This window comes from Arvicanthis niloticus, chromosome 18 (genome assembly GCF_011762505.2).
Source record: "Arvicanthis niloticus isolate mArvNil1 chromosome 18, mArvNil1.pat.X, whole genome shotgun sequence".
NCBI classification, from domain to species: domain Eukaryota; kingdom Metazoa; phylum Chordata; class Mammalia; order Rodentia; family Muridae; genus Arvicanthis; species Arvicanthis niloticus.
Genome location: NC_047675.1, coordinates 38,022,170 through 38,094,258, shown reverse-complemented (window position 1 = coordinate 38,094,258; position 72,089 = coordinate 38,022,170). Strand labels below are relative to the sequence as shown.

General features: G+C 43.2%; 3 non-coding genes across 3 annotated transcripts; 2 read left to right on the top strand and 1 right to left on the bottom strand.

Annotated features, from left to right (window-relative positions):
- Positions 1–22,315: 22,315 nt before the first annotated feature.
- LOC117723635 (U6 spliceosomal RNA) lies at positions 22,316–22,422 on the bottom strand. Its single transcript, XR_004608731.1, has one exon. It is a non-coding gene; the product is annotated as a U6 spliceosomal RNA (small nuclear RNA).
- Positions 22,423–41,877: 19,455 nt separating this feature from the next.
- LOC117723626 (U1 spliceosomal RNA) lies at positions 41,878–42,041 on the top strand. The gene has a single exon (XR_004608725.1). It is a non-coding gene; the product is annotated as a U1 spliceosomal RNA (small nuclear RNA).
- A 19,757-nt stretch (positions 42,042–61,798) lies between these two features.
- LOC117723625 (U1 spliceosomal RNA) lies at positions 61,799–61,962 on the top strand. Its single transcript, XR_004608724.1, has one exon. It is a non-coding gene; the product is annotated as a U1 spliceosomal RNA (small nuclear RNA).
- The last annotated feature ends 10,127 nt before the right edge of the window (positions 61,963–72,089 follow it).

Here is a 72,089-nt window from a genome sequence, read left to right as displayed (position 1 = left end):
AATTCACTGTGGCAAATGCGCTATGAGGGGAAATAAATGAACGTTACTCAGAACATAGTTAACGCGCCCGAGTTCCTAGGCCACCTGCTTGACGGGAGGAGGGAGCGACACGGGTCTAGATGAGAGTAGCAAATTGTTTGCTAATAGGTTTGCATGCGATGATAGAGAAACTGTAATACAGATTTTCTTTTGAATTTTCCAATTTGTACTATTTTCCTCTAATAACTTCTGCTTCAATGACTGTATATTGATCTCCGCTACGCGTTATTTTTTTTTTTCCTAAATGCTCTATTTTTATATCGGTGGGGCTGGGAGGAGGACACTCTGTGAAGACTAATCCAAATTCACATCAAACTACCTCATCTTCTGTCGGCATGCCCTTCAGTGGTCAAAAATAACTCTGGGAATTTTTTTTCTATGAATATTCAGGAATTGGCTTGCTTCTCCTTCATATTTGATCTTTATTTCTGCCTTGAGTCATTTCACAGTTAATTAATTTCTCTACCTTCTAAATAAGAAGACAAAATAATGAGGGCCATTCTAGTGGTGTGGAAGGAAAAACAATGAGGCTAGAGTTCTGAATCTCAATGCTATTCAGACCTTCACGGTTCCCCCCCACATTACCTTCTGCTCTCCGGATGGTGTGAGAGACCTATGACCTACTCAGAGCCAACTGCACCATGCCTGACCAAATACGTCTCAATAAAACCATCAACTGCCATGTGGTGACAAGAGTCTTGCTTCCCGGATCCAAGAATCTTCAATCTGTTTGTTGACCATTCCCTTCCTGTCTGTTGACCATTTCCTTCCTCTCCTCCTCATTGAGCTCTTCTTTTAAAATGTCCTCGTGAGGATGCTGGAGAGATGGCTCAGAGGCTGAGAACTCTTAAAGCTCTTAAAGACGACCCAAGAGTTTAGGTTCCTAGAACTCACCTTGTAACCACCCATAAGTCAAAATCCAGGGAATCTGATGCTTGCTGTGTTCTACTAATCAAACATTGTCATCCATTATGGGAATAGCCAAGAAACTGTGTTAGGTTACTCAATAGTAAGTTTCTTCTCAGCCAGATTCATAGAGTGTACAACGAGGGCCAGCAAGATAGTTCAACAGATAAAGGTGCTTGCGGCAAAGGCTGATGGCCTGAGTTCAATCCCACACTGTGGACAGGGAGAGCCAGCTCCTGTAAGATGGCCTCTGACTTCCACATGTGCACTGGTGAGTAAACACACACACACAAGAAATAAGTGTAGATTTAAAAGATAAACAATAAAACCAAGTGAAAAATGTAAAGCCAATGTCCCAATAGCCAAAAGAATTAGCCAACCACTGCTATTTTAACTGACAATTCGAAAACAAACAAACGATGAGGTCACTTTGCCTTAATGATTGCTACATCCCCAGTGCCTATAAAAGTAATGTTTCATAGTGGGTTCCTATTTTTTAAGATTGATTTTATTACTTTATTTCTGTCTGTGCACACGTACACATGCATGCAGACACCAGAAGACGATCAAGATGATGTTGGATTCCCCCGGATGTAGACTTACAGTAGGTAGTGCTGAGCCATCCATTATGGGTTCTGGGAACCAAATTAAGGCCTTCTGGAAGAACATTAAGTGCTCTTGATTTGTGAGGTGTCTCTTCAATCCCATAGTGGATTTCTACTTACGTAAGCTGTATAAATGAGTGGATAAGCGTAGGATCTTGCTCCTGGATTCAAAGCATCAAAAGTAAATAAACACCAATTGTGGGAGAAGAATGTCCCAAACAGTGAGGTGCTACCTCTGTAAATCCTACAGAAGCTAAAGAAAGAAGACTCATATGAAGACACTGACGAAGCTCGGAACGGGCCCCAGGCATGTGATTCCAACCCTTGGGAAGTAGAGGTAGGAAGAGCAGGAGTCCGAGATCATCCTGGAATACATGGTGAGTTCAAGGCCAGCCTAGGCTGCCGCAGATCCTATGTCAAGCAAATAAAAAATAAGTGGCAGCAGGGCATAATGGCACATGCCTTTAATCTCAGCAGTCAGGAGGCAGAAGCAAGTGGATCGCCATGAATCTGAGACCAGCCTGGTCTACAGAGTGAGTTCCAGACAGCCAGGGCTATATAGAGGAACCCTGTCTCAAAGAAAAGAAGAAGGAGGAGGAGGAGGAGGAGGAAGAGGATGAAGAAGAAGAGGAGGAGGAAGAAGAGGAAGAGAAGGAGGAGGAGGAAAAGGAAGGAAGGAAGGAAGGAAGGAAGGAAGGAAGGAAGGAAGGAAGGAAGGAAGGAAGGAAGGAAGTTGAAAAAGACCATTAGATCATTTAGGACTAAGCTGGACCTGGTGTGCTTGAGGCTTCAGGCCTTGGGAAATAGATATCACCCTTAACTACACAGTGAGTGACAAGATCAGCCTGGAATACATGAGACTCTGTGTTGAAAAAAGGAAAGGAAAAAAAAGGGAAGGAAAGAGAGAGTGTCCCTGTGTGTGCCTGTTGAGGCAGGAAGAGAGACAGAAGAAAGAAAATGAAAAAAAGGAGGGAAAATCAGAATTGATTTGACCTCGGCTTTCAGGTCAAACTTATCAACAAGCAAAGAGCAATGCCACTCCTGGCACATGGATCAGAGTTCATGAACACTTGCAGGTTCCAAGGATCCTGGACCAATGAGGAAAATGTCACTGTTGGACTGGAGCTGGTATGAATTGGCAATTCAGGGCCAAAATACAAACAGCACTAAAATCCAAGTTGAAAGAAGCTCAGAAAAGCACCAAGTATGCTGAGTGTGGCCAAATAGGGGTTGTGGTTTTTTTCTTGCATGTTAACTTCTTCTGCATTTCACTAAGCCCATTTTTCCAAAACATAAGTGAATATTTCTTTTTCAGGGTCCGCACTAGGCAGAAGAGCCCAGGAAGGGCCAGAGGATGAGGAAATAATCTTACCGTCAGGCTGGGAGGATGCTAAGCAGCTGAACCACCTGCTGTTCAACCATGAGGACCCAAGTTCAGATCCCCAGAAACACATAAATGCGAGATGAGCCTGAAGGCCTGCCTGCAATTTCAGCCTCAAAGGTGGAGGCAGGAGACCCCATAGCAAACTGGCTAGTGGGCCTAACTGTATTGGTGAGCTCTAAGTTTGGCAAAGGTCTTGCCTCAGTAAGTAAAGTAAAGTCTATCAAGGATGGTCCTAGACATGAAATCCCAGGGCTCCACATGCATACATGCAACACACACACACAGGAGAAATGGAAATAGAAAAACTCTTATTCCCAAGATTCAGTGGTAAACCAGGGAGAAGCACAAGAAGGTAACAGACAGCATAGCATGGGCTGTGATGATGTCAAATGTTGGTTCCCTCAAAAAAGCCACCAAAACATGTGCTGATTAAACAAAGTTGAGTTTATTGCTTATCACTCTAAGGGAAAATTCCAGGTCACTAGCATCTAGAGGAGGCTTCCAGCAAGGGAAAGCCAGGGTTTTAATATACACTGAGATTTTAAAATCAGGTTTAAGGCAAGTCATCCATTGTATACGCTTGACTGGAGTTTAGTAAAGAGCCAGGTGTAACTGCACAGGCCTATAATCCCAGCTACTCAAGAGGCTAAGGCAGAAGGATCGAAAGTTCAAGGCCAGCCTGGACAAAGGAGAGAAGTAAATAGAGACCAGGACATAATAGTTTAGGACTGATGGCGACTGTAAGAAGGAATTTTGAGGTGAAGGATTGAAAGAGTCTTATATAAACTTCCTACTGATGTTTGTAAGGTCTAAGACTCTATCAGCCCTTGAAATATAAAACAAAGTCAGTTAGACCTTATATCTTCCTAGGAACGAATCTCAGGCAGTGCTCACATTCTGTTGAAGACAGTGAAGTAATAAAGTCTTGGTGAAATAATAAAGTCTTGTTAATGTTGGCAGAGTCTCTTCACTGGGCATGCAAGCCAAGAGTGAAAAATGCAAACCCAAAAAGAAGGAAGGGCCTAGACAGCTACATGGAATCAGAGAAGCCTGCAAAGAAGAGGTTAGGTTTCTGGAAAGACCTTTGAAATAAGCAAAAGTTTGCCTTGTTTACAAGAGAGAGATAGACAGCTTCCAAGAGACAGACAGGGAGACAGAAAGGACTCAAACCAAAATCAGAGCATTTACTTTAATACTTTTAGCAAGTCAGATGATATTGTTGAGCCTTAAGTCTTCACTTATGTTAAGGTCTCATGTTAAGAAGGAGATAGGTACAGGGAGGTTGGATTGTGGGAACCAAAATACAGTATAACAGGAAGAATAAGTTCTGGTATCCAACTGCACAGCAGGCTGACTCTGATCTACTCGTATCATATATTTTGCAAAGAACTAGGTGAGGGACATTTGTCGGCTCTAAACACAAAAGAAATCATAAGTGTATAAATAGCTGGAAATGCTAATGACCCTAATTTGGTCATGACACTGTGTATATATGTATTGAATTATCACACTGTTCCTATAACACGTATGATCATTATGTACCAATTAGAAAGGAATTTTTCTAGACATGGTGGCATACACCTGTAATCCTAGCTCTTGGGAGGTCGAAGGAGGAGAAGGAGTTCAAAGCCAGCCTCAATAAGACAGCAAGTTCAAGGCCACCCCAGGCTACATGAAACCTTGTCTCAAAACTAAACACAGAGCTAGAGAGAAGGCTCCGTGGTCGAGAGCATTTCCTGCTCTTCTGGAGAACCCAAAATTGGTTGTCAGATCCTTGTTAGGCAACTTACAACTGCATGTAACTCCAACTTCAGAGGACCCAATGCCCTTTTCTGACCTTGGTAGGTAAACACACACACACATACACACACACTTTTAGAAATAATTATTATACTTATTAATTTCTTAACTGCTCCTGAAAATACTTTTGTGTTTTAAGATTAGCTACAAAAAAAATGTATAATTGGGGATGCAACCATAAGACTGTGCTTTTTTTAAAAAAAATATACAATATATATAATATATACATGCATATATATTATATATATATATATATATATATATATATATATATATATACACACACACACACACAAAAACTCACTCCCACCTAGGAAGAGTAAGGAGAAAAGAAGCAGGGAGTTTGCAGTGGAGTTTAGTGTCTCTGAAGTAGTATAATGGCATTCAAATCCTCTAAGAAAAGAGAGGAAATAGTCTGGAAGCCAATGCTGGGGCGGCTCAGCTCTCCCTCCTGCATGTCAGAGGAGCTTCAGCAGTCTAACTTGGAAATGAATCTCAATGGATTAGGATTGCAGTGCAGTGTAATAGAGGTGGCCTTGAGGAGACTTAATCAGAGAACACATTTCAAAATCAAAAGCACAATTTGGTTCAAGAGAACCAGGAAACCAATCAGCACCTGATGCTCCTAATAGCTAGCACCAAAACCAACATCCTCATCCCTTCGGTGCCCTTGTCTGATAAGGGTCAGAGGACCCCCATCTGCCTCATCTCTGAGTTGGTCAGACCCAGGTCTGCCAGGCAGTGATGAACATGGCTCAGATTCGACAAGCTGTAAGCCTGATAACCCCACACCTGAGAGCCTAGACAGATTCAAAACAAGCAGCTAATTAAACCTGGAACAGTAAGCTATCATCATCCGAGATTCATGGGCGTCCAACAAGCAGAAGAACTAGGAACACGGCATTCGGCAACAGCTGTCACCTGCTATAATGTTCTTTAATTATCTTAAAATCTGTAAGAACTGACAAATGGGTGACAAAATGCAATTTTCTGTGTCAGGAAGCGAGAGACAAGCCTGCGTTACTTTGATGAGAGGAAACACTGTAAAATCGTCTCTCCCGGCTCTCCTTATTGGTCGGGGGCTGGGGGTGGGGGGAGATTGTTGTCATTCAACTATGGTCTATAAACACACTCATTACAGGACTCCTGGAGGGACACATTTCCTTCTTTATAAGATTGAGTAGGAGAGAGTAAATCGGATTGGGGAGAGGACACGATGAGATGGCTTGTCAGATAAAGGTATTTGCCACCAAGCCTGGAGACCTGAGTTCAATTCTGGGGACCCATATAGTAGAAAGAAAACTAACTTCAAGTTGTCCTTTAACCTCCACACATGTACAGACACACACACACACACACCAAAAAAATAATCAACAACCTTTTAGGTTCCCCCCACAATTTCAATGCTTATTTTAAGTTCAGCCCTCAACCTGGCCATATTCCAGAACTGCATTCGGGGTGGTCATTAGCAAAGACACACCCAAGTTCACCAGAATCATGCCATGCCTCTTGCTGTAGATCCCTCCAGGCGCCTGCGCAAACTGGAGCCTAGTCCCTCTGGGCTGCTGAGATATTTATGACCTCTCTAAGGATCTCCATTACTCTCTCGTTTCATTGGGTCATTATAGTCTACCGAACTTGCATGATAGCATCCTTTGTTCCTTTAGGGTAAGTTTACTTCTATCATTTACACAGTTTTGCCGGCCTTTATGGGTCAAAAATGTTCACCAGAACACAAAATAAATTGCAGAAAGAAAGGTCACTGGGTAGCAAATAGCTCTTAAGAGCATTAGCTAGAAAACCACATCCCCTGTATGAAGTCGTAAAGAACTCATAAGCCAAGAGCATTGCACCACTCAGGGTCCCAGGACATAAAACAGAGAAAAATATGAACTAGCTCACATTGGCCAAGAACATAGGGTGGCCCTCAGAGACTAAGGAAAGCTTATATAACAGTACCACACAGATCCTTCTATATATAATGAAACTGTGTACATTGCTTTATCTTTTGTTGGTTCTTTTTTTCTTTTCTCTTTGAGTCAAATAGCACAGTCAGTCAGCATGCTCAGCATAGGGCATTAATAGTCTAATAGGATCACTCATAATTCTTAAGACATACAGTCTTTGTAACATGTTCTTACAAAGCACCTAACGATACGGACATGTGCCGGTAGAGTTCTGAACCATCAGAACAGGAGTCTTAGACACAAATGTAAACTTGTGTGGCCATATTTCTACCCGCCAATTAGAATAAAACTGTTGAAATCTTCTACTTAAAAATCCTTTTGTAAATTGTATAAAAGCAAAAAGGGAAAGGGGGGCATGGGATAGGGGTTTCCCAGGGAGGGGAATTGGGGAAAGGGGATGGCATCTGAAATGTAAATAAAATGTAAATAAAAAAATAAATAATAAATAATAAATAAAATAAATAAAAATCCTTTTGTGCAATTTACATGAATTATTATGAATTATTATGAATTCCTTTTCATGTAGATTAAGAGTGAAGTTGGCCGTGTGTGTGTGTGTGTGTGTGTGTGTGTGTGTGATCTCTAAAATGTAGTCTCTCTAGGGCCAGGCTTATTAGTATCAACACCCCAGCATGGCTCCATCTCTTCAGAGCTGGCCTTTCTAAAATATGATATTTTTAAAGATTTATTTATTTTTCTTTATATGAGTACACTGCAGCTGTCTTCAGACACACACCAGAAGAGTACATCGGATCCCATTACAGATAATTGTGAGCCACCATGTATGTGGTTGCTGAGAATTGAACTCAGGACCTCTGGAAGAGCAGTCAGTGCCCTTAACTGATGATCCATCTCTCTAGCCCCATAAAATATGATTTTGAAGTTGTCTACCAATAGCTAAGATCTACTGGAGGTCTAAGTCCTTACTCCTGACTTCCCAGCCCCGTACACTGGTTTCCTTTTCTACATAAATGCACTTTCTTGTTTTCGTGCCTACCATTCCTTAGGCACCACATGAGTCTCCACATGTCTACTTTCCTGGACTTCCTAAGTTTGGTGAAGCACTTTTCTCATATTCCTTAATTTCCCAGACCATTAGACCTGTATTCACATAGGTGAAGCCTCTTCTGCTGCACCCACTCTGTAACATCAAGGCTCTGTCTCTCTGCATTTGCTTCTACTCTAAAACATCTCCCCCTGGCTTCCCAAAGCGTACAGAATTCTACAAGGTAGAATGCTTAGTACCATGCCCTTGTGCATCATTGTTTAATTATTTCAAGTTTTTTAATTTTCTGCTATGAGACAATAAATGTGCTGGAGGTGTGAGAAGCTGCATCTGTGAAGTGAAAGACATGCTGAAAATTCAGATTATTTCTTCTTCTTCTTCTTCTTCTTCTTCTTCTTCTTCTTCTTCTTCTTCTTCTTCTTCTTCTTCTTGTTTATGACGAGATCTCACTCACTAGTCCTAGATGGTCTAGAACTCACTATAGGAACCAGGTGGGCCTAGAACTCAGAGACCTGACTGTATCTGCCTCCCAAGTGGCTAGATTAACAATGTGTACTTACCGTACCAACTCTAGGTTTCTTCTTGCTCTGAAATTTGGAGGCTAACTCTTGGCCATACATCCAAAGGATGCTTTGTCTTACCACACAAAGACTCTTATTCAACCATGCCCACTGCTTCACTATTCATGATAGCCTGGAATTAGAAACAGCCTAGATGTCCTCAACAGATGAATGGGTGAAGAAAACGGGCTACATTTACACAGTGAAGCACAATGGAATATTAATTAGCCACTAAAAATGAAATCATGAAATTCACACTTAAATGTATGGAACTACAAAAAAAATTCTTTCTGATGGAGGGAACCCAAGCCCACAAAGGCAAATATGATATGTATTCACTTATATGTGGATATTAGCTGTTAGCTCAATGGTAAACAAGCCACAATCCCTAGAACCACAGAGGTGAGGTATAGAATAAGAAACTTTAAGGAGCAGATAGATCTCCCTCGGAGAGGAAAATAGAATAGACAGTCATGGATGGATTGGAGAGGGCAGACTAGAATGAAAGGGTTAAGTGGGGCCGGGCAGTGGTGGCACACGCCTTTAATCCCAGCACTTGGGAGGCAGAGGCAGGTGGATTTCTGAGTTCGAGCCCAGCCTGGTCTACAGAGTGAGTTCCAGGACAGCCAAGGCTACACAGAGAAACCCTGTCTCAAAAAAAAAAAAAAAGAAAAGAAAAAAAGAAAGAAAGAAAGAAAGAAAGAAAGAAAGAAAGAAAGAAAGAAAGAAAAGAAAAGAAAGGGTTAAGTGGGGATGAGGAAGAGAAGAAGTAAATAAGGGAAGAAATACAAGAACAGACAACTAAAAGCAAAGGCCATTTGAGGGGTAGTAGGGAAACCTAATACAACAGAAGCCTCCTTATATATTTATTCCTAAATGAAACTGCCAAATAATGGGGAGACAAAGCTCCACTCAACATCTCTTGTCACCAAATGAAGCTTCCAGTACTGGGAATAGGGTACATCTAATGGAATTGTTGGCTAAAGAGGTCCCAAGGGAACCCCCCCCCCCCAAACAACCTAGGCTGTTGCCAAGACTATAAGTTGCTCTCCCCTGACAGCAAGTCTCCATTACTGAAGACAACACCTACACAACTCACTGAACATGGAGAAGTCAATCTAATACCTACATAGACCCTTCACCCCTACATGCTAGTGTCCTTGGTATATAAGGGTACTCTGAATCCTACCAAAGGGAGAATGAAAACACCTGCCACAAACCCTTTGTCTACAATGCTGTCCTGCATGTAAGATAATATAATGTAATAATATAATTAATATAATAATATAATATATGGTGGCACAAAACTTGTGGGAGTGACAAATCAGTATCTAATTTGACTTCAGGTCTACTTCACAAGATGGAACCCGTACCTCACATTGCTTGGGTGATCAAAAACCTGAGACTAGGTAGCCCAGGGACCTAGGATAAAATCAAATACAATTATTCTATTTAAAAAAAGGTAAGAATAAAATGACTCTTAATGACATTCTGCTATGCTCATAGATCTGTGCCTTGCTCAGTTGTCATCAGAGAAGCTTCCTCCTGCAGCAGATGGGAACAAATACAGGGGCCCACAGCCAGACATTTTGCAGAGACTGAGAGACTTGGCAAACTCAGCCCTAAAAGGGATGGCTCTATCAAGTGCCGCCCCTCAGGGCCCAGGAAAGCCTGTGGAAGAGGAGGCAGAAAGAGTGTAAGAGCCAGAGTGGATGGAGAATGTCAAAGAAAGGAGACTTTCTAAATCACCATACTTGAACTCATGGACTCACAGAGACTGAGGCAGCAGGCACAGGGCCTGCACAGGTCTGAACAAGCTGAAGTCCTAGAGCTAAAAGAAGTGGACTCATGCCCCCGTCCCTAATCCAGAAGCTGTTTCTAACTGATAAGCACCTGAAAATGAAAATTTAGTTTTCTCCAAGGGAATTGCACTGGGGAGACAAACTACTCTTAAATGTTGGCTGCATGCCCAGCAGAAAATGAACTCCATGGCGTCTTCGGAGTATCCCTCTCTCATAATGCCATGTCAGGGATAGATATAGATTAGATATAGATATAAGTGGAGACGTAGATATATAGGTTAGATTAGAAGTAAATGTAGATATAGATTAGATATATAGATAGATAGAGATACAGATATATAAGATATAGATATAGATTAAATATAGGTCAGATATAGATTATATATAATATAGATTAGATATAGATCAGATATAGATTAGATATGGATATAGATTAGATACAGATATATAGATTAGGTATAGATATAAATAGATATATAGATATAGATGAGATAGAGGTAAAGGAAGAAGAAGAGAAGGAGATAGAGGAAGAGATGGAGATAGATAGCTATCCTACAGATCCTTTGTATATATAGTATGGTTTTCAGTTTACTGTTTTATGGGATTCCCAAGTGTGTGAATAAGTGGGTCTCTATGTCTTGGTCTATTTCCTGTGCCTTTTCCTGGACTCTTTTCCTTTTATTTGTTTGTCCCATTCTATGCCAGTGTGTTTGGATTTTTTAATTTTATTTTTTTAATCTTATTATATTTTATTTTATCATCATCCTTTAGAAGCTTGTCTGTTCTCTAATGAGAGACAGAAAAGAGATGGAAAGGGAGAGGGAGTGGAGAGGGCCTGAGAGAAGTAGAGGTGGGGACTGTACTCAGATTATATTGTTGTGGGGAGGGGAGTTTATTTTCAATAAAAGGGCAAAAAAGAAAAAGAAATAAAATAAAATTTGAAGACATTCTCTGGTCCCCTTGTCTGTGAGTGCCAACATGATCAACATGGAAATAGTGGCATCTTATCTCAGCGAGAAGAAGTAACCACTCTTCCCAGGATTCTGTCAAGATCAAATCTAGGATGGAGTAGTAAACTCCTTGCCTAGCATGTGTGAGGCCCTGAGTTTGACCCCCAGTACCACCACATACATATATGCATGCATATATTAAAATATAAATAAATGATTTTAAATCAATTATTGTGATGTAATTAGAACAGAGCAGGAAAGGGACCCAAAGGATGGGAGATACAGCCTTATCCACACCACAAAAAAGAACATCTCCAAAGTGAACTTTCCCTGTGTCTATCTACATACAGAATAATGGATTTTTCCAGCCCAGGGCAATGGCTCAGTCCTAAAGTGCTTGCACGTGCTTGTCCATAGGCACAAGGACCTGACTTTAGTCCCAGCATCCATATAAAAAGCCATTCATGGTGTCAATTCTTCACAGAGAAGGAGGGACAAGTTGACCCGTGGAGCTGGTTGGCTAGCTACCCTACTTGACAAGCCCCAACTCCCAGTGGAAGGCCCTGTCTCAAAAAACAATGTGTAAAGATTCTGAAGAACAGGACCCAAAGTTGACCTTTGACCTATAAGTTCACATACACAATTAATTGATTAAAATATTTTAAGCAAAAAAAAGGGGGGGCTAAAATTGAATGTGATGGTGCAGCCCTGTGATAATAGCACTTGAGAGGTGTAGAGAGGAAAATAAGAAGTCTGAGGTAATTTAACTACATAGTGAGTTCAAATCTGAATACACACATACACACAGATACGCTCACATACACACATACACACTGGTTACACCAGTGAGTTCAAAGCTGAATTATGTAAAACCTCTCTGTGTGTGTGTATCTCTCTGTCTCTCTCTTTCTCTCTCTTTCACACACACACACACACACACACACACACACTAATTACACAATAAGTTCAAAGTTGAATTATGTAAAACCTTCTCTCTCTTTCTTTCTCTCTCTCTTGCTCTCTCTCTCTCTCACACACACACACACACAGGCGCACGCACACACACACACACACACACCTGCACATCCCAGTGAAGAGGGCTGGAGGTGTAGCTCAGTGGCAATGTGTGCCTCGTGTATTAATCATAAGGTTTACTATTAAGATCATGAAAGAAAAGAAAATTAAAAGGTGGAAGGTGGCCACGGATGGCCTGTATTTCAACCTACTCAAAGTCAGGCTGATATCCAGTAAATGGCGATGCCACAATTTGAGCCCAGGTTTGCCTGATTCTAACTGCCCATCATCTTTGTGAATCACGAACAGATCTGTGACTCTTTCATTTACGACAAGATACTCTGTGCTCAGCCACTTGGCAACACCGGGCACTTCCGCACAGACTTCACACATTTTTTTCCCCAGACTTAGCACCGACTGCGTTCCTCTCTGTAACCACATTTCTATCCAAATTGGATTTCTTGCTTTTGCCAAGTTGTTTGTTCCCACGCTTTCTTCAGTCTAAAGTGATCCGAACCAACTTCCTTTATTACTGTCGTATTAATCTATCGCTGAATGGAGATAAATCACTACCGCCAATGACAATGTGCATGCTTGTCCTGCGTGCCCTGCGTAAGGACACTCAAAAAACTGGGTTAGGGTTGTTGTCAAAACAGAGATGGCTCAGCACTTTCTGCTCTTCCAAAACAGTGTCAACCACTTGTAACTCTTGCTCCGGGGTTTCTCACTCTCTCTTCTGGCCTCCAAGGACATTCGCACACATATGGCATACATTTACACAGACATACCCGTAAATGAAAACACATATATTTTTAAGACAGCTTAAGAATTATCTTCTGGGCCAGCAAGTTGCCTCAGCAGATAATGGTGCTTGCCAACAAGCCTGACCACCTGAGTTCAGTCCTTGGGACCCACGTGATGGAAGACGAGTTGTCCTCTGACCTCCACATATGTACCATGTGTGCACACACATGCTCACACAGGGGATGGGGGGAGGGTGTGTGCATGCACACACAATGAACAGTGTGATTTTTTTATTTTAAAAAATACAGTCTCAAAAAAAAAAAAATACATATATTAAGCAGAAGTGGTAGCACGTGATTGTAACACCAGAACTTAGGAGGCTGATGCAGGAGGATTTGCATGAGTTCAAGGCCAGCAAGCAAGCACAAACTATATAGCAAGATCCCCTACCAAAAGAAAGATTTAAAGGGGGTGGTGGTGGGGAGGGACTAGCAAGAAGGTTCAGTGGGCATGCTTTCTGCAATATCATGATGATCTGAGTTCAGATCCCCTGCACCTACAGTAAAATCAAGGCATATAACCATCCACGACCCCAGCAGCATGGGAGAGCAGAAGTAGGAGGATCCAGGGATCTCACTGGCTAAGCAAGCTCAAATGGTTGGCTCCAGGTTCATAGAGGAATCCTAGCTCAAAAAGTCCAAGTAAAGAACACGGGCAGACAGTAGAGGAGCACACCCAGCCTGGACCTCCGTCTTCATACCTGCCTACATGGACAAGCACGTGCAGACACCACACACAAATAAACTGAAAGGAAGGAAGAAGGGAAACTGAGGGAGCCACCCAGGAAAAGCAAGCCTGGAGACAAAGACACAGACGACAGTGATTTTTGTTTTGCTCTTTGAGATGGGGTCTCGGGAAGCTCAGGGGCTGACCTCAAACTTGCATTTATTTGCTGTTTACCAAAGGATGGTCTTGAGCTTATGATCCCCCAGCCTCCCCTCCCATGTGTTAGGATCACAAGCCCTGACTCACAATGCCTAACATATACTGCAATGTTTTCATTTAAAAAAGTAAAACACCTTGGGAAAAAATGACTAATTGTAAGATCTAGGGTGTGGGATACACAAAAACTAGATGATACGATACCACACCTGAATCAGACAGGTCTCTTTTTTTTAAATGGTTTGTTTGTTTGTTTGTTTGTTTGTTTGTTTTGTAGCCAACCACGGTTTCCCCTCCTTCTCTTAATGCTACCAGGATACTATCAAAAGGGACAACTTGAAGAGGCTCCAACTGACCAAAGCATTGATAAAAATATTAACTTCAAAGAATGCACACACATCAAACGTATTTCTAAAATATGCATTTTAAATGTTACTGAAATGAAAAATAAAAACCTTCACTAGCAACCAGTAAAGTGGCAAGGGAATCCACACTTTTTTATGAAAAGTGGGAGATAAGCAAAGAAATCACATATTTGACCTGCTTTACAGCTATACTACAAGGTGACCAAATATTTGATGAGGAAAAGTTTATTTTCATGGGAGGGGGGAACATTTGCCAAGTACCAAAGAAGGTGGGCAATGGTTATAAATGGCTCCCAGCATTCCAGAAGAGACAGAATTCTTGTAGTCATGACAAAAATGCCCAACACTACTTATGAAACACTTTTGCCAAGAAAGAGGCTCAGTCAAGTCACGCTTCTGAATATAATTACCCATATCCTAGGAATAGAGTCGACAGAGGAGCAAATTGCATGACATCAAGAGAGACAACCAGAAAAAAAAAAAAAAAGCGTGGAAACTTGTGTGGAACAATTAGCCTGTTTTTCCTGGGAGTGACTGCACCACACCTCAGGTGTGTCATCCACCTCGTAATCATTATGGAGGTGTGTGCTTTGTAAGGCTTCTCAGAGATTCCTTCTAGGATATTGTCCTAGTAGTCTGTGGTAGCAGCTGGCCTGGAGAGGTCCTTTGACTTTACAGCCTTGTCTCCTTTCTTGTCTAAATGGTTCCCCTATTTTCCCTTCCCTGCCCCCATGGCTTGCCAAGTTCCTGTCTCGGGGTCTGTTTTAGGAAGAATTCAAACTAAATATATATCATATGGATGATAAGTGAGCTTTCACTAAAATAAATTTACTTTAAAATGCTACTATGAAGCCGGGCGGTGGTGGCGCACTCCTTTAATCCCAGCACTTGGGAAGCAGAGGCAGGCGGATTTCTGAGTTCGAGGTCAGCCTGGTCTACAGAGTGAGTTCCAGGACAGCCAGGGCTACACAAAGAAACCCTGTCTCGAAAAACCAAAAAATAAATAAAAATAAAAGCCGTCAAAATGGCTTAGCAGACAAAAGTGTCTGCTGCCAAGCCTGAGGATGAGTTTGACTCCTGGAAACCCCAAGGTTGAAGAATCAACTCTTAAAAGTTGTCATCTGAGCCAGGCAGTCACGGTGGTGCATGCCTTTCATCCCAGCACTCAGGAGGCAGAGGCAGGTGGATCTCTGTGTCTAGAGAGAGAGTTTCAGGACAGCCAATGCTACACAAGAGAAACTTGATTAAAAAAAAAAAAAAAGTTATCATCTGACCCACTGCACAATGGACCACGACAAACATGTAGTCTTTGTAATCAATGTATTATTATGAGGAGACATCATGACCAAGTCAGCTTATAAGAGAAAATATTTAATTGGGGGGGGGCTTGCTGACAGTTCCAGAGGACTGGTTCGTTATCTTCACGGTTGGAAGCATGGAGGGAGGCAGGCACAGTGCTGGAGCAGTAGCTAAGAACTTACATCTCTGAAAGGCAGAAGTAGAGACAGAGACTGGGCCTGCTGTGGACTTCTGAAGCCTCAAAGCCCACCCCCTCCCCTGAAACCAACTTTCTCCAACAAGGTCACACTTCCTAATCCTTCCCAAAATAGTTATACCAAAATAAAGGACCATGCTTTCAAATATATGAGTCTATGAAAGCCATTCGGATACAAATAAGAACCAGGCGCAGTGGCACATGACTTTAATTCCACATCTTGGGAGGCAGAGGCAAGGGGATCTCTGATTACAGGGCCAGCCTGGTCTACAGCAGGAATTCCAAAACAGCACAGAGAAACCCTGCCACAAAACATCAACAAAGATCTGGGGGAGATGGGATGGGGGAGGACTAGGAAGAGTGGAGGGACTTGAAACTGTGGTGGAGATGTAATGTACAACGGACAAATAAGAGAAAAAAAGAATATACTAGCATCTAATAACCATTTACCATGTAATGTATGTATATTTGTCTCACTTGACAGTCACCCTTCCTCTATTCTAGTTTGTTTTTTGTTGAAAAACAAAAACAAACATTTTGTTTTTCGAGACAGGGTTTCTCTGTGTAGCCCTGGCTGTCCTGGAACTCACTCTGTAGACCAGGCTGGGCTTGAACTCAGAAATCCACCTGCCTCTGCCTCCCAAGTGCTGGGATTAAAGGCGTGTGCCACCACCGCCCGGCTTCTAGTTTGTATTTAAACAGAGAAATTAATTATTGTGGGTCTGCGGGCGTACCTGAGTTGGTAGAGTACTCACCTAGCCTGCACAAGGCCCTAAGTAACGATCCCCACCACCAATAAAGCCGAGCATGGTGATGCATGCCTGTAATTCCCACGCTTGGGAAGTGGAAGCAGGCAGATCAGAAGTTCAAGGTCATCCTCAGCTACACCTCAAGTCCAGGCTAGCCTGGGCTCCATGCTATCGTGTCTCAAACAAAAAAAGAAGTTAAACAGCCTGACCAAGATCCCATAGCCAGTAGGTGATGAAAATTACATTGTGTTTTTGTTGGTATTTTTTTATGTTGATGCTGTTGTATCTGGGAAGAGTTTGTGGGAGAATATGTGCCTGATATAATATCTTCACTTGGAAAAATAATACATACTCATGAGTCCTCATTTAAGAAATATAGAGCCGGGCGGTGATGGCGCACGCCTTTAATCCCAGCACTTGGGAGGCAGAGGCAGGTGGATTTCTGAGTTCGAGGCCAGCATGGTCTACAGAGTGAGTTTCAGGACAGCTAGGACTACACAGAGAAACCCTGTCTCAAAAAAAACAAACAAACAAACATATATATATATATATATATATATATATATATATATATGCCTAGAGACCCCTGCTTTGCTACACTTTCTGAGAAGAAATTGGAAGAGATGAACAGGCTCAACCTTTTATCCAGTTCTTTCTCCAATAACAGGGGTAACGGGGGTGCTTCTTCTCTTCTTCTTCTTCTTCTTCTTCTTCTTCTTCTTCTTCTTCTTCTTCTTTCTTCAGGAAAAGAAATATGTTGGGTACATAATTGAGAGGAAATGCACTCTGGATAGATAATCGCTTCACTCCAGTCTTCCTGCCCACAGAGAAGAAAGCCTTCTTGAAGTTTAAGATGTCACCTCTCACAGAGCCCATTGGCAGCCCGAGATCAGAAAAATGCACATAGATAGATCACCAGAAAGAGCAGAACGGCAAGATGCAGCTGGCTTTGAGATCTGCAAGAGGCCATTCCCATCAAAGGACATCTTTGTTAAAATAGAAACATCAAGGGAATAAATACGAACAATCCTTAGAACAATTCTTTTATAGCATGTACCTGAGGAGGTGAACGCTATTCCAGATGCGTCCTGGCCCTCGGACATTTCGATGCTGGACACCACTGAGCTGAAATGACTCATTCTTAGAAGCAGTTGTCCTCTGGTTTAAGAATATCCCAGAAGAGTATGTAAGTGAGTCGGGTTTTTCTATTTATAAAACTTATCAGACCACTTATGCTGATGCTTATCAAAATTTAAGTTATGTTTACATTCAAATTTGGAATTTCAACTCAACCATTGACACAAATACATAAACATGTATGCATACAATTTTTTTTTATTTAATCAAGACGCTTCTTCCTTAGAGAGGCTTTTATAGCCTAGCCTAGCCTAGCCTAGCCTAGCCTCGAATTCACTGTGTAGCCAAGGATGACCTTGAATTCCTCATCCTCCTGCCTCCACTTCCCAGATAACTGATATTACAAGTGTGCACCACCACACACAATTGCAATCAATATACTCAATAGCAGAACAAGAGTGAAGTAAAGAAGTGAGGTTTAACAAAATGGAGGACAAGCAGTTACCCTTACATATCATCTTAGTTCCTCGTCTTGTTGTGGCTGCAAAACCTCTAACAAAAGCAACTTAAGGATGGGAGGGTTTATTTGAACTTTTATTTTGAGGATGCAATTTATCAAGGAAAAGATCTCGTGGCAGTGGAAATGTGAGCCAGCTGATCACACTAATCCAACACCAGGGACCAGAGAGGCAGGGATGCAGAGAGACAGGGGTGCAGAGAGACAGGGATGCAGAGAGGCAGGGATGCAGAGAGACAGGGGTGCAGAAAGGCAGGGATGCAGAGAGGCAGAGATGCAGAGAGACAGGGGTGCAGAGAGGCAGGGGTGCAGAGAGACAGGGGTGCAGAGAGGCAGGGGTGCAGAGAGACAGGGGTGCAGAGAGACGGGTGCAGAGAGGCAGGGATGCAGAGAGGTAGGGATGCAGAGAGGCAGGGGTGCAGAGAGGCAGGGCTGCAGAGAGGCAGGGGTGCAGAGAGACAGGGGTGCAGAGAGGCAGGGGTGCAGAGAGACAGGGGTGCAGAGAGACAGGGGTGCAGAGAGACAGGGGTGCAGAGAGACAGGGGTGCAGAGAGACAGGGGTGCAGAGAGGCAGGGCTGCAGAGAGGCAGGGGTGCAGAGAGACAGGGGTGCAGAGAGACAGGGGTGCAGAGAGACAGGGATGCAGAGAGGCTGGGGTGCAGAGAGACAGGGGTGCAGAGAGACAGGGGTGCAGAGAGGCAGGGATGCAGAGAGGCAGGGGTGCAGAGAGGTAGGGATGCAGAGAGACAGGGGTGCAGAGAGGCAGGGATGCAGAGAGGCAGGGGTGCAGAGAGACAGGGGTGCAGAGAGGCAGGGGTGCAGAGAGACAGGGGTGCAGAGAGACAGGGGTGCAGAGAGGCAGGGATGCAGAGAGGCAGGGGTGCAGAGAGGTAGGGATGCAGAGAGACAGGGGTGCAGAGAGGCAGGGCTGCAGAGAGGCAGGGGTGCAGAGAGACAGGGATACAGAGAGACAGGGGTGCAGAGAGGCAGGGATGCAGAGAGGCAGGGATACAGAGAGGCAGGGATGCAGAGAGACTGGGATGCTGCATCTCAGACCACATTCTGCTTTTTAGGCAGCCCAGGACTCTCTTCCTGTGAAGCACACCCCATAAAGCAGCCCAGGACCCCAGCTCATAGAAGAGTCCTAGACTCTAGGCCATAGAACTGTGCTACCCACAGTTAGAATAGATCTTTCCAGCCAATCTAGAATCCAATCTAGAAACCCCTTGATGTCATGCCCATGGGTTTGACTCCTAGGTGAGTCTAGATTGTGTCAAGTTGGCAATATAAACCACAACAAATGAAAAGCCCAATTCCAAACCACATGGTTAGTATAAGCCTTGCTTCTTCAGACTATACCTCAGGATGTCTCCCTACTGAGCCTGGAACTCTACATACCCACGGTAGTTAAAGGCTGAGGTAAGAAGCTAGGGAAGTGGCTTAATGGTTAAGACCATTGGCTTAAGACCACCTTCCAAGGTCTGATTCCAGGCACCCAAATGGCAGCTCACACTATTTGTAACTCTACTCCCTGGGGATCTGATGTCCTCTTCTAGCCTCTGTGGCACTACACACACACACACACACACACACACACACACACACGGTGCACAGACATACATATAGGCAAAAATATTCATATATATTGTAATGGTTTGTATATGCTTGGGCCAGGGAATGGACACTATTAGGAGGTGTGGCCTATTGGAGTAGAAGTGTCACTGGGTGTGGCTTTTATGCCCTAGTACTAGCTACCTGGAAGTCAGTCTTCCACTAGCTGCCTTCAGATGAAGATGTAGAACTGTCGGCTCTGCCTGTATCTTGCCTGCCTAAATGCTGCCCTGCTTCCACCTTGATAATGATGGACTGAACCTCTGAACCTATAAGCCAGCCCCAATTAAATGTTGTCTTTTATAAGACTTGCCTTGGCCATGGTGTCTGTTCACAACAATAAAACTCTAAGACATACATAATATAAATAATTACTAATAATAACTTTTAAGACTGAGGCAGGAGGATTTCAAGTTTGAGGCTGGCCTGAGCTAGAGAGACACTGCCTCAAAAGAAAGGGTGTTATAAAAGGCCCAAGTAGGTATTTCTCAAAAGAAGACACACAAATGTTCAACATTCATATCGAGGAAATGTTCAGCATCACTAATTAGCTAGAGAAATAACATTGAAACCACAAATGAGATACTACCTCACATGTGTTGAAATAGCTATTATCAAAAAGATAAAATTAAGTATTTGTAGTGATTATTTTTAAGTTGGAGGAAGTTGTGAACTCGGTTGATAATCGTGTGAATAAGCATGGTCATTATAGAATATCATGTGGAGGTTCCACAAAAAAAAAAAAATTAAAATAGAATGACCATGAGACCGGAGAGATGGCTCAGCACTTAGGAGCGCTTACTGTTCTGGAAGAGGAACCAGACTGGGTTCCCAGCATCCACTTCAGATGCTAATAACCACCTATAACCCCAGTCCAGGGGATCCAGTGTCTCTTCTAGCACCCTTGAGCACCCACACACACACACACAGTGAAGAGAAATTCACATAGGCACAAACATACACATAAATAAAAATAAATTTAAAAAAAATAGAGGGCCAGGGGCTGGAGAGATGGCTCAGCAGATAAGAGCACTGACTGCTCTTCCAGAGGACCTGGGTTTAATTCCCAGCATCCATATGGCAGCTCACAACTGTCTGTAACTCCCTCACACAGACACACAGACAAAACACCAACAAAATAATAAAATTTAAAAAAAATAGATGGCTAGAGAGAGATGGCTCAGCAATTAAGAGTGTTAGCTATTATCCCAGAGAATGATATTTTAATTACCAATACCCACATGGCCAACAACAACCTATAGCTCTAAAGCCCTCTTCTGGCCTCCTCAGGCACTGTATACGTGTGGTGCACATACATAAATGTATAGAAAACAGCCATATACATAAAATAAAACAAAATAAAATTTAAAAAATAATAAATAAATAAAATCTTTAAAAAGTAATACCTACTTTATGCCTATGACTGTTTTGCCTGCATGTATGTCTTCTGTGCACTATGTGTGTGCTGTATCCACAGAGGTCAGAAGAGGGTGTCAGGTCCCCCAGGATTGGAGTTATAGACAGTTGTAAACCATCATGTAGATGGTGGGAATTGAACCTGGGACTTCTGAAGAGTAGCCAGTGCTCCTAACTGTTGACCTATCTATTCAGATCCTCAGGGGGAAAAAATTAAATAGAGTGACCATATGATTCAGAAATCTCACTACTGAGTGACATTCTAAAGGATGGAAAAGTAGTATATCACAGAGATATGTGTATTGCTCTGTTTGTTGCAGAATTGTTCACAGTAGCCAAGATATGGAATCAATGTCAGGATCCATCAAAAGACCACTGGAAGGCTGGCAACGTGGTTCAGAGGGTAAAGAAGCACACACTAAATCTCCTCGAGGAACAAAGTAAACTAAATAAAGATCAGACATGACCACACTGAAACTCTTTGTAAAGTACATGTGACATCATCCATAAAGATGGGTTCTATAGATTGACTGAGGAAAACAAGCCCTTGATAAAAGACTGGGGAAGGATCCCGTATGGTCTCAGCCACACAGAGAGCACAAAGATCACCTAGATTACAGACTGTCCCTGACTTTAAGGGGAAAAACTCTGTGTTCTAACATGCCAGGTTCTCCTAGTGCAGTGGTTCTCAACCTTCCCAATACTGTAACCCCCTTAATTCCATTCCTAATGTTGTGGTGACTGTCCCCCAAACTATAAAGTCATTTTCATTGCTACTTCATGACTGTAATGTTGCTAGTGTTACAAATCCTAATATAAATATCTGATACCCAGGATATCTGGTGTGCGAAACCTGTGAAAGGGTCTTTCAACACCCCCACCAAAGGGATCATGACCCACTGGTTGAGAATCACTACCCTGGTGCTCACCTGCGAACATAAGGGCATCTGTACCTCCTACAGGGAAGGATGGCAGATGAATCACTGGAAGGCTGAAGAGATGGGTCAGTGATTCACACCACTGGCTGCTCTTTCAGAGGACCTGGGTTCAGTTCCCAGCACCTACACTGAGGAGCTAACAACCACCTATAACTCCAGTCCAAGGACCCAATGTCATCTCCTGATCTACATAGAGTTCCAGACAAGCTAGAGTAACAAAGAAAGACCCTGTCTGGATGGATGGATAGATGATAGATAGATAGATAGATAGATAGATAGATAGATAGATAGATAAAAAGAATGCAGTCAATAGATGACCTAAGAATATCTCTAAATTTCTAATGCATCACTGAAAATATTTTAATTCTCTTTCTAATTTTTTTTTTTTTTTTTTTTACTTATTCACTTTACATCCTACTCACTACCCGAAAACTATGGAACACCTCACGAAATTCCGTGCCATCCTTGAGCAGGAGCCATGCTAATCTTCTCTGTATTGCTCCAATTTTAGTATTTGTGCTGCCGAAGCAAGCACAATATGTTAATTCTCAAAAGTTAGGAACTTGCAGCTAGAGAGATAGCTCAATGGTTAAGAGCACGTGTTACTTCAGTAGAAAGCCAGGGTTCAATTACCAGCACCTGCATGGTGGCTCGCAACCATGCTTAACGCCAGCTTTAGGGGATCCTTCTTTTGAACTCATACAAATAAAATTAAATAAATGCAAATCTTTTAATAAATAAAAATGAGAAAATTATCATTTGAATTACGAGTTTTTCTGTTTAAACCCAACTGAGTAAGCCATATCTGTGTCTGTAGTTGTTTTGAAGAAAAACTAAGTGTATTTATTTAACTAACTCTCTCTCTCTCTCTCTCTCTCTCTCTCTCTCTCTCTCTCTCTCTCTGTGTGTGTGTGTGTGTGTGTGTGTGTCCTAGTTTGCCTTCTGTTGCTGTGATAAACCATGACCAAAAGCAGATTGAAAGAGTAACGAGTTTATTTGGCTTACATGTCTGAATCTTCCTTTTAATTTTTTTTTATTTTTATTTCTTTTTTTTTTTCTTTCTTTTTTTTTTTTTTTCTTTTTCGAGACAGGGTTTCTCTGTGTCGCCCTGGCTGTCCTGGAACTCACTCTGTAGACCAGGCTGGCCTTGAACTCAGAAATCCGCCTGCCTCTGCCTCCCAAGTGCTGGGATTAAAGGCGTGCGCCACCACTGCCCGGCTTATTTTTATTTATGTGTGTTAATTTTTTTCATTTTTATTTACCTGTGTGTGTGTGAGTGCAGCTGTCATGGCTGTTGAGAGCTGCAGGCTCCTCTTAACCACTGAGCCGTCTCTCCAGCCTCCTGGGGGTCTCTTCAAAGCCAGGATCAGCACTGATATCAACACTGGTTTCAACAGGGTAGATTACACTGTTGCACTTCCCAAAGATCCAAAAACAGAGAGCAGACAAAGGACTGAGAGGTATAATGTCCTGTGGTGGTATTCCCAACACTTGGGAGTGAAAACAGAAGGATCCAGAGTTCAAGGTCAGGTTCAGCTCCATAGCAAGTTCAAGGTCACCCTGAGCTAGAGACTGCCTCCAAAAATAAAGAAAATAAATAGAGCAAAGACTTACCCACTCTAACGCAGAACAGAAGCCCTAGGAGAGAGGCACATGTATCCTATGTGATCTTGAATTAGAGCCCCCACCATTGAGTCTATCTTACTATGTAATTTCTTTTCGCATAAACAAAAAAAGATACCTTTGTAGGTCTTTGGCACCCTCTTTTGGGCAACCTGATTATTTCAAAACTGAATTGCTTCATTTCTGAGTATGTTGTCAGCAAATTGAAATTGGGTACATGGAGACAGATATATAGAGAAGATATAGATAGATACAGATATAGATTGGGGGTGGTTATTAACCTTATTCTTATAAGAGTTTTAGACCTGCAGAAAGATTAAACAGTACAGAGCCTCATTTATACCTTTCCCTTGTGTAACTTCCCCTACTGCTAACACTTGCACTGAGGACCCAAGTGTTAAAGACAATGAAACAATGTTAACCCGTTATTATTGGCTAATGTTTATAGTACATATAGTATAAGTTGCACGCATCCATGGGTTGTGAATAATTTCATGTATCCACCATTATAGTGCTATAGAGAAAAGTTCCACTGCCTTAGAAATCACCTCTCTTTAGTTGGCTCAGCCAGTAAAAGGCACTTACCATGCAAGCCTGGGGTCCCCAGAACCCACATAAAGGTAGAAGAAGAGAACAGACCCACAAAATTGTCCTCAGAAAGACACATGTGCCTCATGGCATATGTATGCCACACATACACACATATACATTTTCACACACAATAATAATAAATTTTTTAAATGTTTAATCGCCTGTTTCATCTCTTGACTCTGTTTCTCCAGAGTCTGGTAATCACCACTTTTTACTTACTATCTTTTTAATGTTGCCTTTCAAATTTTTACATTGTGGAATAGCGAAATACAACTGTGTTAAATTTATTTCGCTTACACATCCATTTAAGAGACCTTCATATCTTACTATAAATGGCCAATACACATATGGAGGAAAAGAAGTTTACTCTAAAAAGTATTCATGGTACTGCACACCTTTACTCCCAGCACTCAGGAGGCAAAGGCAGGAAGATCTCTATGAGTTCAAGGCCAGTCTTGTCTTGGGGAGAAAAAAAACGAAAGAGGAGGAGGAGGAAAAGAAAGAGAGGAAGAGGAGGAAGAGGAGAAAAGAGGAAGTGGTGGGGGAGGAGGAAGAGGAGGAAAAAGCAGAAGAGCAAGAAGAGGAGAATGAGGAGGAGAAGAAGAAGGAAAGAAAGAAGAAAATTCACTCTAGCCAACAGAAAAATGCAAACTGAAACTACATTGAAATTCCATCTCAACTCAATCAGAATGACAATCACCAAGAAAACAAATGACAAATAAGACCCTTATACATAGCTGGTGGCAGCTAAACTAGATCAACCCTACAAAACCAATATGGAGATTCCTCAGATAGCTAAATAAAGTTCTGCGATCCAGTCACAGAACCCCTGGGAATGTAACTTAAGGACTCCAAGTCAGCACATCACAGGGACAACGGCACCTGGCTGTTTACCACGGTACTACTCACAACATCTAGATTAGGGAGCCAAAAGAGGTGTCTGTCAAGAGAGGGCTGAGCAGAGAGAACATGGTGAACAAGGAGAAGATGGTATGCGCATGCGCACACACACACACACACACACACACACACACACACACACACTGGAATATTACCCCTCCACGAAGAAGAATGAAATGATTTCATTTGCAGGGATACAGATGCAAATGGAGACATCAAATCCATCAACTAAGTCAGTCTAAGAAACGGCATTGCATGTTTTCTCTTATTTTATGGATCCTTGATTTTTTTTTTATAGATACATAAAATTGTGCATCTGTATGTGTGTATACATGTATGAATGCACTCACCCATGCATGCATATGCTGAGGACACAGGTCAATATTGTCTCTTCTTCTCTGCTTCTTCTTCTTCTTCTTTTTTTTTTTTGAGACAGGATCTCTCACTGAACCTCATAGACCAGCTGGCCAGTGAACCCCGGAACCTGACTCTGTCCCCGACGCCACTAGAGTTACAGTTGCTTGATCCACACTCGGACTTTACATGAGTGTTGGGCATCTGAACTCAGGTCCTGATGCTTATGCAACAAGCGGTTTATCCACTGAGCCATCCGCCCGTGATCGTGTCTGTTCTACTACTATCCCATTGTGTGGATAGACAGAAGTTTATTGATCTATATTCCCTGTTGAAAAACTTCTTGGTTGCCTCCAGGTTGGAGCAATTATGACTAATGCTACTATAAACATTTGTGTGAGGGTGTTTTGTGGACATGAATTTTCAGTTCATTTGGATAATCAGGAGTGTGATTTCTCCGCCATACAAGAATACTATATTTATCTTCATAAGAAACTGCCTGTCCTAGTTTGCTTTCTGTTGCTGTGATAAAACACTGACCGAACCAATTTGTGGAAGGAAAGATTTTATTTGTCTTACATTTCCATATTACAGCCCATCACTGAGTACAGTCAGCATAGGAACTCAAACGAGAACCTAGAAGCAGAAACTGAAACAGAGAGAGGCCATGGAGGAATATTGCTTAGTGATTTGTTCCCCTGTCTGGCCCTCTATCTTCCCTATGCAGCTCAGGACCATCTGCCTAGGGTTGGCACCGCCCACAGTGGACTAAGCCCTCCCTTATCAATTAACAATGAAGAGAATGCCTTGAAGACAAGTGTACAGGCCAATCTGAAGGAGGCATTTTCTCAGTTGTGCTTCCTTCTTCCTAAGTATAACAAGTTGACAACCAAGATTAACCATCACACTGCCAAACCAATGGCAACCTCTGCCATTTTTTGTGTCCACCTGCAATGAATGGAAGGCTTTGTAACATCTCCACCACCGTTTATTCTCCTGAGATTCTGGTCATTCTGAGACATGCATATTGGTATCTTTCTGTCTTAATTTATAATTCCCCAATGCCTCTTGCTCTGTCTGTTTTTGTAGGCTCACTGACATCTGTACATCTATGTGGTGTCTGTCCAGTTCTTGGCCCATTCTTTTTAACTGAGCTGTTTACTTTCTTATATTTAAATTTTCTGCTTATTCAGAAGCAAGAAGTCCTTTCTTGGGTCTGCATGTTGCAAATATTTTCTCTCAGTGTGTGCCTTCTCTTAGTCTTTTATATATTTTTACATTTATTTATTGGGGAATTAGGCACACACATGCATGGAGTGGGTGTGGAGTTCAGAAGACAGCTTACAGCAGTCAGTTCTGTCCTTCACCATATGGGACCAGGGATCAAACTCAGGTCTTCAGGCTTGGCAGCAAGTCCCTCTACACACTAAGCTATCTTGTCAGCCCACAGCCCTTTTTCATTCTCTTAAGAATGTTTCTTTGAAAAAGAGAGAATTTTAAACAAGTCCAATTCCTTCTGAGGACTGTATTTCTAAAGTTGTATTTAAAGCCTAGGTGTCAAACCCAAGCTCTCCCATGTACTCTTTTAGAAGATTTATCATTTTGGGGTTCTACATTTTGGTCCATCACTCAGTTTAATTTCTGTTGTAGGGGGCCAGAGAGATGGATCCGCCATTACAGAGAGATGGATCAGCCATTAGGAGCATGTATTGCTCTTCCAGAGACTCAAGTTTGATTCCCAACACCTATATTGGATGGCTTACAACACCTATAACTTCAACTCCAGAGGGTCTGATGTCCTCTTCTAGACCGTACAAACACATACACACACAGAGAGACAGAGAGTACACACACACACACATACATACATACATACATACATACATAGCCTGGAGAATGCATACACAAAAATAATTTTTAAAAAATTATTTTTTTAAAGAAAGAAACAAAAATCTTGCAGAATGAGACAGTGTCTTACTACATAGGCATGGCTCCCCTGGAAATCACAGCAATCTTCCTGCCTCTGCCTCCCAACTGACAGGACTACAAACATGTGCACTAACTCTGGCTGATCATTGCAAAGCTGCTTCAAAGCTCACACATCTTGTCTGTTCTCTCTCTCTCTCTCTCTCTCTCTCTCTCTCTCTCTCTCTCTCTCTTTCCTTCCCTCCCTCTCTCATTCTCTTTTTTCCCTCTCTCTCACTCTCTCACTCACTCTCCCCCTTTCCCCCTCTCCCTTACACGCACACATTTTAAACATGACAGCATTCTCTGCACTCAGTTCTACTCTCCTTCTGGCTGCCGCTGCTCCCTTCGGGGTGCATATGCAAAGCCTGTATCCACACACCAAGAGCAGCTCCATCCTTTCTTAAGACTTCATAATCTCCATCTCATCCTGCATAGATGAGCCACACACTCCATACAAGCTAGTTTCCTGCTGATTGACACAGAGGTGGTCTCCGTTGCCAGTGTGTGCACAGGTTTGATGTGAAAATCAGCACCGCCCTCCAAAGATTCATGCAAAGCTTTGGATCCACACCTGAATCTGATCCTGGAACTTAGTCTCTTCCAACTGATGTGTCTGTTTGCTTTTCTTCCTTTCCAGCAAGGCTGGTAGATTTTTGTTGAAAGCAAGACAAGATGGAACTGAGATAACCAAGCTTTTCAGTGTGAGGTTTTATGTTGATCTGGCCAGGAGTCAGGCTGTGGGTTGTGTCTGATGTCACCTATGCAGGACTTCCATCTCCTCTGGCTTCCTTGTTTTGTTTTGCTACTCCGTTCTTTACATCACCCCTCCAACCCCATTGTCTTTGAGTTTCCACCAATAGCCTCTTGTTAAATAGAATGTGTGCCTCATAGCTCTGGCTATCCCTATGCTTGGAGCCCTGGCAGTGTTAGCAAGGTGCTGAGGCGGGATTGCCTGTCATCTTGTGAATCGGTTCTGAGAGCCTGAGTCCCTGAGCTGTGACCACCAACAGCATTGCTTTAGCCTTTTCTTCTCTCTTCATGTGTGACAGGATGGCTACAGGAAGCCAGGGTCATTTAATGATCCCTCCAAGACAGGCAAGGCTCTGGTCTAGTAGTGACCTTTTGAGGATAGGTTCTTGTACAGAATGCTCTAGATGTATTTCAGTATGGTCAGTTTCCTTTTCCCCCTGCAGGAGGCCCAGGATTTTTTCTCAGTTTATGCTGACAATCTGGCTGGACCGTTGAGATAACACTGAACAACATGTACCCTGCTCACTAAGATTTAGACACCAGGAATGTTTTTGTTGCATTTTGTTTGTGTCTCGCTTGGCAAACAATGCTAGTTTTCATGTACAGAACAAAGGGGTTGATACCCTAACCCATCTCTAAATCTTGTAGCTTCTAAAATTATAAATGTTGAAGAATGGAATGGATGGCCACGTAGTGGAGCATCTATCTTTCCAGAACTTTGGGGAGTGGAGCAGGAAGGTCTGGAGTTCAAGACCACCCTTGGCTACATGTCCACCCAAGATAGCCTGGGCTACACAAGACATGAAAGAAAGAAAGAAAGAAAGAAAGAAAGAAAGAAAGAAAGAAAGAAAGAAAGAAAGAAAGAAAGAAGAGAGGGGGAAGGAAGGAAGGAAGGAAGGAAGGAAGGAAGGAAGGAAGGAAGGAAGGAAGGAAGGAAGGAAGAAGGAAGGAAGAAAAGATGACTCAGAGGTTAAGAGCACTGATTGTTCTTCCAGAGGACCCAGGTTCAATTCCCAGCAACTACATGGCACCTCATAATTCTTTGTAGCTCCGAAATCTGACACCCTCACACAAACATACATGCAGGCAAAAGACCAATGCACACAAAATAGAAATAAATACATTTTTAAAATATTAAAAAGAAAAGAGAGAAGGAGGAAGGGAAAAGAAGAAAGGAGAGGGGAGGGGACAGGAGGGAAGAGAAGTTCCAAGATATGTTATACAATAAGAAAAATCTGTCTGTGTTGATGGGCTTTAAAAATGCTTATTAGGGACTGGAGAGATGGCTCAGCCATGAAGAGTGCCCACTCTCTTCCAGAGGACCTGAGTTTGGTTCCCAGCTCTCATATCAGACAGCTCAGAACACCTGTAACTCCAGCTCCAGTGCTCTCTTATGACTTCTTATGGCATCTGCACTTGGGTGCACACATCCACCCACACATAAACAGAGCCAAAATAAAATAAATATTCAAGAAAGGAAATATATTTTTAAAGGTTCTTGTTGGTCTTCCCATGGTCTCTACATTATTAAACCAAAACAAGGCACACCAGTGTGATGTAGAGACAGGTGACCAAGGCGGCCATGTGAGTTCAATCTTCAAAGAGAGAACCTGCACAGGTTTACCAAGCCTTCTGAAACTCCAAGCAGAAAACTAACAGAAGTTGTCAGAATCAACTTTTTCTGAACTTTGCAAATTAGCCAAAGGCTTGTCAGAGTCAAAGAGGCATTATGCAAGAAAAACTAAGAAAAAAAAACCCTAATTGGGTATGGTGGTGCATGCCTGTGATTCTAGGCACTAGGGTGGCAGAGGAAAGGAAAAGAAAGGAAGGGGAGAGGAGGAGAGAGGAGGGGAGAGGGAAGGAGAGAGGAAGGATGAGGGGAAAGGAGGGGAGGGGAAGAGAGATGAGGGGAGGAGAGGAAAGGATAGAGGAGGGAAGGGAAGGGAGGGGAAGGGAAGAGAGGGAAGGAAAAGGATGGGGGAGAGGAGGGGAGGGAGAGAAAGATAAACAAGTTTTAACTTGTTCTTGTACCAATGATTGCTGTCCACTGTCCATTTTGCCAAGAATAACCTTGAAAACCAACGCCAAGCTTTCCGATGCCAGAAAATGCAAAGGATGATCTCAGGAATGAGAGAGGTCAGATACAGTAAGTAGTGCATCCCTTTAATCCAGGCACTCAAGAGTGTGAAGCCAACCTAGTCTACATAGTAAATGCCAGGGCAGCCAGGGCTACACAGTGAAAGCCTGTCTCAAAAGGGGGAGGATGGACTGGAGCAATAGTTCAGCTGAGTAAGTGCTTGCCACAAACCCATAAGAACATGATTTTGATCCCCTAGAACCCACGTTGTTAACGTTTAGCACATCAGTGTATGCCTGTATTCATAACACTCGAGGCAGAAGAGAACGGGACTATCTCATTTCTAATCCAACAGTCTAACCAAAAAGGAGAACTCTAGGTTCAGTCCCCCAAAACAGGCTAAAGAGAAATTGAAAAAGACATTCAGAGTTGACCCCTGGACTCAACCCAGACGTGAACCCATACACGCGCACAAACATATACACACATACTATGAGTACTTTGAAAGGAATGGGAGAAGATACTTCAAGCCTTGTATCTAATAAGGAAACATATCCACTTTGGACAGTTTGGGCTCTTTGAATTATAAGAAAACAACACAAATAAAAAATAAAAGAAGCCAGAAATGGTAGCACATGCCTGGAATCCCAGCAACTCAGAAGGCTGAGTCAGGAGGATGACCATGAGTTTGAGGCCATTGTAGAGTACATGATGGGCATATAGTAAGCCCTAGAACAGCCAGAACTACACAGCAAGACCATGTCTCAAAAAATGGAGAGATGGGGGAAATCTGGAGAGTTGGTTCAAATGGATAAGAGCCGTTCCTAGCACCCACATGGCAGCTCACAATGACCTGTGACTCTGACGTTGTCTTCCGGTCTCTGTTGCACTAGGCATGCACATTGTGCACATCTGTTGTGCTGGATTGTGTATGTCAACCTGACACATGCTAAAGAGAAGAGAACTTCAATTAGGAAGAGGCGGAGCCTGTGGGGCAAGATGGCGCCCTCCGTCCTCCCAGTGGTACTGCACTCACATGGCTGCTGCCCCCTGCCGGCAGCACGATCAAAGTTCTATGTTCGGGGAACCAGTCAATGCCAAACCTAACTGGCTGAAAGTTGGGCTAACCTTGGGCACTTCGGTTTTCCTGTTAATTCATCTCATCTAACAACCTAATGAAGATGTTTTAGAATCTAAAGGAAATGGATTGGATTAAACTTTGGAAATAATACAGTCAGCTTCATGTGATGATCGTAGTCAATCCTTTGGATTCACCCATCTGTTGAGTTGTGGATATGAGAAAAAAGTTGTATGCGAATATGTATCAGTCAAGTCAACGCATACATTTTGCATTGTTAAATTAAAGAAATAAAAATACTTGCGCTCTTCCTATGTAAAAAGGAAAAAAGAAAAAAGAAAGGAGGAAAGAAAGAAAACGCCTCCGTAAGGGTGGTTGGTGGTGGCACACGCCTTTAATCCCAGCACTCTGCACACTGCCTCTGCAGGTGGAGAAAGGCAGGCGGGTCTCTGAGTTCAAGGCCAGCCTGCTTTACAGCGTGAGTTCCAGGGCAGCCAAGGCTACACAGAAAAACCTTATCTTGAATTTAAAAAAAAAGAAAAGAAAAGAAACAAAAATGCCTCCTTAAGATCAGGCTATAGGGCATTTTCTTAATTAATGATTAATGGGGGACTGCCCTGCTCATTGTGGCTAGACTGGTGGTCCTGGGTTCTATAAGAAAACAGGCTGAGCAAGCCATGCCAAGCACAGCAGTAAGCATCACTCCTCCATGGCCTCTGCATCAGCTCCTGCCTCCAGGTTCCAGCCCTGCCTGAGTTCCTGACCTCACTGCTTTTGATGATGAACTGTTACATGGAACTATGGGCAAAATAAATCCGTTCCTCCCCAAATTGCTTTTGGTCACGCTGTTTCACCACAGCAATGGTAGCCCTCACTTAAGACACACATATGTGTAGGCAGACATTAATACACGCTCCGAAGTGTATCCAAGAGAATCGAAAACGCTTTCACACTAAAACTTGGAAACAAACGTCCACAGCATAACAGCCACAAAACAAATCCAGTACCCACTGGGTAATGAATGAATAAATGAAATGTGGCGCACCTGTGTCATGGAACATATGAGGGAATAAAATACTGATACATGTACAATACAGGAGGATCCCAGAAGCGTAGTAGTCAAAGAGTCAGACAAAGGCAAGCTCCTACTATATGACTTCTTTTCTACAAAATGCCCTGAAAAGACAGATACACAGAAACAAGTTGTGGCCGGAGCAACAGCTCAGAGGTCAAGAATGCTTGCCGCTCTTCCAGAAGGCTTGAATTCAGTTCCCAGCACTCACATCGGACCACTCACACCACCTGTAAATCTAGCTCAAGGGGGAATCTGATGCCCTCTTCTGGCCTCCTTGAGAACTACACACAATGTGGCATGTATGCACACAGACACACGCTGTACACATAAAGAAAGAAAAATAATAAAATGAATCTAAAGCCAGGCAGTGGTGGCGCACATCTTTAATCCCAGCACTTGGAAGGCAGAAGCAGGTGGGTTTCTGAGTTCGAGTCTACAGAGTGAGTTTTAGGACAGCCAGGGCTATACAGAGAAACCCTGTCTCAAAAAACAAACAAACAAACAAACAAACAATAAAATAAATCTTAAAAAAAAAAAGAAAGAAAGAAAGAAAAAAGTATCGTCATTCAGGAAGTGGAGCATGAATTTAATCCCAGCGCTGGGGAGGTAGAGGCAGGCGGATCTCTGTGAGTCTCTGAGGCTAGCCTGGTCTACAGAGGTCCTGTCTCCAGGACAGCCAGGGCTACATGGAGAAACCCTGTCTCAGGAAAGAAAGTATGGTTATGGTTTCATCATGTTGAGTACATGAAAATATTCTAAAATCAAATAGTCATGATAGTTACATTACCTTGTAGAAGCATTGAATGTCACTAATTGTGTACTGTAAAACTGAATTTTAGAGCAGGTGAACTGTGTGTAAAAATACATACAATCACATCAAATACTGCTACTGACTCTGAAACCCTGACCTTAAGAATGGATCAAACATTAGTAAGGAAGAGAAAGCACCAGCTCCCCTAATTTTGACACACATTCCCAGTTGTTTTAAAGCCTCAGATTGCCATCAATGAAATATTTTCATTATCCGTGCCGTAATAAGATGGACCGCGCTTGTCATCCTTCCTCGTCTGACATGTGATTTGCTTTTATTTCCACAACACAGTGAATTTTGATAGATCACAGTAATTTCAATCCAGAAGGATCTTTTTGACTGTACGAGTGAATTAGAAAGATATTTTTATATCGCCTATTTGAGATAACAGGTCTTAGTGCTATGCTTCGGGCAAAATACATCAAAAGAATGAACTGAAGGTTAAATTTCCTTTTAGATCCAAATTTTTATAACATCACAAAAATTCTTGCCTAAAAGCGGTCGAATTATTCAACGGCGAGACATTCTATATTCACCAGGTTCAGCCAGAGGGAAAGAACAAAGGCAACCCAGACAGACCTGGAAGGTGAGGTGCATTCATCTTGTAATTACGCCCTTCGAGGTCTCCAGTCCCAGAACACCACACCGGAACCCTGCCCCAGCAAGGCGAGAGAGGCTTTCGCTCTCAGGTCGCGCACGCGAAGGTAATTCCCACTTGAAAAGAAGCAATCCAAATTCAAGTAATGAAGTGTAATTTGTGTCAAACAATTATTACCATTTTATTCTACCCAAATCAGTCGATTAAATATAACTGTGTGTCTAAATTAGTTTTAGATAGCTTTTAATCCCAACTTGATTTTTTTTAATTATCTCGTGCATATACTTATGTCTATGCAAAAAGTCCCTTTCTTTTTAATGTTGTTTTGTTGTGGAGCAGTGTTTACGTGCAGTCTAAGAAGGGTCCATGGGGGTCTTTACTCCAAGGTGTCTATTTACTGAACTACTCAGAGGTCCTCATTGTGAGACGATTTCAAGCATAAGGGAATTGGCTGGCGCATCACCCAGAAGCAGCGCTGTTGGCACATTACTGTTTGGTCAGCTCTTTATTTGCTTCAACCTCTTCAGTCCAGGGCCTCATCCTGTACCACACAGACAGAGCCCAGGGGGAACCTGCTGCCACCTGGTGCATGTTCCTTGACACTGATGATAATGACAAAGGACATGACATCAGATTCTTTCGAGGATACTCATTTAATCGCGCGGCCAATGAGTTTGTATTTGACTGTTCAGTGTGGGGCAGGTCTTCTCAGAGCATTTGTGATACAATAATGAACAGAGGCTAAGGGGTCCCTGGGCTGGGGATGTAGTTTGTGCTAGAGAGCTTGCCTAGCTTATGTAATCTCTAGAAAAGGGAGGAGGGGTAGAGGGAGGGAAAGACAGGAAAGGAGGAAGAGTGAAGAAGGGAAGGAGAAAAGAACCAAAGAAAGGAAAAGGTAAAGAAGAAAAAAGAAAGGGGGGAGAAAAGAATAAAAGGGAAGAGAACACGGGGCAGTGGTGGCGCACGCCTTTAATCCCAGCACTTGGGAGGCAGAGGCAGGAGGATTTCTGAGTTCGAGGCCAGCCTGGTCTACAGAGTGAGTTCCAGGACAGCCAGGGCTATACAGAGAAACCCTATCTCAAAAAAACAAAACAACAACAAAAAAAATTGATAGATAGAGATAGATAATTAGATAGATGATAGATAGATAGATAGATAGATGCATACCTACATACATACATATATATGATAGAAAATATCAAGATGAGAGAGAGAGAGAGAGAGAGAGAGAGAGAGAGAGAGAACAAGTGTTTCCCTTATACTAAGCAGGCATCCCTTCCAGAACACCTAGGTCTATCCTGTGCTACCTGTCTCTGCATTCTGGGTTTTCTTTTATTGCATAGCTCATGGCTTCTAAAACTCCACAGAACATTTAGCTAGAATGGAAGTCAAAAAAGCATTTCATTGCCTAGTGTTATTAAAATTGTTTTTGGATCCTGGGATGGATGTTTTTGTTTTGTTTGTTTGTGTGTGTGTGTGTGTGTGTGTGTGTGTGTGTGTGTGTGTGTGTGTGTTTAAGACAGGTAGAGTTTCTCTAGGTAGCCCTGGCTGTCCTAAAACTCACTCTGTAAGCCAGGCTGGCCTTGAACTCACAGAGATCCTCCTGGCTCTGCCACCCAGGTGCTAAAATAGTATTTTAATATGGTGGTACACAACTGTAATCCCAGAACTTCAAAGCAGAAGAAGGATGGCCACAAGTTCAAGGCCAGCCTAGTCGACATACTGAGTCCCAGGCCAACCAAGACTTCATAGAGAGACCTATCCCAAAAGCTGAAGATAAAATCTCCGTATTTGGGACGTGGAGAGGAGGGTCAGGAATTCAAGACCGACCTGAGACCTTGCCTCAAAAAGCAGCAACTGGTACTGAACAGATGAACGGCTCAGCAATTAAGAGCCCGTATTGCTCTTGTTTGGTTCCCAGCACCCACATCAAATCCCTCACAACTACCTCTAACTTCAGCTCCAAAGGAATCCAACACCTCCAGCACCCATGGACACCTGCACATGTATACATACCCACCAATACCTCCAGCACCCATGGACACCTGCGCATGTATACATACCCACCAATACCTCCAGCATCCATGGATACCTACACATGTATACATACCCACCAATACCTCCAGCATCCATGGATACCTGCGCATGTATACATACCCACCAATACCTCCAGCACCCATGGACACCTGCGCATGTATACATACCCACCAATACCTCCAGCATCCATGGATACCTACACATGTATACATACCCACCAATACCTCCAGCATCCATGGATACCTGCGCATGTATACATACCCACCAATACCTCCAGCATCCATGGACACCTGCGCATGTATACATACCCACCCAGAGACACACACAGGTACACATATATTTTTTATTTGTTTAATGAATGCATATAAGTGCTTTGTCTGCATATATGTCTGTACACCATGTACATGCCTGGTGCCTTCAGAGGCCAGAAGAGGGAATAGACTCACCTGGGACTGGATTTACAGACAGTTCTGAGCTGCCAAGTGGGTGCTGAGAGTCGAACCTGGGTCCTCTGGAAGAGCAGACAGTACTCTTAACCTCTGAGCTATCTCTCCAGCCTCCATATATACATAATTGAAAATAATAAAAAATAAATCTTTTTTTTTGGGGGGGGGGCGGTTTTCGAGACAGGGTTTCTCTGTGTAGTCCTGGCTGTCCTGGAACTCACTCTGTAGACCAGACTGGCCTCGAACTCAGAAATCCGCCTGCTCTACCTCCCAAATGCCGGGATTAAAGGCGTGCACCACCACCGCCCGGCTAATAAATCTTTTTTAAAAACACTATAGACAGACAGACAGACAGATGAAGGTAAGGGGGCACTGCCGGGCGGTGGTGGCGCACACCTTTAATCCCAGCACTTGGGAGGCAGAGGCAGGCGGATTTCCGAGTTCAAGGCCAACCTGGTCTACAGAGTGAGTTCCAGGACAGCCAGGGCTATGCAGAGAAACCCTGTCTCGAAAAACCAAAAAAAAAAAAAAAAAAAAAAAAGGGGGGGGAGGGGGTACTTTGTTTCAATAACTAAAAGGAAGCTGAAGTGGCATGTAACTGGGCTCTGCTTTTTTAGACAAGGCTTATCCTTCCTCTTTGCCCCCTGTTATTAACTGGGATAAATGGATGGATGGACAGACAGATAAGCAGATAGACAGATTCACTGGCTGTTGCAGCCCGTACTGCCCGTTCCGGTCCGAGGGTCAGGGTCTAGCGAGAGAGAGAGTGGGGATAAAGGGGAAGAGACGCGAAGGAATGGAGACAAGACAGAGATTCTGATCAAGTCTCGTTTATTGAAGGGAATTCTGAGCTATTTATAGGCTTTTGCCACGTGCCTTGCAGGTGTTGATATGACGTAAGCCTTACAGGCGTCTATAGCGTGGACAGCACGTGAACTGCAATGCCTTGCAGGCATGACTACCATGTGCACCTTGCAGCTGGGGCCACTAAACAGCAAAACAAGCTATGTGGGATAAACAATATATTTATCAGAGTGTGCTTCAGCTGTTACAGGCTTTTGACAACCAAGTCTTTCATCAGGGTATATGGTTCCAGATGGCTGCAAAGTTGATCTAGCCGCTTTCTGCTAAAGTCGGCTCCCAACAACTGGCAGGCCTATATTTTAAGTGTGTAGATCCTCTATGTTGAGACTGTGAGACTGACCCATAACTTCCGGGCTCAGACAACCCTCCGCCCGTACCTGGCCCCACAGGTACATGTAACCACATGGCATGAAGTCCCAGTGTGATACATGCATCCTTAGGAGGCGACATTCATTGCTTCTTTGTGTTTGGGCTAAGATCAAGCATAAAAAAGGTAGTAATCCGCCTGTTTTCTTGAGTGAAAAATGTCCTCCGACCTTGCTCTGTGGTTATTCACTCTCAGTGGTTTCCAGATTCCTCTATACTGTTATGCGCATGCTCTTGTTAGGGGGTCACTTGGGTCTCCCCGTGAGGACAAGAACCGACTTGGGACAAGGAACACTTTTAATTCTGTGTGTGTATATGACGTGCGTGGGGTTAGTGCGTGCACGCCAGAGCACACGTGTGGAGGTCAGGTGGATAACTTTGTGGATGGTTCTTTCTTCTGTCCTGAGGTGGGGACTCAGGTTACAGGCTCGCCACCGCAAGCGCTTTTAGCCACTGAGCCCTCTGGCCAGCCCAAGGGACTGGACACTTACACTTCTTTTTCCCTCTTCCTTGGTTTGGTCTTATGTAACAGACCAGTGTCCTTGTAAATATATTTCAATCTCTCTGGAGGTTGGAATTATCCCTAACAACAACTGTATCATTTCTACTACTAAAACCTAATGAAGAGTAAGTCATAAATCATTTCCATCTACGGTGTATATTATTTTAGGCAAAATATCTTAATAAATCTTACACTGACGTTACAATTCCACAGACATCGCAATAAAATGGAGCTCAGAGAAACAGACCTGGGTACCCAAACTAAGACCAAATATATCATCTCTCACACAGTATCTCTAACCCAGAAACGCTTGGCCTCCTGCTTTTTCCAAAAAGCATCTCAGTTGTACAACACTGCCATCTAGTGGTCATCTTCAAAGCGTGGTACTGCAACCCAGCCTACCGGTATAAAGATTGGAATTTGTTTAGCTTCTGGCCGGATGAGTAAGGGGATACAAGCTTTAATTACACCAGGGGCTGGGGGAAGACAAACAAATATTTAACAATTATTTTCAAGACATTGGACATCAATAAAGTAAAGGCAGTAGTCGCCAAGGGACCCTACAGCGAGGGTAACTAGGAGACATAGTTTGTTTCTGTTGCTATGGTAATACTGTGACCAAAAGCAACTTGGGGAGTAAAGGGTTTATTTCCTCTTACAGTTACAGTCCATTATTGAGGGAAATTAAGGTGGGAACTTGAGGCACAAACCTGGAGCCAGGAGGAGCTGAGACTGATTGCAACAAAAAGAAAAAAGGAATATCCAGGACTTGGGCATGAGAGACAGCCAAGAATTTTAAGACAATAGGGCCAGAGAAATGGCTCAGTAGGTAACAGATTGTACTGCTCTTGCAGAAGACCTGAGCTATATTCCCAGCACCCATGTCAGGCAGCTCATAGCTGCTTGTAACTCCAGTTCCAAGAATCTGACACCTCTGACTTCTTTAAGCACCTGCTCTCTCTCTCTCTCTCTCTCTCTCTCTCTCTCTCTCTCTCTCTCTCTCTCTCTCTCTCTGTCATACACACACACACACACACACACACACACATTTTAAAATTAAAATCTTGCCCAAGCATAGCAGTGCATATCTCAGAAAAAATTAGATAAATAAATGAAAGAAAGGGGACTAGGGACTGTACGTGTGACTTGGTTAGTAGAGTACTTGCCCAGCATTCATGAAGCCCTGGGTTTGATTCTGAGTACCAAATAAACCTAGAATAGTGCACACACCTATAATCCCAGCACCTGGGAGATAAAAGCAGGAAGGTTCGTTTCAAGCCCAACCTCAGCTATAAAGTAAGTTCAAAGGCAACCTGGCTACGTAAAGCCCTGTCTCAAAGAAAGGAGGAGAAGGAGGAGGAGGAGAAGAAGGGGAGGAGGAGGAGGAAGAGAAGAGGAGGAGGAATGCAGGGGAGGGAGGGAGGGAGGGGGAGGGGGAGGGGGAGGGGGAGGGGGAGGGGAGGGAGGGCTGTAGAGGTGGCTCAGTGTTAAGAGCACTTGCTGTTCTTTCTGAGTTTAAGTTCCCTGCACCCACCTCATGTAATTCATCACTACTTGTAACTCTAGGCCCAAGGGCTCTTTAATGCCCTCTTCTGGCCTGGATGGGTACTGCATACACATGGGCACAGACACTCATGTAAAAAAAAAAAAAAAACCTTTTTAAAGATTTTAGGCTGGAGAGATGGCTCAGTGGTTAAGAGCACTGACTGTTCTTCCAGAGGTCCTGAGTTCAATATCTAGCAACCACATGGTGGCTCACAACCATCTGCAATGAGATCTGATGCCCTCTTCTGGTGTGTCTGAAGACAGCTACAGTGTGCTCATATAAATAAAATAAATACATAATTCTCTTTTTAAAATGTTATTGTGCAGAGCCTTTGTAATATGTATGTGTAGGGTTTGTTTGTTTGTTTGTTTGTTTGTTTTTTCTCAAGACAGGGTTTCTCTATGTAGCCCTGGCTGTCCTGGAACTCACTCTGTAGACCAGGCTGGCCTCGAACTCAGAAATCCACCTCCCTCTGCCTCCCAAGTGCTGGAGTTAAAGGCGTGCGCCACCACCACCCAGCTTGTGTGTGTAGTTTAATGAGTGGTTTTATACAGTTAGCTCTTGAACACCACTGTTTAAGTTGAGACAGGGTTACAATTAGCTTCTTTCCAGTTGAATCTACAACACTATCCCACAGGAGCTGGACATTTGACAGAAGCTAGAACATTTCATTGAACACCTAGGTTCTGTAAATCTAAACAGAACCAGCACAGATTTATATGTCATTCCCTGTAGTGTTTGTTAAAAGTACTTGTGAACAATGTTCTGTATTAAGAGGCTGACAGTTTTAGGGGAAGCATGTCACAGACAATACATATCCAAGCTACATACTCCCTGTGTGTGTTTACCGTCTCTGCATCCTTCTTGTCTCCGTTTGGGGGCATCTGGGGAAATTTTCTTACCAGGAAGAATTAGTTCACATCAGGGTTGGAAATGAGGTTACAAGTGGCTTGCTTTGCCGGGCAGTGGTGGAGCACGCCTTTAACCCCAGCACTTGGGAGGCAGAGACAGGCAGATTTCTGAGTTCGAGGCCAGCCTGGTCTACAGAGTGAGTTCCAGGACAGCCAGGACTACACAGAGAAACCCTGTCTCGAAAAAAACAAAACAAAACAAAACAAAAAACAAATAAACAAACAAACAAAACAACAACAAAAAAAACAAAAAACAAAATAAGTGGCTTGCTTCTTCCATTTGGCTCTAGGGTAACTGGAAAGCAACTGGCCTATACTACATTTAATAGTGTATGTGTGTTCTTTATTAAATGGCTCCCGCTATACTCTTGTGTAACTGAGTGACATCTACCCTGAGATCCCATTACTAATGTCCTTCCTAAGACTCACAATGTAGACCAGGCTGGCTCAGAGATTCACCTGCTTCTGTCTTCTAAGTGTTGGAAATATATGTGTGTTATATATATTAATTTGCATATATACATATTTGCATATATATGTGTGTATATATAATATATATAACTTGCTCCCTTCTGCTGTGTCTGATCAGTTGTTAGATTCACCTAACATTTTAATGATTGCTTATTACTCACTCCAGTTCTATAAGATTTTAAATTAAATCCTTTCCATGAGAGACTGAGTAAAAATTCCAGCTACTGGGCGGGCCAACAAGATGGTTCAGTCAGTTTAAGTAAGGATAAAGGCCACCAAGCCAGTTCCAAGACAGCCAGGACTACACAGAGAAACCCTGTCTTGAAAAACCAAAAAAAAAAAAAAAAAAAAAAGGCCAGGCCACCAAGCCTGAGTCCAATCCTCAAAATCCATGGGAAAGAAGAAGACTCACATGACTTGTTCTCCAACCACCACAGGTGTGCCCTAGATTCTGTCTGTGCACACACACTCACGTATATACACACATGTGCACACAAATACACACACATACACAAACGCTAAAACCTATACTCACATACCACACACACACTCAAACAAAGTAATGTTTTTAAAATTCTAACAACTGGAATAAAAATTCATTTTCTGCTTAAATCTTCCATTGGGTCATTTAATTTCTTCAGTCACCTCCAAGTGCTTATCCATCTCTGAATGTCACAGGCTGTTCTATCTCTGCATGTCGGGGGACTGTCCCTCCGAATTGTAGCCTTGGAGAAGTTTCTTCTGCAAGGCCTGCTTGTCTGCTTGGATTCTAACCCTGCCCACCTCTTGCTTCCCCAGTCAGCAACTGTCTTGGGGAATGTACTGCCACCCCTTGCGTTCCAACCTAGTTCATCGCCTTTCTTCAGGATTTGGTTCCAGTAAGTCTTTGGTGCTACGCCATCTTCTCCGGCTCATCACAAACATCTGGTAGCTCAGCCTTTGGCTGTTGTTTTAGTGAGACCGTTGCTCTGCCATGATTCAGTCACTTAATTTTTCTCTTCCTTATTCAAAAAGGAGAGGGGATACTTACCTGGCAGGGGAGATACCATGATCATGAAGGTGGTTTTCCCAGGGCGAGGCTTATTCATTACACTCCAGATGTGCTGGTCCCTGCAACTTCCCCAAATGTGGGACACGCGACTGCATAATTTGTGGTAGTGGGGGACTGCGTTCACGCTCTCCCCTGAGGGGGGAAAAAAAGGAGAGGGGGAACTTAAGGAGTGTGTGTGTGTGTGTGTGTGTGTGTGTGTGTGTATTTGGGTATGCCCTCAGAGGCCAGAAAAAAGAGTTAGATCCCCTGGAACTGGAGTTACAGGCAGTTGTGAGCTGTCTAATGTGGGTGTTGGGAACTGAACCTAGGAGAGCAGCAAGCACTCTTAACCACTGAGCCAGCCCTCCAGCCTGAGAGAGGGAATTTTAAAAGGTACCAATATAAATAAATGTTAGTGACAACATTTGGCTACTAGAGAAAGAACTTCAGGCAAAATCACAGAATGGGATAGTTTAAGTCATTTGACTTCCTCTTTTACACTTTTTTTTTTTTTTGACAGGATTTCTTTCTGCAGCCCTGGCTGTCCTAGAACTCACCATATAGACCAAGCTAGCCTCCAACTCAGAGATCTGCCCACCTCTGCCTATTGAATGCTGGGATCAAATGCACCGCCACCACCAGGCTTTTACACCATGTCTTACATTTGCCATTTTCTTTTTTTAATTATGTTATTTATTTGGAATACGAGGTGCACAGATTCTAGAGAGCACTGTGGGGGTCAGAGGACAACTTGGGGTCGGTTCCCTTCCTCCACCCTGTGAGTCTCAGGGATTAAACTGAGAGCATCAGGCGTCCAGGCTTCACGTTCACCTGCTGAGCCGGCTCATCAGCCCGTTTCCATTTTCTTTCTCCTGGGATGCAACATTTTCATACTGTTCCAAACATTCTACCTTGAAAACATCTCAGTCTTCCAAGAAAAGTCTAATTCAAACTAAGAAATAGGGAGAGGGCAATGACAGACACCAAGAAATTGCACACTGGATGCAGAGCTGTCTCTGTTCTTGAGACAGTCTCACTATGTAGCCTAGCCTAGCCTTGAACTTTAGATCTTCCAACCACTGCCTCCCCAGTGCTGGGACAACAGGTACGTATGCAACACCGTGCCTAGCCATGATGCTGCATCAGGAAATGGTCTGTGAGGTTGGGTGTATGCTAGAAACCAAGCCCCAGTTATCCCTTGAACTTTGAATCGTCCCACATACACCTCCCAAGCACGGAGACTGCAGGTGTGCACCCACCACGCCCACATCCCAAAGTCGCCATTGATCTTCAGAAAGAGGAGCGAAGAGGAGAAGTTGTTGTTGAGGGCCTGCAAGATGGCTCAGCAGGTGAAGGGACTTGCCACCAAGTCTGAAAACCTGAGTTCAATCCCTAGAACCCACAGAGCGGAAAGAGAGAACAGACCTCCGCACACACGTGTGTAGCGTCCGCCTGTCATTCCTGCCCTAGCTGGGGTCAGTATCACTGTGACGAAACACCGTGACCAGAAGCAACTCCAGGAGAGAAGGGGGTTGATGCATTCTTAACAGTTCCCAGGACAGCGAACAAACGAGGGGTGGTGCACGGCTTCGGCTTCGGCGCCGGCCTCCAGAGGGTGACCCGCGCCCTTGCTCTCCTGTTTGAATCCCGCATCCCCCGTGTGACTCTGCCTGAGTCTCATGGGGAAAAAAAAAAAAAAAAAAAAAAGTTCCCAGGACAACATATGTGGAATTCATTTTATAGAATTGAGCGAGGGAGAAGAGTAATGGAACCTCTTTGTAACTATTCTTTATACTTGGGAGGCAGAGGCAGGCGGATTTCTGAGTTCGAGGCCAGCCTGGTCTACAGAGTGAGTTCCAGGACAGCCAGGGCTACACAGAGAAACCCTGTCTCGAAAAACCAAAAAAAAAAAAAAAAAAAAAAAACCTATTCTTTATAATTTGTATAAAAGATGTTATTTTCCTATGCCCTTGCTCCGGCTCTGATAATTTGCACATTCTGGTTCTCTTTTGTTCTATGTTAGACACAGTCTGTTGTGTAGGAGAGGATGTTGTGATGCATTCATATTCTCGCACATACTAGAGTAACTAAACAAAATCACTGGAGACAGAAAAAAATTACCTCCTCCGCACCCCTCCCCAAGAAAAATGTGTTAGCAACCACTACAGCTCGTGTACACTCCCTCTGACATAAAACTGGAATACACGGCTATGTATTTCATGTTTCTAAGTCTGAATTAGCACGTTTGAAAATAATATTACACCGGGTGGTGATGGCGCACGCCTTTAATCCCAGCACTTGGGAGGCAGAGGCAGGCGGATTTCTGAGTTCGAGGCCAGCCTGGTCTATAGAGTGAATTCCAGGACAGCCAGGGCTACACAGAGAAACCCTGTCTCGAAAAACCAAAAAAAAAAAAAAAAAAAAAAAAAAAAGATGTTTGACACCAAATCTGACAACCTGAGTTCAGTCCCCGGGACACACGTGGTAGAGGAAGAACACTGATTCCAGCCAGCTGTCCTCTGACCTCCACACATGCTGGGGCATGCAACCGAATAAATTAGTTTTAAAGTTGAATTAATTGCATGAGCTAGGCTGGGAAAATGGCTCAGCAGGTAAGAGCACTTGCTGAGCAAGCAAGCGTGAAGACACTTATTTTTCAAGGAAAAAGTCAGGCCTGGTCAGGCAACCCTGTAACTCCAGCACAGTAGGAATCAGAGGCAGGGGGATTACTGGGGTGTGGTGGCAGTGAGCCTAGTTCCAGGTTCAGTGAGAAACCCAGACTCCAGGGAACATGGCGAAGAGTGCTAGGGAGGTCCACCCGACATCCTCCTCTGGCCTCTGGACACACACACACAGGTGCATGCACACAGAACATATATGTGCATACAACACACACATGGTATAACAATAAACACACAGACCAAGTAAAGGAGTGGATCTTATGCAGCTGTTTAGAATAAAACATTGCAAAAAAAAAAAAAAAAAAAAAAAAAAAAAAACAATTGGAGAGACAGTATTAGTGTTCTCATTGCATACACTATACTGTGTTACTATTCCACTAACTGCCAAGAATTTGGTTTTCAAAAATTGTCATAAGCATACGTATGATGATGAACGACTGTAATCTCGACACACAGAAGGCTGATGCAGGAGGATTGCTGGGAGTTTGAAGCCATCCTAGGATACATAGGTCAGCCTGGGCTAAACACCAATACCCTGTCTCAATCAAATATCAAAACTGAAACATCTCATCTGTACCCCACCAACACATGCTTTTTTTTTTTTTTTTTTTTTTTTTTCATTTTATGTATCGATTTAAACTATTTAATGAAAAGAAGCAAGATTTTTAAGTGTTGGGTTACTTTTTGATGTTCCTCTGGCTTCTCACTTTAAAAACAAAAGAACGAGAGAACCTAAAACAGCAAGAGGGCTCTGTGGGTGATCCCCAGGACCAACAGGGTAGAAAGAGAGAGCTGACTCCAAAAGCTTTCCTCTGCTCCCCGTGGTATTCACACACGCCCACACAGACACAAGCACAGCATATGCACACATTAGCAACACAACACAAACTGTGAAATAGTACTTTATACTGCAGATAATTTTTAACTCTATTAATAATAATACCATCTGCCCGTTTCATTAAAAGAGATCAGGCTTCCACAGGCTTGCACTCATGTGTTTGCAGAAATCTATCAGTCAGGAAGGTGGAAAACTGTCAGGGGTCATAATGAAGCATGCCTCATTCATGACCACAAGGTGGCGCTAATACACTATGATTCCATCAAGGAAAAGCCATGTGGCGCCAAGATGCCACAAAAGGTACAGAAATTCCCAAGGTCCCTGCTATCTGTATGAAATTCTCCCCCAACCAGACATGCTCTATACGGTCTTGAGTGGGAACAGATTATATAGAATGTGAAAGAGGGGACTCCATTTCTGCTTCAGTGGAGAAGAGAGTTTTGGTAATATGGTTGCTTTGGGGTCACCAGTATTCTACAAACAACCCCTTATCCATACTATATGAGTAAGTCTAATAAATTCATATAAATAAAATTAACCACCCACATCACTGTCCTTCCAAATAACTGGTTCGCTTGGCAGCCTCATCTGCTGTCAATCTGAGAACCAGCAGAGGCTATCTAATGACAATAGTAACCACATATACCATGTCAAGGACCACCAGGCCCCTCCTTTCTACTAAAACTGAAGCCCATGATAACTTAATCATATGCATATGTATGTGTATATGTATATGACCCGGACCACAGGTCAGTCAACAGGGTCTGCAAGGGAGAGAGTGGGGATGAAGGGGCAAGAGACACGAAGAATGGAGACATGACAGGGTGTCTGATCAAGCTTCTTTATTGAAAGGCAATTGTGGGTATATAAGCACAAGCAGGGGAGTGCAGCTGGAGACACTTTACCACGAGTGCCTTGCAGCTGGGGGCACTAAACAACAAGTCCAGGATATGTCTGAGAAAAACAAGATGTTTATCAGTGTGTTCAGGTGTTGTAGGCTGCTTACAAAAATATCATACTAGAAAAACAAGTCTCTTGTCAGGGTGGAAAAGTATCAACCTGCAAATATATGGCCCAAGATGGCTGCAAAGATGATAGTTGCTTTCTGCTAGAAGTTGGCTCCAACATATATATAATTTAAATCACAATCATGTTTAAGGATATAGATAAAATAGAAAATTTCTGGTTTCTTTGGAGACTCAGTTGTGTCATGTGATGTTTTTCTAGAAGCTGTCTTATGAGAGGATGTTTTGCTGAAGCAGACACACGAGATAATACTTTGCTGAGAACAGACACATGGTGTTCTCCTGAAACCTGTCTTGTGAAAGGGCATGTGATACCTTGCTGGAGCAGATGCTTTAGAGGGTGTGTGATGTTTAGAAAGAATACAAATATAATCCCATAGACAATGAGAGAACACTCTTGCATTGGTTCACCTTGCAACACTCCAGTAATCTTCACTTGTGGCATTCCAGCTGCTTCTTGCTGACTCTGAGGGCTCATGCTGACCAGCAGAGCCTCAAGGTTTCTTCTGGATCTAGCTGCTGCTACTGATTCATGCATGGTGTTTGCCTATTGGACTAGACTACTGTAATTGATTTGTGTTTGGAATTGCCTAGAAGAACTACTTCTAAACGGGTCTCCACATGCCCCGTTTCCTGTTAACCTTTCTTCTCCCCTACCTTCGATTGATTGGTGGGCTAGAAGGAAGGTTGAAGAATTTAAGAACCCTTATTAAACTAGGTTTTTGGGAATCCAAGCCTACATAGAAGCCTGTATTGCCCAGTATGGTGGCACGTGCCTGTAACCCTAGGGCTCAGAAGGCAACAAGGACAAGGAGTCCAAGACCAGCCTTGACCACACAGAATGCAGATGCAGGAACCTCTGCACCATCCTGTCTGCTCACAGGAGGAAGGGAGGAGGAAGGCGCTTCTCCCAAGAGCTAGTCTGCCTTTACTGCTGAGAAAGACAGACTTCAGACTCTACTGTCCACCAAAAGACATCTTGTCAAAGGCAGTAAATCAATCACACCTCCAACAATAGATTTCCACAACAGTAATGACTCCAGATTACACGGGGCTAAAATGATGTATGATCTTGGGTTCCCAGCACTCCCTATTTTTCCTAAACCTAAACAGTCTCCCCTCCCCTCACAAATCTGCCTCACAACTTTGTTTACGGGGGGGGGGGGGGTGCAGGGAGTGGGGGCAACTCTCTTCCAGATCTTTAGACAATGTCAGGAAGAAAGGGTGTGGTTTCATACCGGCTGTTAGAGGTTTAACTTAGCGACAAGAATATAAACCTCCATTGGAAAGACACTTAAGCTTAGCTCTTCCTTAGAGAATATCTCATTGGTCCCCCCACCCCACCCCTTCTCTCCTGGTCTTTGTATTATTCATAAATCTGACTTTGCTTCATTTTTGGCTCACCCTAAAATTCATTTTTAAGTGAGTGGTGGTGGTGCAGGTTTTTTGTCCCAGGACTCAGGAGGCAGAGGCTGGTGGATCTCTGTGAATTTGAGGCCAGCCTGATCTACGAAGTAATTCCAGAATACCCAGGGCTACACAGAGAAACCCTGCATGAAATGAAGGAAGAAAGGAAGGAAGGAAGGGAGGGAGGGAGGGAGGGAGGGAGGGAGGGAGGGAGGGAGGGAGGGAAAGAAAGAAAGAAAGAAAGAAAGAAAAAAAAAATTAAAAAGAGTTTCTTTGCTGATGCTGAAAAAACCCAAAGGGGGATTCCCACTCAAGTCTCAGGACAGCACCCACCCAAAAACTCACGAGAGACCAGCTTGCTGCAAACACATGAGGCAGCTTAATATCAGAGGTCTGGGCCAGCCCATATCTCCATATCTCACATAGGAGATAGAGGGACTGACCCCTGGCTGAGGGGTCTATATGCACGGGGTGGGGAAAGGGGGAACTTTCCTGCACGGGTATACTGGTGGGTGAGGGCAGGGTGCAGTTCCTCTCTTCCGGTTCCTGAAACCGGCCAGTCTACATTTTTAGCTTGCTTCAGAGAAAATTTTCCATGTCCTTTAAAGTGAGGCTTAGAGAAAAGCCTATATACATTTTATAAAATGATTTTTATAATTTTTCACTCTACATCTCCACAAAACCAGATTCTGCTTCCAGAGAGGTCTCTGGTCTGAAGAAAATGCCTCCTCTGGCAGCTGCCAGTGTGGTCTGAGCCTATGTCCCTGTTGTACTAAGCCAGTACCTGTGCACCCATGATTGAAGTCACTCTGGAGAGCACTCACTTCCTGTTATGATTGCCTTAGAGAGTTTTAAGTAAGGATATTTGTCTCCATAAGTACCCAGATCTTGGCAATATGGAATATACCAGCAAGATCCAGAAGGTTATTATGCAAGAACAACGTTGTATGGCAGGCCCTTGCGAAAAGCAGCTGGAACAGACAGGAGGGAAATCGAGAGTCTGTTTCCCTTATGAAAGTCTGAGCTTTGCTCAAGTTGAGTCTGGGGTGTTTTGTTTTGTGTTTCTGCTTTGAAGGCAGTGCCTCATTAACTTTTCCTAGAGAGACAAGAACAAATGTCTTTTTAGCCCAGAAGGACGTCAATGGCTGACCGACTTAAGCATTCCACCAGAGATTACTTTGGTGGGCCGATATACACTTTGAGAGCATGGTTGAGATGTTACTCTCAATTGTGTGAGCGACCCCCTAAAGGGCGGGCATCACCAGCGCCGAGAAGTCCCACCCCATCGTAGCTGAGGACCTCATGGAATCTGCATCTTGGCATTTCCCCTCAGCTAACCAGCCACTTCTTCGCTCAGGTGTCTCTCATGCTCCAGTGCCTCCCAAGATCACTTGCAGCTGGGGTAGGGCAGGAGCAAAGGCGCAAACAACCGCTGAAATCCCCGGAGGAGGTCCTGTGGCTCCGGAGCCCTCTGCTTCCTCCGCGGCAATGGCTTCATTACCATGACTACACATCCGTCTAATCCTGTATTGTTCTTCTCAATCAGCTCAATTAATTGTGTCCTCCATCCGGCCAAAGTAGTTTCCGAGGTAAAGTGGGAACTTGGCAAACATGGAGGCCATTCTAGAATAGTTGAGGGTGGGGGTGGGAGTCACGCTGTGTAGCCTAGGCTGGCCCAGAACGCTCAGTGATCCTCCTGCCTCCTCCTCCTAAGTGGTGGGGTTAGTAATCTACTCCGCTCTACGGTTAATAAAGGCTTTTCCCTGACTATCAAGCCCACTAAGATGATACAAGCTAATGATCTTTATAGCACGCCCATGGATTATATAATCCAATTGAAGCTCCAAAATGAGAGAGATGTCTCTCTCTCCCCTGGGCATATCCCCCCTCCCACTCCCAGTCTGCCCTCATCCCATTCCTCCACCCCCAACCCCCACCCCACTTCTGTCTCCAAGAGAATGTTCCCACCCCCCAACTCACCAGACGAATGGGGGTTTTGCTTTATTGTCGCATATTGTAGTTTTAGCTCCTGCCTGCCGTTTAAAAAATAACAAAGAAGACCTTTTTGCACATAACCGTAAAGATGTCTCTCTCCTCTGGGCATATCCGTGAACACAAACGCAGACTATCTGGAAAGGTATCACAATAGAAAAATCCACTCTTCATTAGAAATCCCATTGCCTCAACACAACTGTTGAATATGTAAGGAAGAGATCAGATCCTAAGGTCCTGCAAAGGGGGCAGGGACATTCCTTCATAAGGGCCACCTCAGTCACCTTCTTCTCATTCTGGAGTCTGGGTCTTTTTATGGAGACCGGCTCGTTCACTCACCTGTGTCTTCAGGTTATGCCGGATGTTTTCTGTGTAGGAAAGAGAAGTGCAGAGGTGGTTGGAGCGACGGATTGTTGGTAAGGGGAGTTTTTAAGTTTTTGTTGGGGATTTGAGGTTGGAAATTAATTTTAATGTAAAGTGGTAGCTGGGAGGCCCTTGCGTTTATCTGTTACCTGCCTAAACTTGTTTTTGTTTTGAGGGACAGTTATTTCATCTCGTTGCTTAAAGTTTCAAAATTGCCACTTGAAGAAGCGACGGCTCTGTGTGTGTGTGTGTGTGTAGATGCACAAACCACTTAATAGGTGCTAAGGTGCTACTTCATTTATATTTTTTATTTTCATTAGTATCATTTGTTGTTTAAGACAGGGTTACTTTGTGTAGCCCTCGCCGCCCTAGAATTAGCTCTGCAGTGCAGGCTGGCCTTGAACTCACAGAGATACATTGCCTCTGTCTCCCAAGTGCTAGGATTAAAGGCCTATGCCACCACCTTGGGCTAGTATCACTTCTTTTTATTAATTTTCCTCCTTCCTGTTGTTTCCTTGTGATTTCTTGGTAATTGTGTGTATGTTCTAAGTTCTTTTTTTTTTTTTTTTTTTTTTTCTGAAACAGGGTTTCTCTGTGTAGCTCTGGCTGTCCTGGACCTCGATGTAAACCATGCTGGTCTCAATCTCTATAGAGATCCACCTGCCTCTGCCTCCTGAAAATCTTTCTCTTTCTTCTTTCTTTCTTTTTTTTTCTTTTTCTTTTTCTTTTTTTTTTTTTTTTGGTGGCTGGAGAGACAGCCGTGGGTGCTGGGAACCGAACTCTTATATTTTTGGTTGTGAGCCTAGCCTTTAACGGCTGAGCCATCTCTCCAGCCCTTTAATTATCTTGAATCTTTATTTTCTTGAAGTCCAGTCATTATCTACCCCCACTCCCAGTCTGCCCTCTGACATTTTCTCATCCCATTCCTCCACTCCCAACCCCAACCCCCACCCCACTTCTGTCTCCAAGAGAATGTTCCCACCCCCCAACTCACCAGGCCTCCCCACTCCCTGGTGCCTCAAGTCTCTCAAGAGTTAGGTGTGCCTTTTCTCACTGAGGCCAGACCAGGCAGTGCTCTGCTGTATATGTGTGTGTGTGTGGGGGGGGTGACTAATAGGGACTGTATGCTTCCTGCTTGTGGCTCAATGTCTGAGAGATCTATGGTGTCCAAATTAATTGTGATTGCTGGTCTTCCTATGGGGTCACCCTCCTCCTCAGCTTCATCCAGCCTTTCCCTAATTCAATCACAGGAGTCCCCAGCTTCTGTCCATTGGTTGGGTGTAAGTGTCTGATTTGTTCAGCTGCTTGTTGGGTCTCTCCGATGGCCACCATGCTAGGCTCCTGTCTGTAAGCACACCATAGCATCAGTAATAGTGTCAGGCCTCAGAGCCTTCCCTTGAGCTGGATTCCAATTTGGGCTGGTCACTGGACCTCCTTTCCCTCAGTCTCTTCTCCATTTTTTGTCCCTTTGGTTCTTTCAGACAGGAACCATTCTGTTCTGTTTTGGTCATTTAAGACAAAATCTTTCTATATAGCCCTAGCTATCCTGGAATTCACTGTGCAGACCAGGCTATCCTCTAACTCAGGAATAATGTACTCTTCCTGGAATGTAGAACGTATCCCGGGGCAGTGAATTCTAAGACCTAAAAATCTCACATTTAATTCTGCTTTCTTTCTGGAACTAGTGAACCGGCTGACCTACATTTTTGGCTCAGGTCTAGGGGGTCATAAAAACTTTTTATACTTTTCATAAGTTTTCTATATCTTTCAAGATCATTTAATAAATGAGATATTCTCTTTTGGTATTGTGAGCAATACACTTAATTGCATATAATTTAAATTCTTTTCAAAAAGAGTATGTCAGATGAGAATAGGGATATGTTATTTAAGGGGGAAAATGTGGTTTTGAGGGAAAATACTGAGTTTTGGTTTAAGTTTTTAAAAAAAGATGTGTGTGTGTGTGTCTGTGTCTGTGTCTGTGTGTCTGTGTCTCTGGATGTCTTTTCATGGGCCCTGGGGATGCAGACTGCCAGTCTTGCATGGCCAGCACCTTTACCTGCTGGGCCAGCACACTGGTCTTACTAAGGGGTTGGTTATTAAAGATCACCTTAGTGTGCTATTAAATGCTGTGTGCAATACATTTAGATTCAGTTCCAACATGGAAAGGAATGTCATATTCATGGGAAGAGGTGCTGTGGTTTGAGTGTGAAGTCCACCCCCTCCCCTGTGGGCTCTGGTGTTTGAACACTTAGGGCTCAGCTAATGTCACTGTTCTGGAGTTATGGAAATTTTAGGAGGCCCAGTGTTGCTGGAGAGGGTCTGTCCTGGGAGCCTCCACTTCCTGTTCTCTCTGTTCTTCTTAAGCATGGAAGCCATGTGACCAGGCACCTCACTCTATGGCCACCATGCCTTGTTGCCATAAGAGACTGTACTTTTTTTTTTTTTTTTTTTTGAGTTGTAAGCCAAAATAAATCCTCCCTCCTGTAAGTTGCTTCTTGATAAGTATTTGGTTGCAGAAATGAGAAAAGTAACTAAAATAAACTTTAGGGAAAAAATAAATACTGTTTTCCTAAACAATATTCAAGTTGCTCATATAAACTTATTAATAGGAATGGTTCTTGTGCGTGGTGTGAGATCAGAAAATAAATACAAGCAAAAATATAAAATTAAAGCATTGCATTCTCATGGTATAAAGAACACCACAGTAATACCAGAATACACTCACACTTTTTCTACAGATGTGTGTTCTATTTCTAATGATCCAAGATCACATTATGTATACTATTTCATATGATTCATATTTTCTATTTGGCTATCTTTGGGATTTACAGATCAATATGTTTTTATCTCCTACCTGAACACAAATGGAGATTTCTCAAATGTTCTAATTATATATTTTTTTAGCTGGTTTGTACAAATCAATGTTGGGACAGCAGCATGAAGGGGCCTGTGATTGGGTAGTTTTGTTGGTATTTTGATTGATTCATTTTTGGCTTAATTTACATGCAGAAAATTCAAAGATTCAGTTGAATGAATTTGAACACATGTACAAACCTAGAAAACCAACATACAAATGTGTATGTATCTGTATGTGTGTGTAGGGGTTGCCCATAGAGGCAAGAGGAGGGCAGTAGATCCCTTAGAGCTGGAATCAGGCATTTGTGAGCTGCCAATATAGGTGCTAGGCTCTGAATTTTGGTCCTCATGATTGAATAGCAAGTCCTATTAACTACTCAGCCATCTCTCCAGACTCAAGCATTTTCTGTCACAATTGTGTGTGTTCCTTGATCATATGAGTTCCATTTTTATGTCAGGTACATGGTTTCAGTTAAGCCATTGGGTGTATGACTTTGGTCCAAGATAATGTAAGACAGATGGTATATGGATCCCATTATCTATACTGGTTATGAGAGACAGCTTACTCAAAGTACAATAAAACAATAAAAAGTACATTCTGGGCTGAAGAGATGGCTCAGCAGTTAAAATCACTGGCTGACCTTCCTAAGGTCCTCAGTTCAATTCCCAGCAACCACATGATGGCTCACAACCATTTCATAATGAAATCTGATGCCCCCTTCTGGTATGCAGGTGTACATGCAGATATACATTAAATAAATAAAACTTTAAAGGAAAAAAAAAAGTATATCCTATGGGAATATCTACTGGTTTGGACCAGAGGCCTTCATGTACTTAAACCAGCAGTGAGGATGATAAGTCTAAGAAATAATACAGAGAGAGTAAGGCTGGCTCTGCCACAGTATTTGAGTTTTCAGGTTCCACTTGAGCTTATGGTATCTTATCTGAAAATACTTTTGATAAATCAACAAGGAGAAGGAAGTAGAACCTTTCATCATAATTTCTAGGTTGTCGTTAACAGCTTAAGTCTTCTCCAGAATTATCAAGTTATCCAGCCAGGAATGTAGCTCAACTGGTGGAGAGCTTGCTTAGCTACTCAAAGCCTCGGGTTCCATCCCAGCATAAACCTGGTAGCACAAGCTTGTCATCCTAGCATTGGGGAAGTAGAGGCAGGAAGGCCAGAAGTTCAAGGTCATACCCCTGCTATGAGGTGAGTTTACAGCCAGCCTAGACTACAGAAGTATGAAGTTAGTTTACATGGAAAAAATTAGAAAATAGGTTCAATTTTTACTCCAGTAACAAAGGAATCAACAAAGCATCCTGTTGTTTGTATTGGTGACAGTAGAGACAGTACGAGGTGTTCCATCCCATCTAATGCTGGCTCAGAAGTAAAAATAACAGGCTTATGTCTTCTTTTTTTTTAAATTTAAGGTTTATTTATTGATTAATTGATTTTATGTATGTGAGTACACTGTCACTGTCCTCAGGCACACCAGAAGAAGGCATCAGATCCCATTACAGAGAGTTTCGAGCCTTCATGTGGTTGCTGGGAATTGAACTCAGGATCTCTGGGAGAGCAGTCAGTGCTCTTAACCGCTGAGCCATCTCTCCAGCTCCCATATCTTCTTTTTCTCCTTAGACTTGGTTTAGCAGCCACAGAATGAAAGATCTTGGAACAGGACCAGTCTGACCGTAAGAACTCACTGGTCCAAGCGTATTCCCAAGAATCCCACCGAGAGTAGAAGCGACCATTATCTAACTCTCCTAAAGATTTCTCCATTTAAGAGCCCTTTACAGCTCGCTCTGAACACTAGAGTTTCAAAGAAAACATTAATTGTGGGGCATGGTAGTCCATGCCTTTAATCTCTTGTACTCCTGCATCTATGTAAGGCCAACATCAGTCTGGTCCATGTAGCGTGTTCGAGCCCTATCTCAAGAAGCAAACAACAGGCCTGGAGACCCAAGAGTAACTGCTATGAGCATTGTTTTCCAATGACTGACTGAAACTGACTGAAAAAAAAAAAATCCCCTTTTGTTTCTGTGATCTTAAGCCAGACCACACCAAGTGCCCTTCAGAAGAAGTCAAGCGGCCTTCCTAAGTCAAGCCATTGAGAACTGACTCCCTGACCTTGCTGCCAAGAAAGAAATGGCGATGAGAAGAAGCATTGAGGAACCAAGAACTCAAGTAAGTTGGACGTCTGAGGCATTGAGTCTGTTTGTTGTGTGTGACACTATCCCTAGGGACAAGACTAGAGCTTTGGGCTATCTTGGGTGTGTACCCAGAGTGGACAACGACTGGATGATAAATATGCACAATAAATGTCACATTCCAGCAAAGGAAGGCGTTTCAAAGTTGAAATGCATCCATACAGAGCCACAAGCAGGGAAGCTGGAAAGTGTGTAATTTAATTTTTCTCCACCCTACCCCACTCCCCTCTCTGGCCAGATAACTTTTTACTTTGTTTTATTTTAAAGATTTATTTATTTTATGTATATGAGTACACTGTTGCTATCATCAGACATACCAGAAGAGGGCATCAGATTCCATTACAGATGGTTGTGAGCCACCATGTGGTTGCTGGGAATTGAACTCAGGACCTCTGGAAGAGCAGTCAGTGCTCTTAACCACTGAGCCATCTCTCAAGGTCTCTCCTAACCTGTCTTATCCACTCCTATGAAGGAATGTCAGTAGTCAACAGGCCCAGTCTTGTGACTCTCCTAAATGAGTCACAGCTGCTCTGATGAGGCTGACTTCTCCCCCACCCCTGAACTCCTCCCAGTTACTCTCTCCCCACCCCCATCTGAATCCACAAACAGAAGAGCCAAAGAAAAAGTACAAAAAACCACACAGGCTCAGAGCCACACACAGGAATCCCATGAAAACACGAAACTGGAAGCCATAATACATACAGAAAACACTTTTGTTGTTGTTTTTCCAAGATGGGAATTCTCTGTGGGGTCCTGGTTGAACTTTGAAACTCAGAGATCTGCTTGCCTCCCTCTCTCAAGCACTGAGATTAAAGGTGAACACCACACCTGGCTCACAAAGTACTTTTTTTTGTTTTGGTTTGGTTTGTTTTTGTTTTTCTAGACAGGGTTTCTCTGTGTAGCCCTGGAACTCACTCTGTAGACCAGGCTAGCCTCAAACTCAGAAATCTGCCTGGCTCTGCCTCCCAAGTGCTGGCACTAAAGGCGTGCGCCACCACTGCCCAGCTCACAAAGTACTTTTTTTTTCTTTTTCTTGGTTTTTCGAGACAGGGTTTCTCTGTGTAGTCCTGGCTGTCCTGGCCTCACTCTGTAGACCAGGCTAGCCTCAAACTCAGAAATCCACCTGCCTCTGCCTCCCAAGTGCTGAGATTAAAGGTGTGCGCCACCACCGCCCGGCTAATAAATCTTTTTTAAAAACACTATAGACAGACAGACAGACAGATGAAGGTAAGGGGGCACTGCCGGGCGGTGGTGGCGCACACCTTTAATCCCAGCACTTGGGAGGCAGAGGCAGGCGGATTTCCGAGTTCAAGGCCAACCTGGTCTACAGAGTGAGTTCCAGGACAGCCAGGGCTATGCAGAGAAACCCTGTCTCGAAAAACCAAAAAAAAAAAAAAAAAAAAAAAGGGGGGGGAGGGGGTACTTTGTTTCAATAACTAAAAGGAAGCTGAAGTGGCATGTAACTGGGCTCTGCTTTTTTAGACAAGGCTTATCCTTCCTCTTTGCCCCCTGTTATTAACTGGGATAAATGGATGGATGGACAGACAGATAAGCAGATAGACAGATTCACTGGCTGTTGCAGCCCGTACTGCCCGTTCCGGTCCGAGGGTCAGGGTCTAGCGAGAGAGAGAGTGGGGATAAAGGGGAAGAGACGCGAAGGAATGGAGACAAGACAGAGATTCTGATCAAGTCTCGTTTATTGAAGGGAATTCTGAGCTATTTATAGGCTTTTGCCACGTGCCTTGCAGGTGTTGATATGACGTAAGCCTTACAGGCGTCTATAGCGTGGACAGCACGTGAACTGCAATGCCTTGCAGGCATGACTACCATGTGCACCTTGCAGCTGGGGCCACTAAACAGCAAAACAAGCTATGTGGGATAAACAATATATTTATCAGAGTGTGCTTCAGCTGTTACAGGCTTTTGACAACCAAGTCTTTCATCAGGGTATATGGTTCCAGATGGCTGCAAAGTTGATCTAGCCGCTTTCTGCTAAAGTCGGCTCCCAACAACTGGCAGGCCTATATTTTAAGTGTGTAGATCCTCTATGTTGAGACTGTGAGACTGACCCATAACTTCCGGGCTCAGACAACCCTCCGCCCGTACCTGGCCCCACAGGTACATGTAACCACATGGCATGAAGTCCCAGTGTGATACATGCATCCTTAGGAGGCGACATTCATTGCTTCTTTGTGTTTGGGCTAAGATCAAGCATAAAAAAGGTAGTAATCCGCCTGTTTTCTTGAGTGAAAAATGTCCTCCGACCTTGCTCTGTGGTTATTCACTCTCAGTGGTTTCCAGATTCCTCTATACTGTTATGCGCATGCTCTTGTTAGGGGGTCACTTGGGTCTCCCCGTGAGGACAAGAACCGACTTGGGACAAGGAACACTTTTAATTCTGTGTGTGTATATGACGTGCGTGGGGTTAGTGCGTGCACGCCAGAGCACACGTGTGGAGGTCAGGTGGATAACTTTGTGGATGGTTCTTTCTTCTGTCCTGAGGTGGGGACTCAGGTTACAGGCTCGCCACCGCAAGCGCTTTTAGCCACTGAGCCCTCTGGCCAGCCCAAGGGACTGGACACTTACACTTCTTTTTCCCTCTTCCTTGGTTTGGTCTTATGTAACAGACCAGTGTCCTTGTAAATATATTTCAATCTCTCTGGAGGTTGGAATTATCCCTAACAACAACTGTATCATTTCTACTACTAAAACCTAATGAAGAGTAAGTCATAAATCATTTCCATCTACGGTGTATATTATTTTAGGCAAAATATCTTAATAAATCTTACACTGACGTTACAATTCCACAGACATCGCAATAAAATGGAGCTCAGAGAAACAGACCTGGGTACCCAAACTAAGACCAAATATATCATCTCTCACACAGTATCTCTAACCCAGAAACGCTTGGCCTCCTGCTTTTTCCAAAAAGCATCTCAGTTGTACAACACTGCCATCTAGTGGTCATCTTCAAAGCGTGGTACTGCAACCCAGCCTACCGGTATAAAGATTGGAATTTGTTTAGCTTCTGGCCGGATGAGTAAGGGGATACAAGCTTTAATTACACCAGGGGCTGGGGGAAGACAAACAAATATTTAACAATTATTTTCAAGACATTGGACATCAATAAAGTAAAGGCAGTAGTCGCCAAGGGACCCTACAGCGAGGGTAACTAGGAGACATAGTTTGTTTCTGTTGCTATGGTAATACTGTGACCAAAAGCAACTTGGGGAGTAAAGGGTTTATTTCCTCTTACAGTTACAGTCCATTATTGAGGGAAATTAAGGTGGGAACTTGAGGCACAAACCTGGAGCCAGGAGGAGCTGAGACTGATTGCAACAAAAAGAAAAAAGGAATATCCAGGACTTGGGCATGAGAGACAGCCAAGAATTTTAAGACAATAGGGCCAGAGAAATGGCTCAGTAGGTAACAGATTGTACTGCTCTTGCAGAAGACCTGAGCTATATTCCCAGCACCCATGTCAGGCAGCTCATAGCTGCTTGTAACTCCAGTTCCAAGAATCTGACACCTCTGACTTCTGTAAGCACCTGCTCTCTCTCTCTCTCTCTCTCTCTCTCTCTCTCTCTCTCTCTCTCTCTCTCTCTCTCTGTCATACACACACACACACACACACACACACACATTTTAAAATTAAAATCTTGCCCAAGCATAGCAGTGCATATCTCAGAAAAAATTAGATAAATAAATGAAAGAAAGGGGACTAGGGACTGTACGTGTGACTTGGTTAGTAGAGTACTTGCCCAGCATTCATGAAGCCCTGGGTTTGATTCTGAGTACCAAATAAACCTAGAATAGTGCACACACCTATAATCCCAGCACCTGGGAGATAAAAGCAGGAAGGTTCGTTTCAAGCCCAACCTCAGCTATAAAGTAAGTTCAAAGGCAACCTGGCTACGTAAAGCCCTGTCTCAAAGAAAGGAGGAGAAGGAGGAGGAGGAGAAGAAGGGGAGGAGGAGGAGGAAGAGAAGAGGAGGAGGAATGCAGGGGAGGGAGGGAGGGAGGGGGAGGGGGAGGGGGAGGGGGAGGGGGAGGGGAGGGAGGGCTGTAGAGGTGGCTCAGTGTTAAGAGCACTTGCTGTTCTTTCTGAGTTTAAGTTCCCTGCACCCACCTCATGTAATTCATCACTACTTGTAACTCTAGGCCCAAGGGCTCTTTAATGCCCTCTTCTGGCCTGGATGGGTACTGCATACACATGGGCACAGACACTCATGTAAAAAAAAAAAAAAAACCTTTTTAAAGATTTTAGGCTGGAGAGATGGCTCAGTGGTTAAGAGCACTGACTGTTCTTCCAGAGGTCCTGAGTTCAATATCTAGCAACCACATGGTGGCTCACAACCATCTGCAATGAGATCTGATGCCCTCTTCTGGTGTGTCTGAAGACAGCTACAGTGTGCTCATATAAATAAAATAAATACATAATTCTCTTTTTAAAATGTTATTGTGCAGAGCCTTTGTAATATGTATGTGTAGGGTTTGTTTGTTTGTTTGTTTGTTTGTTTTTTCTCAAGACAGGGTTTCTCTATGTAGCCCTGGCTGTCCTGGAACTCACTCTGTAGACCAGGCTGGCCTCGAACTCAGAAATCCACCTCCCTCTGCCTCCCAAGTGCTGGAGTTAAAGGCGTGCGCCACCACCACCCAGCTTGTGTGTGTAGTTTAATGAGTGGTTTTATACAGTTAGCTCTTGAACACCACTGTTTAAGTTGAGACAGGGTTACAATTAGCTTCTTTCCAGTTGAATCTACAACACTATCCCACAGGAGCTGGACATTTGACAGAAGCTAGAACATTTCATTGAACACCTAGGTTCTGTAAATCTAAACAGAACCAGCACAGATTTATATGTCATTCCCTGTAGTGTTTGTTAAAAGTACTTGTGAACAATGTTCTGTATTAAGAGGCTGACAGTTTTAGGGGAAGCATGTCACAGACAATACATATCCAAGCTACATACTCCCTGTGTGTGTTTACCGTCTCTGCATCCTTCTTGTCTCCGTTTGGGGGCATCTGGGGAAATTTTCTTACCAGGAAGAATTAGTTCACATCAGGGTTGGAAATGAGGTTACAAGTGGCTTGCTTTGCCGGGCAGTGGTGGAGCACGCCTTTAACCCCAGCACTTGGGAGGCAGAGACAGGCAGATTTCTGAGTTCGAGGCCAGCCTGGTCTACAGAGTGAGTTCCAGGACAGCCAGGACTACACAGAGAAACCCTGTCTCGAAAAAACAAAACAAAACAAAACAAAAAACAAATAAACAAACAAACAAAACAACAACAAAAAAAACAAAAAACAAAATAAGTGGCTTGCTTCTTCCATTTGGCTCTAGGGTAACTGGAAAGCAACTGGCCTATACTACATTTAATAGTGTATGTGTGTTCTTTATTAAATGGCTCCCGCTATACTCTTGTGTAACTGAGTGACATCTACCCTGAGATCCCATTACTAATGTCCTTCCTAAGACTCACAATGTAGACCAGGCTGGCTCAGAGATTCACCTGCTTCTGTCTTCTAAGTGTTGGAAATATATGTGTGTTATATATATTAATTTGCATATATACATATTTGCATATATATGTGTGTATATATAATATATATAACTTGCTCCCTTCTGCTGTGTCTGATCAGTTGTTAGATTCACCTAACATTTTAATGATTGCTTATTACTCACTCCAGTTCTATAAGATTTTAAATTAAATCCTTTCCATGAGAGACTGAGTAAAAATTCCAGCTACTGGGCGGGCCAACAAGATGGTTCAGTCAGTTTAAGTAAGGATAAAGGCCACCAAGCCAGTTCCAAGACAGCCAGGACTACACAGAGAAACCCTGTCTTGAAAAACCAAAAAAAAAAAAAAAAAAAAAGGCCAGGCCACCAAGCCTGAGTCCAATCCTCAAAATCCATGGGAAAGAAGAAGACTCACATGACTTGTTCTCCAACCACCACAGGTGTGCCCTAGATTCTGTCTGTGCACACACACTCACGTATATACACACATGTGCACACAAATACACACACATACACAAACGCTAAAACCTATACTCACATACCACACACACACTCAAACAAAGTAATGTTTTTAAAATTCTAACAACTGGAATAAAAATTCATTTTCTGCTTAAATCTTCCATTGGGTCATTTAATTTCTTCAGTCACCTCCAAGTGCTTATCCATCTCTGAATGTCACAGGCTGTTCTATCTCTGCATGTCGGGGGACTGTCCCTCCGAATTGTAGCCTTGGAGAAGTTTCTTCTGCAAGGCCTGCTTGTCTGCTTGGATTCTAACCCTGCCCACCTCTTGCTTCCCCAGTCAGCAACTGTCTTGGGGAATGTACTGCCACCCCTTGCGTTCCAACCTAGTTCATCGCCTTTCTTCAGGATTTGGTTCCAGTAAGTCTTTGGTGCTACGCCATCTTCTCCGGCTCATCACAAACATCTGGTAGCTCAGCCTTTGGCTGTTGTTTTAGTGAGACCGTTGCTCTGCCATGATTCAGTCACTTAATTTTTCTCTTCCTTATTCAAAAAGGAGAGGGGATACTTACCTGGCAGGGGAGATACCATGATCATGAAGGTGGTTTTCCCAGGGCGAGGCTTATTCATTACACTCCAGATGTGCTGGTCCCTGCAACTTCCCCAAATGTGGGACACGCGACTGCATAATTTGTGGTAGTGGGGGACTGCGTTCACGCTCTCCCCTGAGGGGGGAAAAAAAGGAGAGGGGGAACTTAAGGAGTGTGTGTGTGTGTGTGTGTGTGTGTGTGTGTGTATTTGGGTATGCCCTCAGAGGCCAGAAAAAAGAGTTAGATCCCCTGGAACTGGAGTTACAGGCAGTTGTGAGCTGTCTAATGTGGGTGTTGGGAACTGAACCTAGGAGAGCAGCAAGCACTCTTAACCACTGAGCCAGCCCTCCAGCCTGAGAGAGGGAATTTTAAAAGGTACCAATATAAATAAATGTTAGTGACAACATTTGGCTACTAGAGAAAGAACTTCAGGCAAAATCACAGAATGGGATAGTTTAAGTCATTTGACTTCCTCTTTTACACTTTTTTTTTTTTTTGACAGGATTTCTTTCTGCAGCCCTGGCTGTCCTAGAACTCACCATATAGACCAAGCTAGCCTCCAACTCAGAGATCTGCCCACCTCTGCCTATTGAATGCTGGGATCAAATGCACCGCCACCACCAGGCTTTTACACCATGTCTTACATTTGCCATTTTCTTTTTTTAATTATGTTATTTATTTGGAATACGAGGTGCACAGATTCTAGAGAGCACTGTGGGGGTCAGAGGACAACTTGGGGTCGGTTCCCTTCCTCCACCCTGTGAGTCTCAGGGATTAAACTGAGAGCATCAGGCGTCCAGGCTTCACGTTCACCTGCTGAGCCGGCTCATCAGCCCGTTTCCATTTTCTTTCTCCTGGGATGCAACATTTTCATACTGTTCCAAACATTCTACCTTGAAAACATCTCAGTCTTCCAAGAAAAGTCTAATTCAAACTAAGAAATAGGGAGAGGGCAATGACAGACACCAAGAAATTGCACACTGGATGCAGAGCTGTCTCTGTTCTTGAGACAGTCTCACTATGTAGCCTAGCCTAGCCTTGAACTTTAGATCTTCCAACCACTGCCTCCCCAGTGCTGGGACAACAGGTACGTATGCAACACCGTGCCTAGCCATGATGCTGCATCAGGAAATGGTCTGTGAGGTTGGGTGTATGCTAGAAACCAAGCCCCAGTTATCCCTTGAACTTTGAATCGTCCCACATACACCTCCCAAGCACGGAGACTGCAGGTGTGCACCCACCACGCCCACATCCCAAAGTCGCCATTGATCTTCAGAAAGAGGAGCGAAGAGGAGAAGTTGTTGTTGAGGGCCTGCAAGATGGCTCAGCAGGTGAAGGGACTTGCCACCAAGTCTGAAAACCTGAGTTCAATCCCTAGAACCCACAGAGCGGAAAGAGAGAACAGACCTCCGCACACACGTGTGTAGCGTCCGCCTGTCATTCCTGCCCTAGCTGGGGTCAGTATCACTGTGACGAAACACCGTGACCAGAAGCAACTCCAGGAGAGAAGGGGGTTGATGCATTCTTAACAGTTCCCAGGACAGCGAACAAACGAGGGGTGGTGCACGGCTTCGGCTTCGGCGCCGGCCTCCAGAGGGTGACCCGCGCCCTTGCTCTCCTGTTTGAATCCCGCATCCCCCGTGTGACTCTGCCTGAGTCTCATGGGGAAAAAAAAAAAAAAAAAAAAAGTTCCCAGGACAACATATGTGGAATTCATTTTATAGAATTGAGCGAGGGAGAAGAGTAATGGAACCTCTTTGTAACTATTCTTTATACTTGGGAGGCAGAGGCAGGCGGATTTCTGAGTTCGAGGCCAGCCTGGTCTACAGAGTGAGTTCCAGGACAGCCAGGGCTACACAGAGAAACCCTGTCTCGAAAAACCAAAAAAAAAAAAAAAAAAAAAAAACCTATTCTTTATAATTTGTATAAAAGATGTTATTTTCCTATGCCCTTGCTCCGGCTCTGATAATTTGCACATTCTGGTTCTCTTTTGTTCTATGTTAGACACAGTCTGTTGTGTAGGAGAGGATGTTGTGATGCATTCATATTCTCGCACATACTAGAGTAACTAAACAAAATCACTGGAGACAGAAAAAAATTACCTCCTCCGCACCCCTCCCCAAGAAAAATGTGTTAGCAACCACTACAGCTCGTGTACACTCCCTCTGACATAAAACTGGAATACACGGCTATGTATTTCATGTTTCTAAGTCTGAATTAGCACGTTTGAAAATAATATTACACCGGGTGGTGATGGCGCACGCCTTTAATCCCAGCACTTGGGAGGCAGAGGCAGGCGGATTTCTGAGTTCGAGGCCAGCCTGGTCTATAGAGTGAATTCCAGGACAGCCAGGGCTACACAGAGAAACCCTGTCTCGAAAAACCAAAAAAAAAAAAAAAAAAAAAAAAAAAAGATGTTTGACACCAAATCTGACAACCTGAGTTCAGTCCCCGGGACACACGTGGTAGAGGAAGAACACTGATTCCAGCCAGCTGTCCTCTGACCTCCACACATGCTGGGGCATGCAACCGAATAAATTAGTTTTAAAGTTGAATTAATTGCATGAGCTAGGCTGGGAAAATGGCTCAGCAGGTAAGAGCACTTGCTGAGCAAGCAAGCGTGAAGACACTTATTTTTCAAGGAAAAAGTCAGGCCTGGTCAGGCAACCCTGTAACTCCAGCACAGTAGGAATCAGAGGCAGGGGGATTACTGGGGTGTGGTGGCAGTGAGCCTAGTTCCAGGTTCAGTGAGAAACCCAGACTCCAGGGAACATGGCGAAGAGTGCTAGGGAGGTCCACCCGACATCCTCCTCTGGCCTCTGGACACACACACACAGGTGCATGCACACAGAACATATATGTGCATACAACACACACATGGTATAACAATAAACACACAGACCAAGTAAAGGAGTGGATCTTATGCAGCTGTTTAGAATAAAACATTGCAAAAAAAAAAAAAAAAAAAAAAAAAAAAAAACAATTGGAGAGACAGTATTAGTGTTCTCATTGCATACACTATACTGTGTTACTATTCCACTAACTGCCAAGAATTTGGTTTTCAAAAATTGTCATAAGCATACGTATGATGATGAACGACTGTAATCTCGACACACAGAAGGCTGATGCAGGAGGATTGCTGGGAGTTTGAAGCCATCCTAGGATACATAGGTCAGCCTGGGCTACACACCAATACCCTGTCTCAATCAAATATCAAAACTGAAACATCTCATCTGTACCCCACCAACACATGCTTTTTTTTTTTTTTTTTTTTTTTTTCATTTTATGTATCGATTTAAACTATTTAATGAAAAGAAGCAAGATTTTTAAGTGTTGGGTTACTTTTTGATGTTCCTCTGGCTTCTCACTTTAAAAACAAAAGAACGAGAGAACCTAAAACAGCAAGAGGGCTCTGTGGGTGATCCCCAGGACCAACAGGGTAGAAAGAGAGAGCTGACTCCAAAAGCTTTCCTCTGCTCCCCGTGGTATTCACACACGCCCACACAGACACAAGCACAGCATATGCACACATTAGCAACACAACACAAACTGTGAAATAGTACTTTATACTGCAGATAATTTTTAACTCTATTAATAATAATACCATCTGCCCGTTTCATTAAAAGAGATCAGGCTTCCACAGGCTTGCACTCATGTGTTTGCAGAAATCTATCAGTCAGGAAGGTGGAAAACTGTCAGGGGTCATAATGAAGCATGCCTCATTCATGACCACAAGGTGGCGCTAATACACTATGATTCCATCAAGGAAAAGCCATGTGGCGCCAAGATGCCACAAAAGGTACAGAAATTCCCAAGGTCCCTGCTATCTGTATGAAATTCTCCCCCAACCAGACATGCTCTATACGGTCTTGAGTGGGAACAGATTATATAGAATGTGAAAGAGGGGACTCCATTTCTGCTTCAGTGGAGAAGAGAGTTTTGGTAATATGGTTGCTTTGGGGTCACCAGTATTCTACAAACAACCCCTTATCCATACTATATGAGTAAGTCTAATAAATTCATATAAATAAAATTAACCACCCACATCACTGTCCTTCCAAATAACTGGTTCGCTTGGCAGCCTCATCTGCTGTCAATCTGAGAACCAGCAGAGGCTATCTAATGACAATAGTAACCACATATACCATGTCAAGGACCACCAGGCCCCTCCTTTCTACTAAAACTGAAGCCCATGATAACTTAATCATATGCATATGTATGTGTATATGTATATGACCCGGACCACAGGTCAGTCAACAGGGTCTTGTTTTGGTTTGGTTTGTTTTTGTTTTTCTAGACAGGGTTTCTCTGTGTAGCCCTGGAACTCACTCTGTAGACCAGGCTAGCCTCAAACTCAGAAATCTGCCTGGCTCTGCCTCCCAAGTGCTGGCACTAAAGGCGTGCGCCACCACTGCCCAGCTCACAAAGTACTTTTTTTTTCTTTTTCTTGGTTTTTCGAGACAGGGTTTCTCTGTGTAGTCCTGGCTGTCCTGGCCTCACTCTGTAGACCAGGCTAGCCTCAAACTCAGAAATCCACCTGCCTCTGCCTCCCAAGTGCTGAGATTAAAGGTGTGCGCCACCACCGCCCGGCTCACAAAGTACTTTTAAGGTTAAAAACAAAGTCTTTTTTTTTTTTTAAAGAGTTATTTATTTATTATATATGAGTACACTGTAGCTGTTTTCAGACACACCAGAAGAGCACATCAGATCTCATTACAGATGGTTATGAGCCATCATGTGGTTGCTGGGATTTGAACTCGACCTCTGGAAGTGCAGTCAGTACTCTTAACCACTGAGCCATCTCTCCAGCCCCCCAAAAAAACAAAGTCTTATGAGACAAAGAATCTCCAAAGATAACCACTGAGTCTGATCTGTGCTGTCCATCCACTGCTGGGCATGGGGCCTGCTCTCCAGAGTGGTTTGTATTCCCAGTGATACTCGGGTTGGAGAAAAACAATTTTTCCTTTTCAAGGGGTAATCAGTTGGAGATAACTTCTGGGTTAGGGATGGGGGTCCTATGTCCACTTCACCTGTCAGAGCTGGAACCCCATGTGGCACATGTGCAGCTGCGCAGGCCCTGTGCATGCTGCCACAGTCGCTGTGACTTCATACATAGGTTTACATAAGGCTTTCTCCATCCCTGAGGACAGTGACTTCCAAGCTTTTTGGGGATAGAATTCTGCAACAGCTCCGATCCCTTGTTTTATGACGTTTATCTCTTGTTTTCCTCAGACATGGTTTGAGAAGCAAAGGACACTAAATCCTGAGCATAGAGAAGAGCCTATGAGTTTATCAGGACATGGCACAAATGAGGGGCCACTCCCAGCTGCTCAGTGGTCATACATCAACCCAATCACTCCCCAAGTGAATTATCTCCCTTCCTCTAATCCCTACTGGTGTGACCACACATCTCTACCCACCCCTCTCAGATCCCAGGCATTTGTTCCTTGGGATTCCTTTGGGGTCGTTGGAAGCCAAGTGCCAAGCACCATGATCATGCAGGCCCCAGAAGCTGTGCAGCGAAGACAGAACCCTGATGCCCCTCTGACTTACACGAATCACTCACCGGAACAGCCAATTGCAGGACAGGATTTCTCAGCTATCCAGGCTCCTTTCTATTCTCTGCCTGATGCAGAGCATGAGAAAGAACACTCCGAGAACCCAGATGACATCAATGGCATATCTTATATTATGCAATGGTGGGACAAGGGCCGCCTGGATCTGATTGAAAAATGGAACCCTCTGAAGGAGACATAGCTTTTTCTGTCAGCCCCGTGAGGTTCACCAAAGCCTTAAGCTCCTACAGTTCATTGTCTTATGTGTATCCTCACGGCATCTGATGAACATTTGTGTTAGTTCCACAATGAGGTTATGATTATCACTATAAACATTTGTGCACGTGTGTTTGGACATTTTTTTATTGTTATTATTATCCAATACACTTAACCAGAAGTGTAAGTGTTGGGTCACGTGGTAATTTAGTGTGTGTTACTGGGGGCTGGATCTAGGGGACTATATCACTATATTAAGCTCTTTATCGTTTAAGAAATTCATATCATGCCGGGCAGTGGTGGTGCATGCCTTTAATCCCAGCACATAGGAGGCAGAGGCAGGTGGATTTCTGAGTTCGAGGCCAGCCTGGTCTACAAAGTGAGTTCCAGGACAGCCAGGGCTACACACAGAAACCCTGTCTCAAAAAACAAAAAAAAAAGAGAGAGAAAGAAATGCATATCATATACTTTAAGTCCAATCCCCATTCCCCTCCAACAACAAATTAATAATATTAATTTTTTTTTGAAAATCACAAATGACACATTTTATTTTAAGAATTGTAATAGAAAGCTTTCCTAGCTGGGTGTTGGTGGTACATACCTGTATCTAGCATTCTGGAGGCTGAACCAGGAATGTTTGGCTATACAGTTCAAAGGCAACTGGGATGCAAGACCTTGTCCCATAACATTCACCTATAATGTCAGCACTCTGGAGGTAGGAGGATCGGAACTTCAAGGTCAACAGCTACATAGCAAGTTCAAGACCAGCCTTGGATACATGAAACCCTATCTCAACCAAAACCTAAAAAAAAAGGTAAAGAATAATGCACTTAGATGATGTTTTGTCTGCATTTCTGTTGCCATGGTAAAATACTCCAGTAAAGGCAACTTTAAGGAAGATAGGACTTATTCGACTTAAAATTCCAAGTTCTAGTCCATCACTGAGGGGAAGTCCTGTTGTGGTAAATCTCTCGCCCATAGGGAGTCCATAGAATAAAGACACAAGTCAATAAGTATCAAATGAATGCTGCATGCCTAGATTGGGCAGATTTACCATTAAGCTACACTATTTCCCTGGCTAAAAGCGGCTTCAGTTCATAAAAAGAACTAATTGGATTATCCCTCGTATTTTAAAAGGAACTCCGATATCTGGAGCCCCTACATTTTACACTGATGCTAGTAAATCAGGAAAGGCAGGATATAAATCAGAAGACATAAGTAAGGTGGCTGAGAGTCCCAATAAGTCAGTTCAAAAATCTGAATTATACGCAATTATCATGGTATTGTCAGATTTTCAAGAATCCCTTAATATAGTAACTGACTCTCAATATGCCGAAAGGGTTGTTTTACACATAGAGACTGCTGAACTTATTCAAGATAATTCTGAATTGACCTCATTATTTTTTCAACTACAACAAATTATTAGAAATAGAAGTAACCCCATATATATAACACACATAAGATCCCATACAGGTCTGCCAGGCCCTCTAGCACAAGGTAATAATGATATCGACCAGCTATTGATAGGAAGCGTGCTAGAGGCTTCAGAATTTCATAAAAAACATCATGTTAACAGCAAAGGTTTAAAGAAAGAGTTCTCTATTACTTGGCAACAAGCCAAGGAAATTGTGAGGCAATGCCCTACTTGCTCATTATATAACCAAACTCCATTGCCTACAGGAACTAACCCTAAGGGTACTCAAAGAAATGACATTTGGCAAATGGATGTCTTTCATTTTACAGAGTTTGGCAAACTGAAATATGTGCACCATACTATAGACACATATTCAGGATTTCAATGGGCAACTGCATTAGCATCAGAAAAGGCTGATTCTGTAATTACACATTTGTTAGAAGTCATGGCCATTATGGGAATACCCATACAAATTAAAACAGACAATGGTCCAGCATATACCTCTAATAAGATGGAGAAGTTTTTTACATATTATAATATAAAACATGTTACAGGCATATCACATAATCCTACGGGACAAGCAGTTGTGGAGAGATCCAATCGAACTCTAAAGGAGATGCTTAATAGGCAAAAGGGATCAATAAGAACCCCCAAAGATAGATTACGTAGTGCTTTATTAACTCTAAATTTTTTAAATGCTAATGAACAAAACTCCACAGCTGCTGAGAGACATTGGATTGTGGAAAAAACTTCTGAACTAAATCAACCTGTTTATATTAAGGATATTATGACGTCAGAATGGAAAGTGGGAAATGTATTACGCTGGGGGACTGGTTATGCTTATGTTTCCACAGGAAAAGAAAAGCTGTGGGTTCCTTCCAAAATGATAAAGATCAGAAATGACAAAGGGAGACCCCCTGAAGCACTAGTCGACACAGAAGAAAAGGGAGACTAACTCAACCAACCAAATGGGTGATGTATATATGGTGTTATGTCTCTTATATGGACTTAACTGGCTGGGACTAAAATGTCAATACAAAGCCAAGAACATTTAATTGGGTAATAATTTCTCATGACCTAATACATGCCATCCTTTATGAAGGCATGTATATAAGTTATATATAGTTTGATTAAGTAATCAAACTAACCTGAAGAGGGCAGTGGCCTTTCTTTATTGATCTTCATTGACAAAGCTGTGTGCCCTACATGTTCCACGTGAATGTTTTTATAAAACTACCTGTTGCTTTTAAGTTTTATATGTTACAGGATGAAAGAAGAGAAACTCAGCCCTAGCATGATTTATACTCGGGGATTCTGAGTCTCTAGGACCTCCTATTCCAGCTTCGTGCTTGATTCTACTGCAACTGCATCGAAGCCACTTCTTTTAAGGACTTGCTTCCAGAACTTTTCCAGAACAGCTAGCTTGCCTGTCCAGCCTTTCTGACTGTAACAGTTATGGTGTCAGCTTTGCTATGAACTTTCTCAGTACACAGTGACTTCAAGGCAAATGATGCCAGCTAGCTCTCCTTTGACTAAGCCAATTTTCCTGTTTCCCTTTGGGCCCCCAGATGGGAATTCTTCACCCCAATTCAGCTGGAAGATGACAAAAGGAGATCATCGCCCCAGTTCCTTATGTTGGGGTGGATGGTTCTGGTTACTTTGTAAATTATACATGTGTTGTAATTTAAGGAATACTTTACAAATGTAGCTTCAGACAGGAAGGGAATTAGAGAGCTAAATCTCAGGAATTAAGTGGGATTAATATTTTACTCTTATATAGGCATTGTGCCTGTATAACTCATACAGAAATACAAAGCTTAGACCCAGTTTAAAAAAAATAGGTATATCTTACATTGGTAAGAAATCTTTATAATAATTACAAGGTTGAAATTATAATCTCTTACATTGATATGGAATTTATATTAATATATTACTCTCATGTAGGCATTGTACCTGTATATCTTATTTAGAAATACAAGGCTTAGACCCAGTCCTTTTTAATCAAAAAAAAAAAAAAAATTAGTGGAAAGGAATTAACAGACAACTGTTCAGATTGCCTTACATAGTTGATTTTCAAAAACGTCAGAAATCCATAGAATTGACATTACAAACATTCATATATAAACATTTATTTTATTGGAGACTTATCTGATCCTGACAGCTTCCCAGTCTTGGATTCTAAGAAGAAATTGAGCATCTTTGGAGTTATTCCAGTTGTGGTATGACAGCCACTAGGCAAGAATTGCCTCTTTTAATCTACAGACAAAATAGTGTGCAAAAAAGAAACACACTTGCAGAATAGTCGACTGATTATATCTGCCAAGACAGAGTAATCAGCCCTTAGTAATTCTGCATTACTAGGTCTGTCAGATGATTCCTGGGCCAGAAGGCTGAAGACCAGATGCTCCAACGTTTTGAAATAAGGAACTGTCTAGATGTTCAGTGGTCTATTTAAATTGGCTGAGTTTTAGAAGCCACGCTTTGTGCTTCCCATATCTTTAATTAACTAGTCATCCTGGATTTCTGATGGGGTTGAAGATTTATAATCTCACAGCCAACCCAGGCTATTTACTTTGAGAGGATGGTTTTCAGATGCTATTCATTTTGAAGACAGGACATAAGCCAGGTTCAGAACTAAGTTTTTTAATTGAGAGAGATGGCAAAGGTTCTATTTAGTTAACAAAATTGATGGACTGGGTGTTAGGTTTATCTTGTACTTTAAGAATCACAACATGGTAATATAGTTAGTGTTCAATTAATATGTGAAAAAAAAAATTTTTTATTATTGGAGAAAAAGGGAGAAGACGAGGAGAGCTGGGGAGGAGAGAGAGAAGCGGGGGAGTTGGCAGTTGGTCAAGGCAGAGGGCAGTTGGTCGAGAGAGAGAGAAGACGAAGAAGGCCTTGACCTAGGAAACCGCAAGTTGTTAAGAGCTCTCATAGCCGGGGAAATAGTGTAGTTTAATGGTAAATCTGCCCAATCTAGGCATGCAGCATTCATTTGATACTTATTGACTTGTGTCGTTATTCTATGGACTCCCTATGGGCAAGAGATTTACCGCAACAAAGTCCAAATAGGAACT